Source organism: Cajanus cajan, chromosome 4 (genome assembly GCF_000230855.2).
Source record: "Cajanus cajan strain Asha chromosome 4, NIPB_CcT2T_4, whole genome shotgun sequence".
NCBI lineage: Eukaryota > Viridiplantae > Streptophyta > Magnoliopsida > Fabales > Fabaceae > Cajanus > Cajanus cajan.
Window position 1 is genome coordinate 10,051,231 of NC_138520.1, and position 72,089 is coordinate 10,123,319.

General features: G+C 34.2%; 5 protein-coding genes, 1 long non-coding RNA gene and 1 other non-coding gene across 7 annotated transcripts; 5 read left to right on the forward strand and 2 right to left on the reverse strand.

Moving 5' to 3' along the window:
- The first annotated feature begins 411 nt into the window (after positions 1-411).
- On the forward strand, positions 412-1,686 carry LOC109816631 (uncharacterized). The gene is made up of 2 exons (XM_020381709.3): positions 412-871; positions 1,445-1,686. The coding sequence occupies exon 1, from the start codon at positions 486-488 to the stop codon at positions 858-860; it is 375 nt and encodes a 124-aa protein (XP_020237298.1). The 5' UTR covers positions 412-485; the 3' UTR covers positions 861-871; positions 1,445-1,686.
- Positions 1,687-18,132: 16,446 nt separating this feature from the next.
- LOC145956693 (uncharacterized) lies at positions 18,133-21,792 on the reverse strand. The gene is made up of 2 exons (XR_014432930.1): positions 21,680-21,792; positions 18,133-18,293 (listed from the first exon to the last, which is right to left on the reverse strand). It is a non-coding gene; the product is annotated as an uncharacterized LOC145956693 (long non-coding RNA).
- On the forward strand, positions 19,120-21,373 carry LOC109818154 (protein VAPYRIN). The gene has a single exon (XM_020383560.3). The coding sequence runs from the start codon at positions 19,390-19,392 to the stop codon at positions 20,926-20,928; it is 1,539 nt and encodes a 512-aa protein (XP_020239149.1). The 5' UTR covers positions 19,120-19,389; the 3' UTR covers positions 20,929-21,373.
- Positions 21,793-38,965: 17,173 nt separating the features above from the next.
- On the forward strand, positions 38,966-41,960 carry LOC145957149 (uncharacterized). The gene is made up of 4 exons (XM_083073364.1): positions 38,966-39,490; positions 40,005-40,148; positions 41,106-41,576; positions 41,688-41,960. Exons 1-4 carry the CDS (start codon positions 38,966-38,968, stop codon positions 41,958-41,960), a joined length of 1,413 nt encoding a protein of 470 aa, XP_082929490.1.
- Positions 41,961-48,546: 6,586 nt separating this feature from the next.
- On the forward strand, positions 48,547-50,859 carry LOC145957150 (uncharacterized). Its single transcript, XM_083073365.1, has 2 exons — positions 48,547-50,161; positions 50,237-50,859. Exons 1-2 carry the CDS (start codon positions 48,547-48,549, stop codon positions 50,857-50,859), a joined length of 2,238 nt encoding a protein of 745 aa, XP_082929491.1.
- Positions 49,142-49,247, reverse strand: LOC145957656 (small nucleolar RNA R71). Its single transcript, XR_014433699.1, has one exon. It is a non-coding gene; the product is annotated as a small nucleolar RNA R71 (small nucleolar RNA).
- LOC145957151 (uncharacterized) lies at positions 50,856-52,052 on the forward strand. The gene has a single exon (XM_083073366.1). It carries the CDS (start codon positions 50,856-50,858, stop codon positions 52,050-52,052), a length of 1,197 nt encoding a protein of 398 aa, XP_082929492.1.
- Positions 52,053-72,089: the final 20,037 nt, after the last annotated feature.

Genomic DNA, 72,089 nt, shown 5'->3' on the forward strand with positions numbered 1-72,089 from the left:
CAACTGACCGTAATTATAATTTGTGGCTATTCTTAACTCTTTAAGAAATTGCAGATAAATGTGGTTCATTAATGATCATAATAGCTAGCTGGTCAGAAACCTTCACACCAGTGAATAATTATTTTTCATTTTATAGAAACTATAACGAAAAAAATACCAATAAAACATAAAAAAAATAAAAAAGATTATAATAACATTATAATTGCTACAAATATTTTAAAGTTAAGATGTTATATGTGATGCATCAGATAGTATATTTTTGAAAGCAAAGTAATTATAAATGATGACACGTAAAGAACACGCTCATGGTGATTCCCGTAATTTCTTCTCAAAGGATGACATTATTTTTTTCCTAACAAATCAACCATGCTTCTACTTTTTCCCCCATTTCTCGGCTATAAATACCATCAACCCCTTGAGATTATACATAGCAAAAACAAGCAAACAAGAGAGAATTAGGTGATTAAGTGAAAGAGAGAAAAAAAATGTCAGGGATCGTTCACAAGATTGGGGAGACCCTTCATGTGGGAGGGCACAAGAAAGAGGATGAGCACAAGGGGGAGCACCATGGTGGAGAATACAAGGGAGAGCATCATGGTGAACATGGTGAGTTCAAAGGAGAACATCATGGGTATGGTGGGGAGCATCATGGTGAACACAAAGGGGAGCAGCCTCATGGGTATGGAGAGCACAAGGGAGAGCACCATGGTGAAGAGCACAAAGAAGGGTTCATAGACAAGATCAAGGACAAGATCCATGGTGAGGGAGAGGGTGAGAAGAAGAAGAAGAAGAAAGAGAAGAAGAAGGATGAACATGGCCATGACCATGGCCATGACAGCAGCAGCAGTGACAGTGATTAGATCATCTTAAGGTAAGGTTAACTTTTGTTTTGACTTGTTATGTTTTTCTACTTTAGGACTTGGATGAATGGTGAATTACGAAATTTATGTTCTTGGTTTTAATTAACATGTCAACTTTTTTATAAGAATAAAGTTTATATATGGTGTGAATTTTTTCAATTAGAAGTTTCATTTTACTAATACATATATTATTAACATGAAAACCTAATTTTATACCGACATATATTATATTTAAATTTTTACTTTTTATAATTGTCTTATAATCATGGGATTATTCGTCGAAATTTTATTTTCTAGACAGGTATATTGGAGAATATTATGATAATCGATTTTTGCTCCTCTGCAAGTATAGTCTATTATAAAACGGATAATGAGAAGTGTACACAGACATAAGAAGAGAAAGGAAGATAAAAACAAAAAAAAATGGCATATATTTAGAAGTAAGTGATAAAAGATAAAGAAAAAACATTAAAAAAATGAAATATGAGAAATGGATATATGAATTAGGAATTTTCAAAATAATTACTGACATTTGCTATATATATATATGTTCTGATGTTTTTTTTTCTTCGTGTCTGTTGCAGGTGCATGAGACCATAGTAGTGAGGGGTGTGCCTTTTTTTCTTTCTTTCTTGTGATCTATATTTATGAGTGAGAAAACAGAAAAGGAAAAAAAAATAGTGAGAGAGAAATTGTGCGTGTTTCTGGTTTCTATTTCGAGTGCTAATACTCTGGTTTGGTTGTTTTGTAACCCCAGTGCTTTGGTTATGTTTGGTTGTATATTATCCTAAAGAAATAAATATTTAAATTACCAGTATTACTATTACATGGTACTAGTGACTTATTGTGATTAAATTGCTTGTTCCAATATAATGCTTTTTTTAAATAAATAAAAAACCACAAAAAAAAATTCTTATTCCAACACAATAAATTAAGGCTTAACAAAAATGTTTATCTACCTTCTTGAGTCATTGACTATAGTAGAACGAATCATGTTGATAAAGTTTTTCACATTGGATACCCTGGCTGTTATAATTAAATAATATTAAGATTAAATTTTCATTTATCCCAATTAATTGTGATAAAATTTTACTCGGTCTCTAATATCGTCCAATCATTAAGTAAAAGAGTATTACATCGTCTCTATTTTAGATTAAAAAAGAACATTATTTATATAGGAGAACATTATACTCCTATATGTTCTAAATATTTATAAAAATAAATTAATAATAAAAAAATTACAAGTTAAAATCAATAAGTTAAATGATAAGGCTTTTATAAAACTTAAAACTTAAATAGCATAAGTTGATTTAAATTTTTGAAAAAAAATCAATTTATTTTATTTTCTTCTATAAATAATTATCCGCAAAGATTTCTATCCAAATAATACATAAATATTGTTAACATTGATTAGAAAAATAAAACTAAAATTTTAATAAAAAAATATTTATTATATATATAAAAATAAATTAGTTTTTTAAAATAATTTAAAGCATTTAATAAAGCCAATTTTTTTTAACTTAACCTATGTTTCCATAACAATGTTTAACAACACAAAAAAAAAAAAAAATTAAGACTGCTACTACAAATAACAGTACACTGTTTCTATGAAATATCGATGAATATTAATTATGAGTTGCTTGAAAACAAAATACTCAAAATTCGGAAGTTCCAGAGTTTTATAAAACTTATGGTGGAAAAACAAATACGATCAAAAGAATCTAATTGAATTGATAAGGATCCATGAATATAGGAGAATGTATGTTCCAAGCTATCGAAGTTTATTTATGGAAATAATATTTTTTGGAATATAATGATGAAAATAACATTATATATTTAGAAAACAGCGGTAGTAATCAATTCCATTAGGAGAGAGAGTATATAACCGCATCAAGTACAACTAAAGTGTTCGTTTTGATTAGGAAATTCTTTGTTAATTTTTTTTTTCATTCCCAACATTATAGACCTAATTGACAAAGAATTTCCTAAACCAAACACATATTAAGATGGTAGATGTTAATCATTGTTTAAGAAATTTGATATTAAAATAATTCTAGTGACACTTTTTTTTAACATTATCATTTTTATTGGTTAAAATTTATTAAAAAAATATAAATTTTATAGATCTCATATCTCTTTTAATGAGTTTATCTCTTAGTTTAATGATAAAATTCACTAAAATTTATTATTTTTTTAATTAATAATAGAGAGAGTGGTAAAATAAGTGTTGTAAAAAATTATCTTAATATATATAATATTATTCCCAAATAAATTAGAGCCTATATGGTTACATACATAGAGAAAGATGTCTAGAGATCCATTCATGCACCTAAAATCTAGTTTATAATGTCATAATTGAGGATATATATTAGTATTTTAGTTTGTGAGTGACATAAGTTAATATTTATTATATAAAATAATTTTTATAATAAATTATACACATAAATAAATATTATATATTCTAATTTATAAATTATATTAGTTCAAAATTTATATAATAAATATTTTTGAACATATAAATAATTTATTTTAGAAATTATACACATAAATATTAGTATTTTAAAAATACATGTGATAATTACAAATTAAAATAAATAAATAAATAATCTAAAAAATTCTCTCATTCCATTTGATTAGAGAAAGGAAAGGAAAGGAAAAGAAAGAAAAAGGAAAGGATTAGTGTTGGATAACCTTTGACCTTTCAGCGAAACGGCCCAAACCACAGAAAAATATTGATGGTTTCGTTTCGTTGGTTTGCATGCCCAGTTTCGTTTTTTGCGTACCACCTGTTATTGCTACGCAAATATTATAAACTATAGTCTTATTTCTTTTTTTGGGACAAAGATTATATTTCATAGTCTTAAAAACTTAAAAACCTGACTGATAAATTATTTGGTAGATACGAGTCCTTCTAGCATGAAACAGTAAGTCAGGGATGACAAAAATACTTGTACCGGCAAATATTTGTAGGTAAAATCTGCTATGGATAATAAATAGATAGGTTAATTGGGTACCTGTGGATAATGAGAACGGATAAATTTTTACCCGTTTATAAACGGGGCGGGGGCGGGTATGATGATATCCATACCCGCGGGCACCCGTTTAATAATATTTCTTAAATATCATAATTATCCTTGTATCACATAACCTTAAAACTACACTCTCTCATATTATTTTCTTACAAAAGTGAGGTTGATGAAGTTGCCAACATGTGTTAAGCATGTTATAGAATTATGTTGGATGTAATTTGATTAATTTTCTATCTTTGATTGGACCAATAAAATTTATGTATTTTAAGTTGTTTACTTTTATTTGGAATTATGAGATTGAATTATTGTAGCTTTGTGATGAGACATTAACTTATTTGTGAGATTGATATATTTTAAGTTATTGATTATCTTGTATTTTTATTATTATTTCAATAAAATTAACGATAAATACAAGTTCAAAATTAACATTAAATTTTTATTTTTAATATTTCAATGACATTAAATATAAACTTAAAATTATTTGTAATATAATTTTTTTTAATTTCTTAAAAAATTTATAAATATTCATGGATATCCGTGGGTATTTAAGAAATTCATGGATACCCGCGCGAATATAGGGTGAGTATGGGGCCAATTTTTATTCAACGGGGCGGGGGCGGGTTTACTAGTACTCGCCCCCATGAGGCCCCATTGCCATCCCTAGTCATACACAGTGACGGAACTTGGATAAAATATTTAGAGGTGTCAAATTAATATTTTTTATATATAAATATTTTATTAATTAAAAAAATAATATAATTTTTTTTTAACTCAAAATAAACATACGTAATAATAAAATCTTAAAAAATATTATCATTCACCAATCATTTTATAAAATAATCATATAAATATAATATTAAATATATATACATATATATATATATATATATATATATATATATATATATATATATATATATATATAAATTAGAAAAATTTGGGAGAGCCGTGCCTCCCTCGGTCCCTAAGAAGGCCCGTTGCTGGTCATACACAACTAAGAATGTTAACACTCAAAAAGGTGGGATGGATATGAATAGTAATTTTTTACTCATTACCGGATAAATATTTAATTTATGAATATCTGTTAAATAAGCATTTATAGATATTTATTTTAAAATAAAATAAATAAAAATTTAAAAATATTTTAATAATAATTAATATTTATTCTAATAATTTTTTAAAAAAATAATAGTTTAAAAGTCAAATTTTGAATTATTATACATAATTTTATTAATCAAGACTCTTCAATTTAAACATTAAATTTAATTGTTAAAGTATTTTCTTTTTATAAGTTTAAATAAATTTAATATGTAATTATGTAATTGAATATTAGTGGGTACCCACATGTATATATATTATGATATCCGTACTTGTCCTACCAACATGCAGGTATAAAAAATATTGCATTTGTTATCTGTGAATACTCATTTATAATATTTATTTTCTACTTATAGTAGATTTTTTTCGCGGATATACATAGATACATTTTTTTTACATCCTTGTATACTACACTCATGAGGTATAACAAGTTTTGTAAGTTTGAAGTATTGTACTAATGAATACTAACGTGGGAAAGGCACTCATATCTCCTAGCGTGTGCATATAATTGCTTCTCGTTAGATTAAAGAAGTAAAAAATGAGTATCATAATTGACTTCACAGCATTGGTTGAGTGTTGGGGATGAGATACATATAAACGCACACATTCATAACATAGGGAGTGAAAATTAAGTAGAGAAAAACCTTTTTCTCACACTTGTGTATTATATATGATTACTCATTCCTTATTATTAATGAATAATAATACAAACACGTATTTATAGAGTACATTGACAGATGATACAAATATTTAACATTGATAGACTAAGGTATATAGACGATACCTACAGATTATACCATAAAACTACATGTGCACTTTGTATGTACTAACTAAACACGCAAACTATGCATATAGACTATATATTTGAATTACACTACTCAACTCTCCCCTTTAATTCAAATGTTCTAAAGACACAACTCCTAGCATCCCCCTTAACTCCTTGAATTTATCTGCCTTTAGTGGTTTAGTAAAAACATATGTAACCTATATAACTTAGTACAACAATAAACCAACTCCAATTTACCCTTGCTCACTTGGTCTCTCAAGAAATGAAAGTTAGTCTCTATATACTTACTTCTTCATGTGCAATTAAATTCTTGGCCAAGCTTATAGATGACTTGTTGTCAACAAACAATTGTATTGGTTTCTTGTACTCAATTTTTAACTTTTCAAACAGTGACTCTAATTATAAAATTTGACACATTGCTTGTGAAGAAGCTAATCATAAACATTAGATTTTCCCTTTTCTCCTTTGCCACTTTTGCAAAATGCCCCCAATTTAGGCAATTGTAACACTTGATTTTCATCTTATCAAACTTCTTTTTCCAATATCTTAAAGATGGATTGTTTAATCGTCAACTTTATCATATTTAGTTTGACATTGATTTTTTCCATGTGATGAGTCACCAGCTTCACCACTCTTACCACCTTTCCATTAGTCTTTTCCTTTCTTGTTCCAACCATTTACACTATATATATGTACAAACTAGACGATACATGAATCATATATTTGAATTACATTACTCAATAATGAGAAGTAGAATATAATGGATTTCAAAAATGATGTGGGCATAATTTTTTCTAGTACATTGTGATACTGAATTTTTCTCACAATGGATAGACCCTTAAATATTTTTTCATTTAAATTGTCTCGCAATTATTATTATGTAATTATAATATATTATTTATATTTAAACTTTAAATTAATTATATTATCATATATATCAACTCTTATATATTAAATATAAATTTTTCTATATATATTTAACCTTAAAAATTTATCCGCTGTGAAATTATATATATATATATATATATATATATATATATATATATATATATATATATATATATATATATATATATATATATATATATATATATATATATATATATATATATATATATATATATATATATATATATATATATATATATATATATATATATATAAAGACCTCACCTGCTTCCGTTTGGATTCTAACTGAAGCAGGAAAATGATGATAGTAGGTATTCATAGTTGGGGTGTTTAGAGCACTTATGGGGTGGTTAATTTTTTGTTCCCCTAATCTATCAGGTTTAGGGATGGTAATGGGCAGGTTGGGTACGGGTTTTATGATATCCGTCCCCGTTCCCGCGATACAAACTCATCCCCGTACCCATACACGTACTCATCAGGTATGTGATTTTCATCTCCATCTTCGTCTTCGTCAGGTATCGGGTATACCCGTACTCGTACTCGTAAATTTATTTTATTTTTTTTGCAAAAAATACATAATATTTTTAAATTATTTTTCTATTATATTATAATTATAATTAGATTATTTCTTTATCTCATATTTTAATCAAAAGATTTTTTAATAATTACACAATTATAAATATTTCACATTATAATAAATAATTACACATAATAAAATATTAATTTTTTTAATATAATTAAATCGGGTACGAGTACGGGTATGAGGCAAATATATATATACCCGTACCCGTACCCGGTGTAATTTATCGGATTTTACCCGTACCCGTACCCGATCAAACTGGGTATTCCCCGTTAAATTTAAGATGGATTCGGGTATTATCCACGAGTACGAGTTTATTTGCTATCCCTAATCAGGTTTTCACCCAGTACAATCTCTGTTAACATCACTAATAAAATATTTTCTACTAAAAAAATAAGTGATTGAAACCATTCATAGATTTATTAAAAAAAAATTAAATATCTTTTTAAAATAAATTTTATTTTTAAAAATTATCTTCTTTTTTTTTCCACGTCTCTTCCGCTCATCTTTTTCTTCCATTACCTTTCATTTGTAACTCTTTTTTTTTTTTTTCCTTAATCTTTTTCTAACAATCAAAGCATTCGTTGGTAATGTTTATTATTTTTTAAAATTTATTTTTTTAATCTCAACTTTAATATTTTTACATCCTATTTTATCACTTCATTTTTAATATTGCATACATTAAGTATAAGGTTACAAATTTTTTTTGAGACATCATCTTCAAAAATATGACTTGTTAAAAATTTTACGATGAATTATGATTAAAAATAATATATATTTTTATTTTTATATAAATCATATTTTATGATTCTTAAAATAAGCTTTTGAAAAGTATTTTTTTGGAAGAGAAATGTTTTTGCTCTTTTAAAAAATACTTCCTATAAATATATTTTTATTTTTTAAAAAATACTTTATGAAAGTATATATTTATATTCTATAAAATATTTTTTTCTTCAAGTTGGAGGTGAGTGATATTATAATATAAAATAATACTTTTAAAAATATTTTTGAAAGTAAATTTATTTCTCTTTCCAAAAGTATATATCTTTCTATTTTGAAAAATACTTTTCAGTAATATATTTTTTTTTTACAAGTTGAAGGTGAGTGCTAAAATATAGTTTTAAAATTTATAGAAAATACAAGATATACTTTTTGATAGGTACTTTTATGAAAGTTTTTTTTTTTTGAAAAAATATTTAAGTAATAAATAAAGAAAATAGTAATAAAAGAGATATATTATTAATTAATAGTGATATATATATATATATATATATATATATATATATATATATATATATATATATATATATATATATATATATATATAAGTCTTAGAGCTTTCCTTCTGGTTTATCCGTTTAGGGGGATCAAATCATTATAAAATTCCAACAGGTTTGTTTCAGTGCTTCAGCAATCAAAACCACGGAGAGTTAGGAAATGGATTCAGTGATTTGGATGATATAAAGTAATTTCATAATTCAGATTTTGATTTACAGTACTTGTTCTAGAAGATATTTTATAATTATTAATATTAATTCCGTTTTTATATTTATGGTCTAAAATACATGTTCAGTATAATATACTTTTTTTTTTCCCACCTCTTACACGGAAAAATATTTACTTATTTAAAAATAAAATTTAAAATTCCATTCAATATCTTTCTATAAAACGTATATGTAATAATTTAAACATCAAAGTCCAAAGTTTTATTTTGATGACTATATATTTATATATAATTTTAATTAACATATAATATTTAATATATATTATTTGTGTAAAATAATATACGAATTTTGAGATAGAATTGGGAAGAGAGAGGAAATCAGCGGCAACAGTAACATAATACAACCACAGTTTTCTTTCTTTCTTTCCTTGTAAACAGCAAACCAAGTTGGCCAACAGAAACAAAACAACATCAATCTGTGTCCACTTTTCACTCAACTCATGTCTCTCTCTTTATATATAACATTAAAAGTTTTTGGTCTGACCCATCAATTATCAAATATTCAAATCCAATTAACAAATCTTCGTCTTGATCTTGAATGGCTTCGCTGGTGCTTCTCTTTTCAGAACTCGTTCGGAATCATGATCAGTGGGATGCTGCAGCTCTCTTATCAGCATACCCTTCTTCTAATTTCACCCTTACCACCTCTTGTGCTCTCACAAAACCCTCCAAAGATCATCAGACTGACACCAACAGCAAAACTCAACACACACTGCTGGACAATCCTATGGACTCCATGGTGTCTCTGGATTTTGTTCTTTGGCCTTGAATCTTGGTTACTCTTCTGTCTTGTAATTTCTAAATCTAACTTTTTTTTACTTTTTCTCTTTCTTACAACACTATTTTGCACTCATGTAACCATTTCCTGCTTTTTTCCACCTTTACTAGATGCTTGATGTTCAATTCATCACACTTTTGCTTCTTTTTCTTCTTCAATATATTATGGTCACTAATTTAAATTCGTGAAACAGAAATTAAATGAGAATATTACGCAGATGTCTCTTAATTTTTACCTGGACAAAATTAAGAGTATAATCACATTTTCTTCTTCACATTTTACGCGACCGTTCACGCCTTATACAAAATCATTACCGAATTTATAACAATTTATCAAAATGATGCAGATTAATTTTTTTTTTTTTTTTTACCGGATTGCACTTTGGTTGAGCAATTTCATATTTCGAGAGAGGTGTTACTAAAAACCATTGCATGTGCGACACGACACCTAAAAAAATGTCAGCAAGGCGATTATGTGTAGATGGGGGTAAAGGAATATTATACTCAACATAATACTTTTTTTTTCATTAAATACACTTTCAGTTTTTTACTTTTTACTTTAGTTTTTATTATTTTCTTCTAGTCTTTGTAATATATTATTATTATTATTATTATTATTATTATTATTATAATACGTGAATAATTTGATTTTAATTCTTATCATTTTTGAAAAAAATGATAGTTCAAAATAAATAATATATTGTGAAGATTGAATTAAAATAAGAAGAATCAAAATGAAAATTTAAAGTTTAAAAGTTTATTTAAAAAATAATTTTATAACGAGCCAACTAAAAAAAGGTGTATTACATAAACTAAATGTATATTTAAACCTTTTCTTTTCAATTTAGTTTATGATATTATTTTTTTGAATTTCTTTAGGAATATAGACTTTTAATAAAATTTTCTTTTATTTTAATCTTTATATTTTAGGAAGTATTATGTATTTTATTTTTTGTAAAAGTAATTTGTGTGATAAAGTTTTCTCTATGAATCACTAATTAAGTGCGAAAAAGATAGAGTAAAGACAATGATCAAAGAAAAATGAAAAAATATTTAAAAACTAAAATAGAATAATACAAAGAATTAAAACAAAAATAATTCTTTTTTTAAAATGAATTTGAAAGTTATTTATACCATTTTTAAATAAAAATATTTCAAAAGCACATGCTGAAGTGTATATATGAATTAAGGGTGAGCAAAAAAATCTCGTTGAACAGAATAAAACCATAATTGATCTGATCTAAAGCATTTAAAAGACTGATAATGGATGGGACTTTTATCCAATCCATCTATTTTGTTGTTTAACAAATTGGACAATGCTTGTCTTTGGTGTATGGATTTTAGAAATGAAACTGAAAATCCAATTTTACTTTCTTGTGTCTTCTTTTTAGAGCATCACTCTGCTTCTGTTTGTATGGATTTTATCATTGCTTTTTTACAACCAGCGTAAGGCAAATGCTCCATGCACCTTTTTATTTTCTCAACCCCTGAATCATTTCATTAATCTTCTAAAAATATCTTTTTCTTTTAAGGTAAAAAATGAGTTCAATTAAGTTAAATTTGATACACTTTAACTTGACTCAATAATATTTAATTAATCTAGAACTCAATTTGTATTTAATAGAAACTTTTCTTTTTTAATTCGAACTCAAGTTAATTTAATCTTGCTAATAATTCAATTGAACTCATTAATTTAAATCATATGAATTAAAAGTTAATTTATTTTAATCATATAAAATTTAAAATTTTAATTTAATAATAAATTTCAGATAAAATAACTGTTAATAAGTTAACTTGTTGTCGTTTAAATATTTATCATATCTAAACTTTTAGTCATTTGAATCTTACATGAAAATTGTTTTAATAATCCTTTTTAATGTATTTAATTATAAGTTGTCATTGACAATGTTAATTTGATACACATTTATAATGCATGATAGCTATTAAATTTAATGCACTATTTATTGTTACATCTTTTAATAAGCTTTTTATTATTATTTATTTATAGGATTAAATATGTTGCTGTATGATTGAAGTTTGACCATAGAACTTTTGGATAAATGTTATTTACGAAGTAGCTTCATTCATGTTAAATTTTCATGCACAATTTAAGTTTTGTCCTTTTTGATCTTCCCCTCTTTCGTAAGCACTTACTTAAGATTTTGTAATTTTGATAAAATATATAAAGAACAATACTTTTGTGTTCTAGTTAAACATAAATGTCTTATATCAATACTTATTTTATAAGGTGTACTAAGAAAAATAATATTTAAATTAATAATCACTCGTGCATTTGCACGAATTATTTACTAGTTTTTTTTAAAAAGAAAAAGCATAATATATACAAAATATAACTTTTAAAAAATATAATTACAATCAAAACTTACATAATAAAAACTATATCACCTTTCATAAAATAAAATAAAAAAAACTAATCCTTAACAATGAAATACTAAAATATTCATTTTTATTATTCTTATTATTATTATTATTCTTCTTATTATTATTAACTTATACCTAAGTTTTAAAGATTTTTTTAATTTTTATTAATTTAAAATTAAATAGAAAGTCAATTATATAAATTATATATTTATATATCAAATCAATTCATGAACTAAATAAGTTAAATTATACATAATTGAAATTTGGTTTATTTATTTATCGACCTTAATTTTTAGCTCAAATTTAATTTATTTGATTTATGAATCAAGTTTTATAAGTTAATTATCAAATTGAATTTTAAACTATTTTTTAGTTTGTTTAATTCATTGTAACTCTTACTTACTTTTCATACACTTTCTTCCTTCATCACTTTCCAAAAGAACTCGTTCTTACCTCTTTCTTTTCCATTGCTCATCTCCCACATCTTCCATTAGCTTCGTGGCCTATTTTTTTTCATAATGGATTTTAACCAATCTGAAATGTAATGTGTGCACCCTCTCAATTTCTAAAACAACTAATCTAGAATGAATAATTCTGACTCTGGATTGGTCTTTGTAGATCAATCATTTCAAGATGGTATATGTATTCTAGAACACTCCTTTTAAACACATATATATTATGCCTCAGAACACCTAATCTGGATGTATATATTGTATTCTAGAATACCTAATCTGGATGTATATATTGTATTCTAGAATACCTAATCTAAATGCATATATTATTTTCTAAAACACCCAATGCAAACGCATAAATTGTACCCCAAAACACCTAAACTAGAAGTATATATTGTTTTTAGAATACTTAATTTGGATTGGTATATTGTGTTCCAGGACATCCATTCCTAGAAAAGTAAAATGGATGTTTCAAAAAATTTAATAGTGTGTTTGGATGGAGAATTTAAATGGAGTAATTCATTTATTTGAAGAATTTCAAATTCTTTGAGGTGAAATATCTTGTTTGGATGAGGAATTTATAAGGAATTTGAAATTCAAGCATTTGTGAAATTCCTTGAAATAGTAGAATTTCAAATTCTCCCAAAAGAGTAAGAATTTGAAATTCCTCATATTTTTTTCTTCTTATTTCACTTATATATTTTATCTTATCTCTTATCTCTTCATGTTTTTAATTATTGAATATTTAAAAATATTTTTAAAATTATTAAATATTATCTAATATTAATTTTTAAAATTATTAAATATTTAAAAATTAGCAAATATTTGTTTTTATAAAATTTAATTTAAAAATCTCAACATATAAATATATTTTTAAAATCAATTTTATCATGATAGAATCAAATTATCATATCCAACCTAACAATTTAAAATTTGATAAATTTGAATTGACTTATCCAAACAAAATATTTTAAGAATGATAGAAATTGAAATCAAAGTAATTCAAATACCAAGAATTTAAAATTCCTTGAATTTGTAAAATTCTCCATCCAAACACACCATAAGGGTAATTTAGGTATTTAGGAAAAATATTGAGTGTAGGGAGCATTTTCCTTGTCTAATTAGACCACACACAACATGTTTAATGGAGTCCACAACTATATAAAAAAAAAAAGACTCAATATTTGTAAGCCTTAAAAATTACACAATATGTAAAGTGAATTTGAATCTAACTCAACCTTACCAAGCAAACTTGTAAAGTGAATATTGCTTTCCACGTATATACTATGCTTTACTCATCACTAACCAATATGAAATCTTCAATATATCTCTCTCATGCTAAGGATTGGGCATCTTGAGAGTGAAGTTAGCAAGATTGGACATCTACAGGTGGTTTGATAATGACATTGATAAACAAAATAACATTCACTATGATAAATTTTGGTAGCATTTTAAAATATTGATTATGAGTCTAACCCTACTTTACAAAATTAATTTATAAAGTGAGGAATATTATTTTAATATCACCTTAGAAAAGTGGATTTGACTCCTTTTTATTCTACATTGGCTTATTATGGATATATATATATATATATATATATATATATATATATATATATATATATATATATATATATATATATATATATATATATATTATATAAGTATAAAGGAACCCTCACAATATAAGTTAATTTTGTAAGATTGAATTAGAATCAAATTCATTATCTTAAGTTAGTATCAAAATTTATTTTAATGATTGTTGTTGAGCCTATTATATCATGTGCTTTCGGGTCACTATAGACTCAAAATCAACATTACAAAAGTAGTTTTGTTAAGATGAACTCTAACGAAATATTATTATGATACTATTTTAAGAAGGTAAAGTTAGTATCACTACAACAAAAATGTAAATTTCTGATGGAAAATTTCCGACGGATTTATATTTCTGTCAGAAATTTCCGACGGAAATATAAATCCGTCGGAAATTTCTTATTTTTAATTATTATTTTCAAATCTTATTTTTAATTTCTTATTTTTAATTTATTATTTTTAATTTATTATTTTTAATTTCTTATATATATTTGTAGTATTAAAAATTTTATATATCTTTTAAAGGTATAAATATATATTATAATTATTTATTACAAGTTTTTTATATCTACGATTAGTATTAAAGATGAAAATAAAATAGGGCACACTATATTTTATTATAATTTAGTTGGTTTGAACCTAACTTTCTTTAAAAATATATATCTTAAGTATGACTTATTTATCTATCATAGACATTTTTTAAATGTTTGGGTAGAACTACAATCATAAAGACTCATTTTATAATAATTTAACACTATTAAAAATATAAAAATTAATATGTTAAATTTTATAAAAATAAAGTTTAATTTATTTATGATATAAATATGTTTTTAATATCTAATATATATTTTTACATAATTTAGTTTAAAATATATCTTATAATAACAATTCTAAATGGAATATAAATCTTCTGATTTTTATTATTTTGATTTTTTTAATCAATGTATACAATTTTACTATTTTGATTTTTTCAATCAACGTATATAATAAATAAAAAACACAAATATATGTGTATACATGTATATATATAATATAGGGGGTTATAATTATACCGGTGTAACTTTTACTAAGTATTATGCCGCTCAATAACTTTATATTAAATGTGAATTTTGTAAATCCAACCGTTAAATTGAAAGTTCATATCACTTTATACGTGTATATCAAATTTTGTTAAAATTGAACAACAACTGGAACATAATCAAAGTGTTCATATTTTAGTGTATTTTGAAATGAATATATTACATCAATTTTGTTTTATAAAAATGAAGTATCAAATCATCATGGATTAATATAACGTTTTGTATATATAATCTATAAAAGATATGAACTTTCAATCTAATAGTTGGATTTACCAAATTCACATTTAATATAAAGTTATTGAGTGGTGTAATACTTAGTAAAAGTCACATTATATATATATATATATATATATATATATATATATGTGTGTGTGTGTGTGTGTGTGTGTATGTGTATGTGTTGAATTTCGTCGATCCAATTAATTGTTAAATTAAAAGTTATTAAGTTTTACTAATAATTAATATTAAAAAAATTAATAGTTTTGAAATAAATTATTTGCTAATTAACAATATAATTGAAACATTAATTATTTTAAATGATTTAACTAAAATTTTATTGACAATTTACTATATGATCTTAATATTTTTTTTATAACTAATATCTGGTTTTAAATTTGATATGAGAATATTATATATAATTAGATAAGATTTTAAGTTAGTATTTTATTAAAAGTTAATAATTAGAAAAGAAAAAAAAAGGATAAATACATTTTTTGAATTTTATATGTTTGATTTAAGGTAAATAAATATATTAAATTAATTAATAATTTATTTAAAATATTAAAATTTAATTTATAAGTATGTAATAAATAAATATTTATAATTTTATAAAATATATTATCATTATAAATTATAAAATTAAATAATTTAAATTATAATTTTAAATAGAAATAAGTAGATGTTAATTATAAAAGTTAGTACATATAAATAAAGAATAATTAAATATATTATTATTATTATTATTATTTTATTTTTATTTTTATTCGTAATATAAAATTATTATATATTATTATTATAGTACAAATATGATATTGTATATTTGAGGATGACTTAAATGAATTAATTTGTACAAGTTATACTGACAACATACATATACATTTCGGTAGCTTACTCATCAGAACTTCACAGTTAAGCGTGCTTAACGTTCAGGAAGTCTCTCAGAAATTGCACAAGTAAGGATAAAACACGCTAAACAGTGAAATATTGTGAAATAGAACTCTTGAGAACCCAAATATGAGGGTTGTTACATTAATAAATTTATTAAAATTAAAAAAAAATTATAATTTTTGACGAAAAATTCCGTGGAAAAATTATATGAAATTTCCAACTATCCATTAAGACCATTGTTTAGGTTTTTTTACTCCCTATTCATGACTACTTAATTCACCCATTTTCCAACTGTCCATTAAGACCATTGTTTAGTTTTTTGACTCCTTATTCATGACTACTTGATTCACCCATTTTGCAACTGTCCATTAAGACCATTGTTTAGTTTTGTTAAGATGAATTCTAACGAAATATTATTATGATACTATTTTAAGAAGGTAAAGTTAGTATAACTTTACCTTACAAAATCATCTTGTAAAATAAAAATTGTTTTCCCCTTATTTACTACATTTTGGTCAAATTATTAATCAATGTGAGATATTAAAAATATTTTGACCATATCAATAATTGATATGAAATATATGATACTTACTCATTTGCTTTTTTTACATACAACTATCGACATTATAGTATGTTCGGATGAACTCTAACGAAATATTATTATGATACTATTTTAAGAAGGTAAAGTTAGTATAACTTTACCTTACAAAATCACCTTGCAAAATAAGAATTGTTTTCCCCTTATTTACTACATTTTGATCAAATTATTAATCAATGTGAGATATTAAAAATATTTTGACCATATCAATAATTGATATGAAATATATGATACTTACTCATTTTCTTTTTTACATACAACTATCGACATTATAGTATGTTTGGATGTCATATTAGAATTTTAAAATAATGATTTAATTTTGTGTTTGAAAGTGAATATTTTAGAAGAAATTATACTTTACTTTTTATTTTTAAAAATCTTATAAATAAGTAATTATATATTTTTAAAAGATCAGGTAAATTACATACACACTTAGACGAAGTTAAAAGAGCTATTATAAACTTCTGCTGAAACCATATGCAATAAAACTCGAACATGCTATAAGTACCAAGAAAAAATAATCCGAACAAGCTATAAGTTTTTTACTCCCTATTCATGACTACTTGATTCACCCATTTTCCAACTGTCCATTAAGACCATTGTTTAGCTCGTTGGTAATAAGAGAATATCGTTCTCAAAGAATATTCTATTTTCCATATATTTTCCTCGACAAGAAGATATAATGTTTGTTTCTTATACCATTTTGTTGTCTTTCACCATAAAATACGTTAAAATAAGAACTACTAATCAAACCGAAGCAGTTACATATAGTATCACTCTCACAACAATGAAATGGATTTCGCAGCTTCCAGTTAATGCAGAGAGCGACTGTGATTGTGACAGGGAGAGGAGCTTTTATATCTCATCAGCCAATTAAAACTCAAAAAGCTTTGGGAATGACAAGACAATAGATAAATCAAGCGTATTTGACTTTTGAGCATGTCATATTGAGAAAACATATTATCTAGTTTGCTAAATTGCCTGTTAAGCCCATTATAAATTGTTGAAAATTGAGTCATCAATGTATGTACATCTGGAATAACACGAAAAATATTCTAACGACCTTAACCATTCAGAGAGATGAAGGGAAAACCATGAAGTGAGTATTCATGCTTGCAGAAAATAGTATAAAGAAATATACTGAAGTAGTTATCTCTGTAAAGAAATCGTTTATGCATGTTTTCTAATTAATTTGAAAAATATCAAATTTGATATCTCTTAACGCACTTGTAGGGTTAAATATATATATTCACCTACCCAAATTTAAAAATTGCAAAGAATGAGGGTGTGATTGCAAATGGCAAGCAGGAATCAGATTTAAGGATTCTCGGCCATCGCATGCAGTAAGAAAAGGAAAATTCCAACAAGTAATACAAAGAAGAAAGCAACATTAGAGTATTTAATAGTTAAAGGATGTCACCTTAGTTGGCCAAGTAAACGAAAATGCCGCCAAAACCCTACCTTGATCACTCAGACTTAATATATAAAATTTGCATTTCTTGTTCTTCACACCAGAATGTTTTCCCAAACAGCCAGACCTAATGTCATAAACAATTGTCCTTTCAAACATATATGACTTTCCGAATACATAGAGAACAAGGATAGAAGATTAAAAAACTGAATCAAAACAGCATCGTACCAGCAACAGATTTTTACTTGCATTCTTGCAGCAACAAACAGCCATACAACACTGTAATATTATTCGAGTCTAACCGATTGAATTCCACGCTAAATACTACTCTTTCATATACAGAAAGCTACAAATACTTTTGCATCAATAAGATATGTCTCCTAATTAAATAATTAACTCTAATTAATACTATTTATTTTGCATGGAAAGTTTTACACACATGTTTCTAAAATGTTCTAATATTATCTATTTTGATATTAAATTAACCCTCGTAAATTTACTTTTTAGTCTTAACTCAAAAAATCTCTCTTACAAATATAGACACTCATGTACATATAAATTCATATTCTTCTTTTTATTCTAAGAATGCAAGACTTTTTCTGTGCTCTAACAAAAATAATTAATGTGATGAAAGAAAGAAAAAACAGCTTTATAATTAATATTAAGAAAAAACTTAATTACAGTTTTAATGCATTATTATTATTCTTTGATCAAAATAGAAGTTTTATCTCAGATTTAGAGTTTAGGGTATAATGTAAGTAATATACATACATTTGTGCATATATACTAGTGACATAAAACTCTAATAATCCTGATTGATGAAGAACAGTAACCGCGCGTAAAGAAACCTTACCTAATTTTTGTTCATATATAATATTATATTATGAGCATATATATATACGAATATAGCATGCGTCAGGATAATTAATAAAAAGAAAAAGTGTGGTTTAAGAACAAATGGGGGTTTGGAATGAGAGTGACATGCAGAAAGAGGACAAAGATGGGTTATAATCCTTTAAACTTACACAAGTGTGGTTTGGTTGGATATGGAAGAGACGCCGAATAGAACAAGTCACCATTGTTTTTTACAGCAACACTTGGCAGGTTCTTAGAAAATTAAGCCGGCCCCTCACACCCCTAAATAACTCCCAAACACTTGATTTGCTTTCATGGCTTTTCCTTCAAAACCAAAACCCACCCACAGGTGAAGGAAGCAAGATACGATGGACAGGCTCATAAAGGTAGACCCAACAAACACGGTCCCAATAAGAATCGAAGCAGGGCAAAAGTGCCAGGGCAAAATCACCCTTCGCAACGTCATGTACACGATGCCCGTCGCGTTCCGCCTTCAGCCACTCATCAAGACGCGGTACACGGTGAAGCCCCACTCGGGAATCATATCGCCTCTAGCAACAATCAGCATCGAGATCGTCTACAGTCTCCCAGGCGGGTCCACTCTCCCCCACTCGTTCCCCCACTCGGAGGACTCGTTTCTCCTCCACAGCGTGGTGGTTCCCGGCGCCACCGTGAAAGAGCCCTCCTCCATGTTCGAGTCGGTCCCCAGCGAGTGGTTCACGGCCAAAAAGAAACAAGTGTTCATCGACAGCGGCATCAGAATCCTCTTCGTGGGGTCGCTCGTCCTGGCCCAGTTGGTCCAAGACGGGTCCATGGACGAAATCAGGGAAGTCCTGGAACACAGCGACCCCACGTGGAAGGCCGTTGACTCCGTTGACCCCAACGGTGACACGCTCCTCCACGTGGCAATCTCCCGAAGCAGACCCGATCTGGTTCAGTTACTCCTGGAATTCAACGCGGACGTAGAAGCAGCGAACCGTTCCGGTTTGAGTCCGCTAGAATCGGCGTGTTCCTCGGGGGAGGAATTAATCGTGGAGCTTCTACTAGCTCACAAGGCAACGACGGAGAGAAAGGAATCATCAGCGTTTGGAGCGATTCATCTGGCAGCGAGGGAAGGACACGTGGAGGTTTTGAGGCTGGTGTTGCTAAAAGGCGCGGACGTTGACTCGTTGAGCAGGGACGGAACGACGGCGTTACACGTGGCGGTGAAGCGAGGGGAGAGAGAGTGCGTGAGGTTGTTGTTGGCGAACAATGCGAGGTTGGATATTCGCGACTCGCGAGATGGCGACACGTGTGTCCACGTGGCAGCGGGGATGGGGGACGAGAGCATGGTGAAGTTGCTGTTGAAGAAGGGGGCGAACAAGGACGTGAGGAATTACCTAGGGAAGACGGCGTATGACGTGGCGGTGGAGAATGGGGCGACGCGCGTGCTGGACGCGCTGCGGCTGGGGGACGGGCTGTGCGTGGCGGCGAGGAAGGGGGAGGTGAGGAGCATGGAGAGGGTGATCGAGAGTGGGGCGGCGGTGAACGGGAGGGACCAGCACGGGTGGACGGCGTTGCACAGGGCGTGTTTCAAGGGGCGCGTGGAGGCGGTGAGGGCGCTGCTGGAGAAGGGGATAGAGTTGGAGGCGCGGGATGAGGAGGGGTACAGCGCCCTGCACTGCGCGGTGGAGGCGGGGCATGCTGACGTGGCGGAGGTTTTGGTGAAGCGAGGGGTGGACGTGGAGGCCAGGACGAGCAAGGGCGTTACGGCGTTGCAGATCGCTGAGGCCTTGGGCTATGTTGGGTTTGCCAGGGTGCTTGGAGTTCGACACGTGGCGGAGCCTCACTGGAGGAACAAGGTTGGCAGGAGGAGACAGATTCCGGGTAGCTTTCACCCTTCTATGCCTTTGCCTCTTCTGCTCTAGCCTCTTCCCTCCCAGACCTTTTTTAAAAATAATATTAATTCTAAATTTAAGTTCAAATAAACGTGCTATAAAATGTGTACACCATTACTTAACTCTACAAGGTTCAACTGAGTGATTTATAAAGTACAGTGCAGGATAATTTATGAAAAGTTTTTTCAAGGTCCATTATAATAATTAAATAAATGTGGTTGAGAATTGAGATAGTTAATTTATAATTTGACCCAAAAAAAAGTTATGCACCCAACAATATTAAATATTAATAGTGTTCTTGGGTGCCCAATCAATACAGGCTGTGACAATTGCACTTGATTGGGCTTTAATTATGACATTCCATAAAACTAATGGCCCGCAACTTTCTACCTAACGTACAAGTTACAATATCAAAAAGGATTATTCTATTTTGTCCGATTAAAATTAAGATAATATTTAGTTACATTTATTTAAACGTGATTGGTGTTGTTCTTTAATTAGTGTTAGAATTTTACTTCAATAATGTATATTAATGAAACCTATATTAAATATAAATGCATAATATCAAAGATAAAATTTTAATTTTTTTTAAGAACAACCAACTGTACCTAAATTTTATCTTTAAAATTATAGTAATATATAGAAAGACTCTGAGTGCTTAAATAATTATTTGTTTTTGACTAACTCAAATAAATGAGAGACCAAGAATAACACTATAATCTATCTACATATAATCTTGTAACACACTTAATTTGCTATTTTTGGTGCAAAAAATACTCACTTCTAGCCTTCAATTTTCTGGGTGTCGTTACAACTGTTATATCAACTTGATGAGCAAAGTATATGGTCAAATCCCATTTCTTCAATCATCAATCTGGGAAGAGACAAAGGGTGTCAAGAATTTAAGCAGCTGACAACAAGAGTATTGGATTAATACCAAAATAAAATAAAACACGTGTAGCATGTAGTGTTGGTTGTAGTAGTAAAACGTAACACTCAGTGGTTGGTATCAAGTGTGAAGAACCAGCCACCATGACATGGAAACCATCACCAACCGCGCTAGCTACGAGTGAAGGAAAATTCTATTCAAAGGTTGGGTTGGTGACTTTAGATACCCCTCTCATATTTGTGGATGTAAACCAACACTTTGAAAATTTTAACTTCATTTTTGCCTATACCTACTCCCCTGTCACTATTATCAACCTTTGAAATTGAACTTCCAAATAAACCCAAATCATTTTCGACCAGATCATGGTGGGTTGCGTGCTTATTATTTTCACCACTTTCCTTTTGACTCAAATGTTATCAAAACCTACTACACTTTTTTTTTATATATCACGTATACTTTTTATCAGAGACAATTTTATTTGAATTAAATAAAAATATCATATCAATAAAACTCTCTTTTTCAACATTAAATATAGTAGTATATTTATGACTCAAATAAAATCTACATAATTAACATTTCCACAAAGTGCGTGATATTTCTACTCAAGTACCTCCAGAGATCTCATAAAGTAAAACATGAGAATGATATTTTATCTTTAATGAAAAGTAATGATAATAATACAAATCGTCTTCCTACATAAAGGTATGTAGGTCACAATTTCATTTAAATTAGAATATAATATTGCATGTACTTTTTTGTACAATTTAAGTTTGCATCAACGTTGGAGTTTCACCAAGTATATGACATCCAAAACGATCAACCTGCAGGTAAACCTCGTACGGAGCCAGCCAATTGAGGAGACTAATAATCATTATAGTCTTTAGTTGTAGGATGTTCCACCGTTTCTGTTCCAATTCATGGCTTCGGGAAAATGCATGGGTGTTTCAACAACACTATTGGATCTAAGAGTAAGAATTCTCCTCTATATATATCGTGTAAGTTTGTAGATGATTTTTTCATCCACCATTGATGCTAGCTTGCTTAAGAAAATACACACTTTCACTTTGATTCTTATTTTGTAACGTGTACGGTTTCCATATAGGAGCACCTAACTACAACCACAGAAGTTTGTTGAACATCCATTTTCAAGGCTTGATTCTCGGTTTCCATATAAAAAAGGATTTAAGGATTTTTTTCTCTTAAATAATCCTTACTTTACTTATATAAAGATCATTCTGCCTTTATTATTACTTAAGTGTTATTTTGTACAAATAAATTTGTTAGATAATACATTAAATTATAGTTAATTACTATTCACTAAATACATGAATCAAATGATGCAAATTATTTAACTTTAACCAATAGTAAGAGGCAACATTTTTTATCATTCAAAATTCTTACATATGTTGATTTATAATCTTTTTGAAATTTTATTTTTTCTATTTATTATCGGTTGATTAAGATATCAAATTTTATCGTTATTATTGTAATTTCTATGAATGAAAAAAATATTTTACCCTCAACATTAGCAAATAAAGTTAATTGTGCATTTCTAATACATTGTTAGTTTGTTGCCTTAATGCTTACTTATATTACCACCTGATCAAATATTTAAGGAAGGGTTCAATGCAGTGGAGAGATTTAGGAAAGATTTGTCAAATGGGTGATCAAGAAAATTGGCTTGATAAAAATATAATGTGAAAAAATGGAGATGGAAAAAATTATGTTTTTGGAGGACAAATGGTTGGGAGGAGAAGGTTTGAGAATAAAATATGGTAGGCTATATCTGAACATAGAACAATAGAAGTGTATGGTGGGAAATATCTATTAGGAATGCAAGCTAAGTTGGAGAGAAGATACAGATTTGAACGGAGAAAGGTTGATGATAGAAAAGTTGATGGAGGAAATAAATGCAGTAAGGCCAAGATTTGAGTAAGAGATTGTTGGGCATGTTAAACATACATTTTGTATTATGAACAAATGATCTCTATGTACACTTATTTCTTGAAGTACTTTTGGGGTACATTAGTACCAATTAGAGCTGTCAAAATGAGCAATCCAGTCTAGCTCGATCCGACCCATCACGGATTAGTGGGTTAAACAGGTTGGATCACCTAATTTAAAAATATATATAATTTTTTTTCATTTTTTTTCTTAATATATAACTAAGGTCCAAAAATTTCAAACCTATTTTAAAAATATGATATTCTTAATTAAGACATCCATAAATGAATCATTCATCTCAAACATTAAATGATAATTCTAAATACAATCAAATAAAATCTAAATAATCTCAAATAGACAAATATAATCCAAAATCAAATTAAACTTCAAATAAAATCCAAAATCATCTTAAACTTCAAATACAATCCAAAATCATAAAAATTACAAATTACAATCCGACATTAAATCATTGTTGTCACTTGTCCATCTATAACGTTAGAGTCTTGAATGGAACAATCCAAAATATATTCATCTGTTGAAGCATCTTCTTTATCCCCATCTACAATTAAAAAAATGTTAACTAATAATGATGAAAAATTAAGTAATAAATTATTAAATTAATTTCATAGTACTAATAAATGTTACATGTTAATTCAAAATCATGCAACCAATTTTGAGTTAAAATGAGTGTCTCAACATTCTCCGGAAGAACGGAAGAACAGTATTTGGTTAGCACACGAGAACCAAGACTAAAGGCAGACTCACTAGTAATTGTAGTGATTAGAATGCTAAGCACGTTGCAACCCATCTTAGATAAATTTGGATAACGATCTCATTGATCCCTTTAATAACTTAATACATCCAACTTATCAAAAAACTTTGGGTCAAGATTCCCTTCATCTAAATAAAGATCCAATTTAGACCTTTCAATTTCATTAACATGTTGACTCAAATAATCATCATATTCCTACGACATAATAAGAGAATTTTAATGTCATTGATAAGTAAGAAATAAGATGTAAATAAAATAAAGCAAGTTGTGTTGAAAAATTTGAGAATTAAAAACTTACATCAAATACATCCATCACTTGCTCATCATTCGTAAAAGAAGCAACTTGTGTTGGAGGGAAAGTTTGAGAACTTGAAGTATTTGATCATTTAAATGTAATTTGACATATTCTTCAAACAACTTGTACATCTTCTCCTTTAAAATATTAATATTTTCTTCACATGTAGAAGGATCAATCTTTGAACAACATAACCAAATAACTTCAAACTTCATTCAAGGATCAAGAATAGCCTCAATAGCAAGAATGTCACAATAATGATCCCAATACTTATTAAACTTGTTCATCATATTCAATGTCATATCTTTAATTTTCAGATCATCACTTTTGAGATTTTCCTACAACAAACATTCAATTTTCCAAACTTGTATGAAGTAATAATTAGAAGTTGGGTAAGATGAACCTGAAATCAAATTAGTCATGACATAAAATGGCTTCAAGAACTCACACATTTTTTCAACCCTTTTTCATTCATCGTTTGATGGACAATGAACATAAGCTCTATCACGGATAGCTAAGCTTCCAAAGGCACGTCGATAGCTAATTGCACTTTCAAGCATAAGATAGGTAGAATTCCACCTAGTAGCAACATCCATTCTCAAACCTACTTTTGTATCAATACCCCTCACTTTAATAACACATTCTTTAAATGCAATTTTTCTTGCCTTTGATCCTTTCACATACTTAATACTCTCTCTAATCTTGTGCAAAGCATTAGAAGCCACCCTTAAGCCCTCTTGCACAATAATATTAAAGATATGTGCACTACACCTTATATGAAAGTAATCACCATTACATATCAAATTATTTTGCAATTTCCATTGCTCACTCAAATTTTTTTGCAACACCTCATTGGCAGTAGCATTGTCTAATGTGATAAAAAAATATATTCCTATCTATTCCCTAATCAAGCAACAAAGCAAAAAATTTTTGTGCCAAATCATGACCAGTGAGTTATAGAAGCCCAACAATCAGATGTCAAACAAATTCGGCCATGAGATTTATGCATTGCAACTTTCACCCTCTCTTTGTGTTTATGGAATTTCTTTGAAATATTAGACATGACTGTATTCCTACTTGGAACTCTTACTTCTGGGTTTAGATATATAAGCAATTCTCTAATCCACTTATATTCAACAAAATTATATGGCAACCCATGTTGAATAATAGCCATTAAAATAAGATCATTTACAACTTTTTGGTCAATTTCCCTAAACCTTAACTTCCTAGCATGATCAATTATCATTTTCCCCACATCATTATCTTTTAATTTTTTTAGCACCACACACTTTAACAAATGACGCAACATTGTTGAAGTTCCTATTTTTGTCCCACCAACAACATACTCAACACCATATACACTATAAATTTCTCCTTTCCTTTACCATCTTTTATATCAATTTTTGTAAAATGATCCCAAACTTTAGAAGTAGTTACCCTAGGTCTCTTACTTTCTCTATCAGCATCAATACCCTCATTTTCAATCTCTTCTACAATTGATGGCAAAGATTCATTCAAATTATTATTAATACATTGTTCATCTTTGGTTTCAGATCTCATTTTGTTCTATAAAACCATAAATATATACAACACAGTTAGTAACAGACAAAAATTATTTAGCTTGTCAAATATTTCTGATTCACTAATTCAACCAACACAACGTCACAACCAACAAATTTAATTAATATTAAAAAAAATAGCCAACACAGGCAACAAAGCCAACAGTAACAAATTTAGCCAACATACAAAATAAATTCATTAGGATTCGACCATATCAAGATTCACTAATTTAGCTTCAGCCAACACAACCAACAAATTTAATTAATATTCAAAAAATTTGTAGCCAACAAAGCCAACAATAACACAACCACAAATTTAATGAAAAGAACTAAAAAAGGTGTCTATGGAGTATGAACTATCAGAGTATTAGGATTTAGGTTCATACTCAAGGAATGACAAAAAGCTTACCTTCATCGGTGGTGTAAGGTGCAAGACTGCGAGGTGTCCTAGGGTGGTGTGTGGCACATGCGATAGTGCTAGGATAGCGGTGGTGGGTGGCCCCCAAACGATATGCACGGTGCGAGGTGGTGACGCGCGTGGTGGCTCGCGGTGCACATAGTGGCACGTAGCTCATGGTGGTGCGTGGCAGCTGTGGTGCGGTGGCCTAGTGTGGTGCATGTCTCGGTGTGCCTTAAGTTTGAACGTGAGGTGCGACCACGTAAGTGGTGGCGTGGTGCGGTGAGTGAGTGTGAGAGGGTGGATGGAGCTGGCTACGTTGTGGCCTGCGGTGACTAGTGAGGCATAACTGCGTAAAGGGCTATGAAATTATTTTGAAGTTGAAAGTTAACTTGAAACCCTATCTCATGTTGGGTTGCACTTGTGCCTTGGCCCAATAATTATTGCTTTTTTAATCATGGGTTGATGAGTTAGCCCAACTCACCACGGGTTCAACTTGGGTGAGTCGGGTTCAAAATTGGCTCATACTAAAAATTTTAATTTTTTTCAACCCAACTCGACTTGAACCTATGGTGGACTGGGTTGGCTCACCGGGCAGAGCCCATTTTGACAGATCTAATACCAACTAAAGTCCAAGTTTTTTCATGGAGAGTGGTACTTAAAATTTGTCAATCAAAGGCCAACCTAAAATTGAGAAAGATTGGATGAAGGAGTGGTGTTATTGGAAATTCGAGAACTAGGATTCAAATTGGACTATTGGAAAAGCGTAATGGAATCTGAAAGGTTTGGTGGATTGGAATCAAGAGTCATTTCTCTGCATGGGAAGTCAATATCTAAATGAGAAGATTGTGGTGGTAAGGGTTTCATTGTGGTTGGAGGCACATCTTTGCAGAAGCGTTTTAGTAAGGATACGTGAAACATGTTGCGTATGCAAGCCTTAAGAGGAAGAAGGAGTTCATAATCAATCATATTGATGCATTTAGAGATCATGAAAGGGCCATAGTATTTTCTTGCGAGTTTGTTGGATAAGTGTTGGGCTACCGTTGTTTGGCGATAGTGTTAAAGTCACAAGAGAACTCAATCATCGACAGAGGAGGTAACATCAATTTGCCTTTGTTTACCTATGTAACCATTTGTTGGCGAGCGTGCCACAATTTTCTTTTAGAATGTTTAACACCTTTGTTCTATTTATAATGTGTTCAACAACTAATTTGTTAATGGTTGAGCCGGAAACCAAATTGAAGATGTTGGGTGGTTGACAACCATAAAGGCCTTAGAAATGAGTCATCCCTATGGCGGAGTGGTGTGACAACTTGTACTGGTATTTAGCTAAGTGTAAATAAGAGTATCATTTCCTGGATTAGTTGTCGAGAAAATAGTGTGAGTAAGCTTCTAACTCTCTATTAAGAACCTTTACTTGCTCATTTGTTTGAAGGTGATAGGTAGTGGTATATTTAAGTGTGATACCCTAAGCCTTAAATAATTATTTTCAAAAATAACTAAGAAAAATAGAGTTTTTATTTGTCAAGATAGAATGAGGAACACCATGGGGCAATAAATTTCGCTGGAAAAACAAAGGGCTTAAGTATGACTTATGTAATGAGTGGGTAGAGCAAGGAAGTGCCGAACTTCATTAAGTAGTCACAAATCACCCAGATTGTTGTGTCCAAAGGATGAAGGCAACTGGGTGATGAAATCCATTGTAAGTTCACCCCATACCTTATCTAGAATAGAAAGGGCTTGAAGGAAACTAGATTTTTTTGTTGGTAAATATTTATTGTGTTAGCATGTGATATAGGAGTGGATGAAGGTCTTAACTTAAGTGTGAAGGTCAGTCCAATAAAATGATGTTGTCAAGCGAGCAACTATAAATTTAAGTGCAGAATGTCCAACCAAAGGTGTGAAGTGGTATTATGTGATGAGAGAATGACGAAGATCTTAAAACTCAAGAAAAAATAATTTGTTATTGAAGAACATAAGCTCTTTCAACACATGAAAAATATTGTGTAGAGAAACATCTTCTTGAACTTTTCTGAAAAATTGTTGTCCATCAGGATGACATTGATAATATTGGTGTAAGGTGTGCAAGATAACAAAAATTAGGGAAGATGCAAGCATGAAGAAAACCAAATTTGAATCAAGTTGAGAGAGACTTAGTAGTGTAAAATATCTCATAATTATATCCCATCAATTTAGTAAACCATTTTTTTTTGTTTTAGTGTTGTATAAGCTTGTGTTAAAATATCCTTTAAACTTTGATGGTTTGTGAGTATGTGAAAATGTTGACCAATCAAATATTGACACCATCTTTTTACTATTTTTATCAAAACAGAATTATCTTATGTAAATTGATGATGCTTACATTTTGGGAGAGAACTTTTTGTTAAAAAAGGCAATGAGGTGGCCTGCCATGATAAAATTGCACCAATAGCTTTGCCAAAGGCATTTATTTCCACTATGAAAACCTGGGAGAAATCAAGCAACACTAAAATGAGAGTAGATGTTAAAGCATTTTTTTAAATTTTGTAAAAACAATATTAGCATCCTCAGACCATGTAAATAATTTTAATTTTAAAATATCAATGAGAGAGAGGCAAGAGTGACATAATCCCATACAAAGCAACAATAAAAATCAATGAGGCCTAAGATTCGCTACAAAGTTGTGTGTGATTGAGGCAAGGGCTAGTCAATTATTGCATTTCAATGATAAAAATGTTAATAATTTGCAAAAATAAATGTCCCAATAGTTATAATCATTATTATTAAAAAATCTTAATAACAATGAATAAATAGTCATTATTACTATATTTATTTGTGACAACTTTATCTTGTCACTTATAAATGTTAGTGACAATATTTTCATCGCAATGAATATTACATTTTGTGACATTTAAAATATCATCACTAATTTAAAGGAGTGTATTGGTTTAGGATTTCATAAATTTTTTTTAAAAAAATTAAGTAAAGAAAGTCATTGGTATTCAATCAAGATTTTATGTCACTTAAAAACAATCCAGTGGTATTCAATATGAATTTTTAAGATTTTTTAAAGATTCCATTAAAATACATCGATATTCATTTAAAACTTTTTGCAACTTAAAAATAATCTATTGGTATTCAAAAATACAATAATTTTAAAGGATTGTTGTATTAGAGAGATTTTGAAGAAATTTTTAGTAGTATTTATAAATATCAAATTCATAAAACAATCCCATCCAAACCCATCAAAATTTGAAAGATTGTTTGAAGTGACTTTTCAAATGTTTCAATAATTTTTAAGTGAGTTTTTCATCTTCTCTTTTTTTTTTCTATCCTCATGTCTTCTCAATTTTTTTTTTCTTTATTTATAATATTACACTATTACTTATATATAATACTGTACTACTGTTGAAAATCCAATATGTAAATAATAGTAGTACAGTATTATATATTAAAATTATAAATAAATAAAACAAAAATAAATTATTAAAATTTAAAATATTTTCTTATGCAATTATTTTTTTCATTATAGATTTATAAACTTATGATACAGCAACATACATGGCTACATATGAATTGTCCCTTCAATAAAAAATGATTCAATTTTTCTTTTATATTTCTTTTAAAATTTAAATTTTAATAATATTAAGTAAATTATATTTTAAAAATAATTTTGTTGATTTTTAAAAATTAAGTTTATTGACCTAATTAACATTAATAATTTAAATAGGCTTTTAAATAGACTAATAGGGTAGACCAGACTTTAAAAAGGTCAGACCAAACCTATAAAAAAATGTTTATGATAGATAATAGGTTAAACTTTGACTTTAATTTTGTAGAATAGGCCTAGTCTATATATTCAAAGATTGACCTATTCTCATCCCTAAACATGTGTCAAGAAAAGGAAAAGATAAAAGTTAAAATGATATCACGGTCTCTACTAGGGATGGCAAAAATACCCGCACTCGCAGGTATCTGCGGGTAAAATTTGCTACAGATAATAAATGAATAAGTTAATTGGGTACCCGCGGATAATGGGGACGGATAATTTTTTACCCGTTTACAAACGGGGCGGGGGCGGGTATGATGATATCCATACCTGCGGGTACCCGTTTAATAATATTTCTTAAATATTTTAATTATCCTTGTACCACATAACCCTAAAACTACACTCTCTCATCTTATTTTCTTACAAAAGTGAGGTTGATGAAGTTACCAACATGTGTTAAGTATGTTATAGAATTATGTTGGATGTAATTTGATTAATTTTCTAACTTTAATTGGACCAATAAAATTTATGTATTTTAAGTTGTTTACTTTCGTTTATAGAATTATGTTGGATGTAATTTGATTAATTTTCTAACTTTGATTAGACCAATAAAATTTATGTATTTTAAGTTGTTTACTTTCGTTTGAAATTATGAGATTGAATTATTGTAGCTTTGTGATGAGACATTGACTTATTTGTGAGATTGGTGTATTTTAAGTTATTGATTATCTTGCATTTTTATTATTATTTCAACAAAATTAACGTCAAATACAAGTTCAAAATTAACATTGAATTTTGATTTTTAATATTTTAATGACATTAATTATAAACTTAAAATTATTTGTACTATAATTTTTTTAATTTCTTAAAAAATTTATAAATATCCATGGATATTCATGAGTATTCAAGAAATTCATGGATACCCACTTAATAGATACCCGCACGGATATAGGGTAGGTATGGGCAGGCACGGATCCACGTAGGAGAGAGTGGGGGCATGTGCCCCCACTACCATTTTTTAACACATATTTTTTTTATCCAAAAAATAATATATTTTTAAAAATAAAAATTATATTTTAATTAAAGAAACACATATATTTAAATTATCATATTATAAAATACAAGTTTAAAAGAGTTATTCATTTATTTGATATTTATCAAATTTTCGAAGGAGATTACTTCTCATATGTAATAAAAAAATACTTTTTAATAACGAATTAATTTTTTAAAAAGATTATTTTTTGATAAAATAAAATTTGTAATATATATATTTTTACCTTTTGTGCTTTTTATTTATGTATACATTGATTAAAAAAATTAAAATAGTAAAGATTCGTAAGATTCTATACGTTGATTAAAAAATTAAAATGAAAAAGATTAGAATATTTATATTCTATATAAATTTTTTTATTATAAAATATGTTTGAAATAAATTATTATCTAAAATATTATATTAGATATTAAAAACATGTTTATATTATAAATAAATTAAACTTAATTTTTATACAACTTAAAATATTTATTTTTATGTTTTTATTAGTATTAAATTATTATAAAGTATATTTTTAGAATTGTAGTTCTAACCAAATATTTTAAAAAATGTTTATGATAGATAAATAAGTCATATTTAGGACATGTATTTTAAAATAATTTAGGTTCAAACCTACTAAATTATAATATAACATAGTCTGACTTAACTTATTTTTATTTTTAATCGTAAACATAGTTATAAAAGTTTGTAAAAAATAATTATGATATATGTTTATACTATATGTAAAATTTTTAACATTATAAATATATAAATAATTATTGCCCCCACTATCTAAAATTTCTGGATCCGTCACTGGGTATGGGACCAATTTTTATTCAGCGGGGCGGGGGCAGGGGCGGGTTTACTATTACCCACCCCCATGGGCCCCGTTGTCATCCCTAATCTCTACAATCAACTGTAAATCTTCAAGATCTTGTAATCAATTTAGATTTAAAGGTCTTTACCATAGTTAACTAGCCCCTTTAACCGTTGAGTTTGAGATATTTGTCTATATCATATAATATTTTTTTAATTGAATAAATGGATGTTTAAATATCTAAAATATAGAAATAATAATAATGCTATTTAGGAAGATATGATATTGCGCAGAATTATTATTATTATTATTTATCCAAACATTGTTATTTTTGATTATTTTTATCTTTGACTCTTTTTAAATTTGAATATATGAAAAAAAATCTTGAACTCTTATAATATGTCAAAAATCCACAAAATTCTACAAAGTCCACAAAGTTTCATATAATCCATTAAAATCCTGAATTAAAAGTTTTGCAGAATCCAATCCTAATTTAAAAGTCATGCAGAATCCACTAAAATCTTGATTTAAAATCTTGTAGAATCTTGTGAAGTCTTAAAAGTCATGAATACCTTACAAAGTCCTTTAAAATTCACAGAATTTTTTCAACTAAAAAAAGTCCTTTAAAATCCTAATTCAATACATTTCTTAATTATAACTAATATATTAATAATGATGGATAATAAATTAAAATATCGTTCACTAAATTATTCTAGTCACAATTTTTAAGCTTTTAATGATCAATATTGTTATCTAAAAAAAAATTATTTTCTTGTAGTTTCTCTCCATGAAAAAAATAGAGAAAATAATACATTTTTATAATAATTTTTGCTGTCTTATATTTATGATAAATTTTACGGTAGTTTTTTTAATAATTATTAAAAATAAGATAAGTAAAGTAATTATATATGAGATGATCTGTTTTATTATATTCATAGATAGGTAAATGATTAAATAATATTTATATAGTTACTGTGTACCGGATCACCGACTGTGTGTGAATTGGGATGGGGGCCACGTCACGTGAGTGTTGAGAGTTGAGACTGAGATCCTCAGATAACCGTGGTACCACCGACAGTTATTGTGGTGCCGACACTACTCAATATTAAACTGCAACTGAATCTACCCGCTTTTGCCTTACAATTCACTTCTTCTATTTTTATATAATATATACAAAAAATTCGCTACTACTATTTAAGAATTCACACTTCCCTTAAATTTTACTTTTACTCTCCATAATATTATATTTTCACTTATGTTCTTTTGATTTTTATAAATTTAGTTCTCTAATTTTATCAAATATGTGATTTTAATTGTACTAAATATTTATCTTTTAATAGTTAAAATTATAATATGAATTATAAATTAATATGATAATTAATACTTAATAAAATTTAGATTAAATTATATTTTTACTTTTATTTGTTTATCTAATTTATTATTTTTATGAAATAAAAATATAAATTAAAAGTGGAACTTATTCTTTTTGTGAATAAACTAAAAAAGTAAAACTTAATTTAAATATTAACTATTGTATCGTATACTTAATATTTGATTATTATTAACGATTTAATATTTTTTTTTATATTACTATGTCTCCATAATCAATAATTTTATATGAGGATTTATTGAACTCAATAACATGTTATTCATCCAAAAAAAAATGTTGAGATTTTTGGGATTTTTTTTAATTATTTTTCATTCTTATAAATATTTTTTTTCCAATCATCTTATAAAATTCAAACATTATATTTTGGCTAATTATATTTTTTGTTTTTTATTTTTATTTTTAAAATTTAATTTGATCCTATTATTTTTAAATAATTTAATTTGGTTCTTTGATTTTTTTTAAATATTCAGTGTTATCTTTTGTCTAAATTGACATTAACAATAATGAAATTCGATGGAAAGATAACATTGAACATTGCTTGAAAATTTAGATGATCAAGTTGAATGATTTAAAATGTTTAATTTGATCTCACTGTTTTTAAAATGTTTAATTTTTTCATCTAATTTTTAAAAAAATGTTCATTGTTGTCTTTTCACCTAATTTCTTTAACATTCATAGTGTCAATTTGAACAAAAGGATAACATTGAACATTTTTTGAAAACTAAAGAATCAAATTGAACCTTTTAAAAATAATGTGATTAAATTAAATCTTAAAAATAAATAGAAAAACTAAAAGTATAATTCATCCTTTTATTTTTAATATATGTCATTAAACACTAATACAAAAATATTAGTTTGTTGACATCATTGCATATCATATCAACATAATGTCATATAATCATGCGTCACACTAACACATCATGTATGGCTACCAACAGTGTCATGTATGACCACCAAGAGTGTCATGTCAACTATATAAAAGAGGAATTAAAAATAAAAAAGAAAATTATTAGAATAAAAGATGAGAAGAAAATGAATTTATTGGCATGAAAAGTAAGAAAATTACATGAGCTAAAAAAGAGTGACATATTTGTATGCGCCAACAAATGTATAAATCTTAAATATAATGTAAAAAATTTAATAAAATTCATATAAAATTTAATTAAATAACCAAAATCATACATTCTCTCATTAAAACTTATATTGGTTATCTTTAATTTTTATTGGCCCAAACATTCTACATACTAACATAAACTTTAAGAGTTTTATTAGAATTTGTTGACACTAAAATCAATTACTAATGACTAATTTAGTTATTTTTGGAAGGGTAAGGTGGAGGACTAGTTTAACAACAATCATTGCATGCCAACAAGTGTCAATATTTTACAAAGCCATAGTTTTTTAAAATGTGACACAAGTAGTAATCACTAGCAAAAAAAGACTAATAATTGTCAATGTCTCTTAGAATTTGGATTGTGTCTAACTCAGCTTTATAAAATCAACTTATAAGGTTAAGATTGTCCACACTCAATAAGATTTACTTAAGTCATATTTATTGTCAATGTGAAACTAAATCATCATCCTTGAGAATGCAATTAAGCCAACTCTTAAAGAGATCACAACTGAGATATGCTAAGGCTAATCATAAATAAAGTTTAGGGTGTGAATTATTTTTTCCTACGAGGTATGTACACATTAAAAAAAATGGTGTGGCGGGTAAGAAAGTTTGAAGTGCTTATGCAATATGTGTAAGTTACCTTATTTTTTAGGTTCATTAAAAGTTTATATTTGGGCAAGGCATGACCCCATATAAAGTCAAAGTCAGCCACTAACGTTTTTGAAAGTTTTTAGTGGTATTATGCCTACCATATCCTCAATGCAAGTCCACTTGAAAAATATGAAGCACAAGGGAAACTAAATTTGATCCCAAGTCCTAGCTAGTAGGTGTGTATACACTTAACTAGTCGTGTCACTCTTGCAAGACATGCATAAGTCACCTTATAGTGTTGAACAAGAGAAAAATGAAGAAAATGTGAGAGAAAAAGTAATTATTAAAAAATGGTTATTCAATTTTTAATTTTATTAATTTTAAATTAATTATTTTCATTATACTTAAGACTTGAATATTTATTTGTACTATAAATATGACATCTTATTTCTTTTAGTCCATGTAATTTTAGTCTTTTTTTATTTTTGTAATTTCATTTTTTTTCTCATCTTTTATTCTTGTTATTCTTTTTTTAGTTTCTATACTATATTGCTAATGTGACATGTTGTGTTGATATGTCACGTGATAACATGACATTATGTTATCACAACACAAGATGATATCTTTAAATCAATATTTTTATAATCACTACAAGAAATATTACATATAGTGACATACAAAAAGTGTCACTATAGATATAATATATGTAGGTATATGTCTATTTGACATATAGTTATACACAATTTTAATGTTGATTTTGAATGAGATTTAGCAACATATTTTGTATGTCACTATAATCTATACCTACACTTTTTAATAATATACCATATATTGTAGGTATTGTGTGGATAAAAGTAATTTTTAATGACATCTATAGTGTCACTATAGAGTGTGTGTCACTATATGACAATTTTGTTGTAGTGAATGGTGTTTGACAACAATAATTAAAAATTCAATATTTGAATTTTATAGGAATAATTTCGAGAAAGAAAAAAAAAGTGTTGCTACCTATATTTGTTGACTTAGGTTTATTATTAGCTGGTAAAACTTGCAAAAATCATGACTAGCTAATAATAAATAAAATATTAAAAAAATATATTTATAAAATTTCTTACTTATTTTTGTCAAGGGTATGTTGGTGAATAAAACAAAAATAAATTAAAGGTATGCTTACATAATTTTTTACATATAAAAGAAAAAATAAGTCTTTCTAAAAATAAAAATTAGCTCATTAATAAATTAAAAAAATATTTTTTTTTAAAAGAAGTTAATATATAAAAGTTTTTAATTTGTTTGTATATAAGTTAGTTTTAGTTTATAAAAAATTATTTATTTACATCTTTTTCTTATAAATACTTATGGAGAATTTCTTCCAATATTTAATTAAACGTCTTTTATTAAAACAACACTTAAAACACATCTTATACTAACTGTTAAGTATTTAGTTAGTCTTTATAACCTTGATCTAATGAAAATTATATTAATATATATATATATATATATATATATATATATAAATTTTAATTGTAACATTGTAAGTTTTGTGAATTATTTTTTCGTTAGCTATATTATATGTTGTAGTGTTTAGAGGTGTGGTGTTAAAAAACTATAAGAGTTAAGGAACTCTTTAGGAGTCATTAGGTGTTTTAAAAAGTTTCTCTAAAAAAATGTCCAATTTGACCTTGAGGAGAAAAGTATATAAGATTTCTTTTAAGAATTATAAACTCCATAAGTTTTGTTCTTAAAAAACTTTAGAGAGATGAATTAAAGAGATGAACTCTAATATTCTGATTCCTCTTCTTCTTTCTAGGCTCATCGAGTACATAAGGATTGTCATTATTAATTTGAAGCCTAGAAACTAAGATCAAGGTAGTGTTAGAGCGAAGCTTTGATGATTGCTCGGAGGCGTTCCTTTCTTCTTCCCCTTTCTTGGTTCACTTTGACTTGGAGGTAAGGGAATTTAGATTCATGGTTCTTGTTGGGTGGTTTGGTTGATTTTGTTGTTGTATGATGTGGTATTACACTTAATCTGTGGTTGTGTGTGTGATTAGGTGATGAAATTATTGTTCTTGATGAGTTTTGGGCGGGATAAGCACATTGAGGTGATCTTGATGATTTTAGCTCATATGAGTTTTAATGTTGTTAGATCTATATTTATTAACTTGGGATAATGCATATTAACTAATATTGTTGAGGTGTTGATCTTGAGAATGTTTTAGGCCTTTAGACATGATTTGTTGACCTATTAAGGTGTTGATGTTGAGACTGTATAAGCATTTAGGCGTGTTGTATTGATACACTATTGAGGTATGATGTTGAGAATGTTATAGACATTTAGACATATTGATTGACTTAGGATTAAAGGAGATATTATTTTTGAAAGTTAGATATATTATTGTGTGGATATTGGTGTGGTGCTTTACGAGCCTAGTTGTTGAAACCCTCCTTGAATAGGCCTTATCTCTTGGAGTGGATTGTTGAGTCTTCTCTAAATCCTTAGTTGATATTGGAGTAAGGTAAAAAGTTAAGGGCTACAACCCTTAACTAATTACTAGAAAGGTGCGTGTAATCGGGAAGGTAGTTAGCAGGGTTATAATCCATAAGGAACTTGGTTAATGCATGTCAATGTCATGGTAAGACCATGCCCGAGCTATGCTATACTTGAGGGTGGTGTACTATCCGTACCGCTAAGCCGAGCTCAAGCTCGGCAACACAGCGCGGATTGACATCGGACACGTGCCGCGCGACGTCAGCCAAGACAAGGCCCACTATTTAAACAAATTATAACCGATCTCAGGCCCAAGGCCCAGTAAAACCCTAATTTACACTAAGGTACGTGCATTACTTATACGAGACCCATACATCCACAAACAGTAACTTTAGCATCAGAGTCTCTTTTGCAGGTACCACCCCCACTTAGAACAACAATTGTACCTAGTGAAGGAGGCTCACCAATCTTGCCCAGCAGATCGTCCCTACGACCGATCTCCGGTAAGAACATTTGGCACCCACCGTGGGGCCGATCAAGACAGCTCTTATCGGCCATGCTTATAGTTTTCACCCGAAGCCATAATAGACGAGCAATGGACGACTCAGATTGCACAACAAGAATGGACAGCGAAGCAGCACTGAGAAGACTGATCGAACAGGTCGAACAAATACGGTAGCAACACGCTGCTGACCTGCAAAACATTCGTGCCAAGCACGAAACTGACCTAGCGGCGCAGCGTGCCAAGAACGAAACTGACCTAGCAGCGCTGCGTGCCGAGAATGAGCGTATTCGAGCCCAACTTCCTCGGCATCTTTCTGATCAACCCCCTCAACCGAGTAATTAACACGAGGAAGATGGGCACTCGATTTCCCAACCACCGACTGCACCCAGGGCACCGACCCACAGGTCTGCCACACATCGGTCACACGCACCAACGAATAGGTCGGGTCATGAAGTCAGCAATGCGCCCGCCCAAGATCCAGGACATAGGGCGAGCATCCGCCGCCACCCCTTTGTTGATGGCATTATGGAGACGCCCCTCCCTTTCGGATGGAAGCCTCTCAGCATCGACCGTTACGATGACACAACTGACCCAGACGAGCATGTCGATCTCTACATTACACAAGTAAACCTATACACTAATGAGGATGTTATTCTGGGTAGGGTTTTTCCGACCTCGCTCAAGGGAGCTGCATTGGCTTGGTACACACAATTGCCGGCGAGGTCGATCGACAACTTCGACACCCTAATAAGGCGATTTACGGCGCAATATGCGACGAGCCGACCTCACCATGTCACATCAGCTACCTTGGCCAGCCTCAGACAGGGCGACGACGAACCACTGAGGACGTTCATGGAGCGCTTTGCCAGCGTCTCGATCAAGATCCGGAACTTGAATCCCGAGGTTGCCCTACACGCCATGCTCATGGCACTCAAGCCAGGCCCTTTTATCGATAGCCTGTGTCGACAATCTCCCCTTGACATAGACGAACTACGTGCCCGAGCTGCAGGGTACATTCAAATAAAAGAGCATTCCGCTTTCCGTGACCAGGTTCGCGGAAAATCACAAGCAAAGTCAGACCACGGTCACAAAGATTAGGTGAAGGTCACCAACGACAATCAGTTCAAGAAGACTGCTAGGGCAAATAAAGGGGGGAGATACGACTACTACACCCCCTTGAATGCGCCCCGAGTCCACATCCTGGAGGAGGCCAGCAATAACAATCTGCTCACCCTACCACTGCCCGGCCACAGTTCCAACATTTTGGACAAATCTAAGCACTGCCGATACCATAGAAACTATGGTCACACAACCGAGGAGTGCCGCACCCTCAAAGATCACATAGAGGAACTCGTCTAGAGGGGACACCTCGGACAATACGTCCAACGGTAGCAGGGTCACCGAGGAGGTTACAACGGACGAGGACGAGGGCAAGGTCGCGGTTCCAACACTCGCACAGACCAACCCTCCGGATCTCAACAAAATGCTGGTGGCGCGGTGCAGGCCGAGGTAAGCTAGGAAACAGGGACAGCTCCCTTGCGAGGAGTTATAAACACAATTGCAGGTGGTTTCGCAGGGGGAGGCTCTAGCATCTCGGTGCGTAAAAGACATTTGCGCAGCATCAACAATGTTCACTCTTGATGGAACTACTTGGAGAAGAAAGTTGATTCTTCAAGTTTTCCATGCAAAGGACCGAAGAACTCTTGAGGTTGAACTCCTTGAGGTGGCGGAATCACCTTGGAGGATTCTCCAATGGTGGAGAAGCAATGGAGTAGGTTCGGTTACTTCCTAGCTTGTGAAGGAAGCTTGAGGAACCAAGGCAAAGTTTGAAGAAACTTTGATAGAATCCTTAGAGAGAGAGTTCTCTACGGTTTATAAGACTCTTGAATGAGAAAGAAATCTGATTTCTATTTCTCAAAATGTTCAAAAGTGATTACAAGAGAGGGATTTACAAATATATAGGGTAAGGTAGCTTCTAGGAGAAGGTAACCTTAACCATGGTTCACTAGGAACCATGGTAAGGTGTAGCTAACCATCCATGGTTTCTAAAACTTGTAGGAGAAGCTAACCTTGACCATGGTTCACTTAAGAACCATGGTAAAGTCAGCCCAACCTACCAAGGTTTAGAAACTTGGAGGAGAAGCTTCAAAAACTAAGAAGAGAGCTTACAAATTTCGGCCAAAGAGAAAGCACATGAGCTAGGCGGCCAAGGCTCCAATTTCTCCTTTGAATTATTTCAAAAATTGTTGATTTGGTTTAGTTAGGTTCATGAAATGATGATGAGACCTAGCTAAATCAAATCTATGAAAAATTAGGGGAAAAATGTGTCTAATATGCAAAATTTTGCCTTGGCCCATCTCAGGCCCAATTTCTAAGCACACTCCCTAGCTTTGCTAAATGTCACCGCTTTTTCTCTACTGAAAAATACAAAATGAATGTATCAACTAGGGAAGTTAAATGGAGTCAAACTCTCCAAGTAACCTACCCCAAAATCAATATACAAACACTAGTTAAAAGTAAGTAAAGTGTCTCACAAATACAAAGGCAAAAAATGAATCTATACAAAGAAACTATGTACAAACATATGAAAAGGTCTTTAAGATCATCCCATTCCTCTTGGTTCTTTTAGGATATCACCTCTTGGATTCCTTGGCCTTGGCCATAGTCTATCAACACCGCTACCTCGGCCCCACACCACAACACACCACCAATCACCTTCACCGACGACGACTACACTAGCGTCTGTCCAAACCAGGATGATCCAATGGTCATCGCTGTAGAGGTCGCCAATTGGGAGGTCCACAAGACGCTGATCGACCAAGGAAGCTCGGCTGACATCCTATACTGGCCGACGTTCCTCAGGTTAGACATGCCTCACTCCCTTATCCAACCTCACATAGAACCTCTAGTCAGTTTTGCAGGAGAACGAGTTCACACTCGAGGGTACGTGGATCTGTTGACAACCTTTGGAACCTCTCCTGATTCAAGGAGGATCATGGTCCGCTACCTCCTCGTCAAAGCCAACACATCCTACAACATAATCATCAGAAGACCAACGTTGAATCAACTCGGCGCTGTGGTGTCTACCCCGCACCTGACGATGAAATTCCCAGGGAGTAGTGGCAAGATCATCTCCGTCAGAGCAAACCAGAAAATAGCTCGACAATGCTATGCTTAGAGCTTGAAGGTCTCGCCATCCAAGGAATGTCGCAAAAGTGACCCCCCAACCGTAGCTCACATAGCCCAGGTTGACATCACTGACCTAGATCCAAGGTCAGAATCTCGTGACGAACGGCCAAGTCCCATCGATGAGCTCGATGTCTTTCAAGTTGGTAAACTCCTCGGACAGTGCACAAAAATAAGCAGGCAGTTAAACCTGAAGTTACGGCGGCAACTTGAACCCAAAATCTCCAAGAACGCTGACCTCTTTGCATGGTCCAGCGCCGACATGCCAGGTATAGATGCTAACTTTATCTGTCACAGGTTGGAAATCCACAAGGAGGCAAAACCAGTGGCCTAGAGGAAGCGGAAGGTCGATGGTGAGAGACGAGAAGCCATCATCACTAAGACACAAAAGCTACTGAACGCGGGCTTCATCCGCGAAGTCAGATACACCACGTGGCTGGAAAACGTGGTACTATTAAAGAAGAGCTCGGGGAAGTGGCGTATGTGCATCGACTACACCGACCTGAACAAAGCATGCTCCAAAGATTCGTACCCCTTATCGAGCATCAACAGGCTGGTCGATGGAGCATCCTGGCACGCCCTCCTCAGCTTTCTAGATGCTTACTCCGGGTACAACCAGATCATGATGTACCCACCGGACGAGGTGTACACGTCGTTCATTACTGACCATGCCAACTTTTGCTACCGCGTGATGCCGTTCGGCCTCAAAAACGCGGGAGCCACTTACCAGAGGCTGATGGACAAAGTCTTTCACCAACAGATCGGCCGAAACATGGAGGTCTACGTCGATGACATGGTGGTCAAGACCACTTCACCCGAGGCTCACGCCGCTGACTTGGCCGAGGTGTTCAGACAAATTCGAAATCATAACATGCGTCTCAACCTAGAAAAATGCGTCTTCGGTGTCTAGGGAGGTAAGTTCCTTGGCTTTATGATCACCAGTAGGGGGATTGAAGCCAACCCAGAGAAGTGCAAAGCCATCATACAAATGCAAAGTCCACAAATTGTCAAAGACGTCCAATGTTTGGCAGGACGGTTAGTCTCCCTCTCTCGTTTCATCCCCAGGTTGGCAGAAAGAGCAGGGCCTATCTTCACCTTGCTGGGGAAACCCAAGAACTTCGAATGGACCGAGCAGTGCGAGGAAGCTTTCAAGAGCTTCAAAGTTTTCCTAGCAACTCCACCAATCCTTTAGAGACCGGATCATCTTGCCGACCTACTCCTTTACCTGGCTGTGGCAGAGGAAGCAATTAGCGCGGTCATAGTGCAGGAGCAGCAGAGAGCACAAACGCCATCTACTTCATCAGCCGAGTCCTTCAAGACACCGAAAAACGTTACCAGATGATCGAAAAGTTGGCACTAGCACTACTCACGGCGGCTCGGCGTCTCCGACCTTATTTTCAAAGTCACCAGGTGGTCGTCAAAGCTGACTACCCGATCAAGCAAATCTTGAGAAAGCCAGAGCTCGCCAGACAAATGATAACATGGTTAGTGGAGTTATCCGAATTCAGCATCAAATACGAAAGCCAAGGCCTCCTGAAAGCTCAGTGCCTAGTAGACTTTGTGGCCGAACTGACTCCAACCTCGGCTGACGAACAACAGGTATGGACTTTACATGTTGATGGGTCCTCCAAATCTAAGGGTGGTGGTGCAGGTATTATTTTGGAAATGCCGAATAAGGTCACCTTAGAGCAATCTCTCAAGTTTGGCTTCAAAGTGACCAACAACCAAGCAGAATATGAAGCGCTTCTCGCAGGGCTAAGGTTGGCTCACGACCTCGGAGCACGAAAAGTGAGTTGCAACAGTGACTCAAAGCTCATGGTGGAGCAGCTCAGCGGGGCATACCAGACTAAGGATACACTACTACAGAGGTACTTCGATGTAGCCTCCCAACAGATCTCCTCCTTCGAAGATTGTCAACATCAGACCATCATACAGGAAACGCTGAACTCGCCCAGCCTAGACGACAAGGTTGTCAACACCAGTGACAGCGCTGATTGAGGATGGATGGCAGGGATTTGGAACTACTTAAAGGCAGGGATTTGGAACTACTTAAACCCCTTCTAAAATGCCTAGCTGAATCTCAGGCTACCTATGTCATCGAGGAGATTCACCGAGGGATCTGTGGATGCACTCTAGGGCCCGCTCGATGGCGACCAGGGTACTACGAGCTGGATACTACTGGCCTACACTGAATTCAATTTGCCAAACTTATGTGCAAAGATGCAAGGAATGTCAACAGTTTAGCAACACACGTCGGCAACTGCCCGAAGTCCTCCACCAGATGACGTCGCCATGGCCTTTTGCTCAGTGGGGAATGGACATTCTCGGACCATTTCCTCCCGCGAAAGGTCAACTTAAATTTCTCCTAGTGGCAATCGACTACTTCACCAAGTGGATCGAGGCATGTCCACTTGCCAGGATCACTACCGAGAATGTCCAGAAATTCACCTGGAAAAGCATCATCTGCAGGTTTGGCATCCCGCATTCTCTTGTCACTGACAATGGCAAGTAGTTCATTGCGCAGATTTTTGAAGACTTCCTCCGTGAACTCGGAGTCAAACACCTCTCAACCTCAATGGAGCATCCCCAAACCAATGGCCAAGCCGAAGCGGCAAACAAAATAATACTCCGTGAACTCAAGAAGCGGCTGGGAAGTGCCAAGGGACAATGGACTGACGAGCTCCCTAGCATCCTCTAGGTGTACCACTATACCCCCCAGTTAACAACGCAGGAAACGCCTTACATGCTGACCTTCGGAGCCGATGCCATGATCTTAGTAGAGGTTGGTGAAACGTCTCACAGGCGACGTGCTTTTGACAATGAGCAAAACGCTCAAAAAGCAACGATCAACCTTGACCTGATTGACGAGCTCAGAGAGGAAGCTCGGATCCATGAAGAAGCCTGCAAACTTAGAGCTTCCAAAAGATATAACACGCGAGTTTGACTTGGTGTGGCGACTACTAGGCGAAGCGCGAAGAGACTAATCAGAAGGGAAACTTGCACCCAACTAGGATGGCCCATTCCAAGTTGTAGAAGACTTAGAAAATGGAGCATACCGACTAGAAAAGCTCAGCGGCAAAGCCATCTCGCGAACTTGGAATGCCACGCATCTCAAGTTCTATTTCAGTTAAAATTGTAAGAATGAGTTGTGCACTCTTTTTTCGACTCGGTCTTTTGTCCCAAAAAGTAGAAAAATAGGTTTTGGCCGAGAGGGTTTTTAACGCGACTAGAAGAGCTCAGCGGCAAAGCCATCCCGTGAACTTGGAATGCCACGCATCTCAAGTTCTATATGAGTTAAAATTGTATGAATGAGTTGTACACTCTTTTCTCGACTCGGTCTTTTGTCCAAAAAAATAGAAAAATGGGTTTTGGCCGAGAGAATTTTTAATGAGGCACACCAACGATATTAATAAAATGACTCATTCTGTTCATAGCCTTTTAATTTTACATTGTTTTGGTATAAAATGCTTTATGTTAAGCCGAGGTCGAGTTCCAATCTTGGTACAAAATCTTAACCCAAGGTTGAGTTCGAACCTTGGTACGAATAGTTTTATCTCAAGCCGAGGTCGAGTTCGAACCTTAGTACAAAACCTTAACCCGAGGTCGAGTTCGAACCTTGGTACGAATTATTTTATCTTACGCTGAGGTCGAGTTCAAATCTTGGTACGAATTATTTTATCTTACGCTGAGGTCGAGTTCGAACCTTAGTACAAAACATTAACCCGAGGTCGAGTTCGAACCTTAGTACAAATTATTTTATCTTACGTTGAGGTCGAGTTCGAACCTTAGAATAAAATCTTAACCCGAGGTCGAGCTCGAACCTAGTTACGAATTATCTTATCTTAGGCTGAGGATGAGTTCGAACCTCAGTACGCAATCTTAAGCCAACGTCGAATTCGAACCCTGGTACAAATCACATTACGCTAAGCCAAATTTGAGCACCAAAGCACAAAATACAGAACAAATTCAGAACAAATTCAGAACAAATTCCGAGCGTGTTTTCAAACCACAAAAACGGGCAACAGCTAAGCCTAAAACATGAGCAACCAAAGGTCAAAATAGAACCATCAAGAGCACAAGATGAAAACTCAGGAAAATGGTATATACACAACAAGTTTGTAAGTTCAAAACATGAATCCAAAAAATAAGCAAAATAAACTAAGTTAGTACAAAACAGCCTAGGCAGAGGCATTCTCGCTCGAGTTGTCCGGGAGGTCGTCTTCCTTCACCAGCCGCCCGAAGCGCACCTCCTTCTCCACATGCATAGCTAAGAGGTCGACTCCAAGTGCAAGCAACCTCGCTTGACGAGCTGCCTTGACGAAGCCTTTCTTATGCTCGAACAAAACAGCTCGCTCAGTCTCGACGAGCTTCCTCTCCAGCCCTGCCTTAACATTGGCCATCTTATCAAGGTCCGCCTTCAGAGCCGCGACCTCCTCTTCCTTGGCACTAAGAAGCACCTCGTCACAGAGACGCCTCTCAGCATCTTGTCCTAGTTCTTCAAGGGAACGCACTCTACCCCGAGAGAAAGTGGAGAGCTCCTAAAGCTCGCCAACCTGAGCAGCATAGACTTCGTTAGCTCTCAAGGCGATCTTCAAAGACTTCTGGACCCTTGCGAGATCTCTCCTCGTAGATTGAAGCTCGGCCTCATTCTACCTCTTGGCCTCGCCCAAAGCGGCCCCCAAGGCCCGATTCTCCTCCTCCAAAGGCTGGACTCGGCTCTTCGCTTTTTCGAGGTCCCCTTGCTGTTTTGACCACTGGTGCTTCCAGTGATCCACAATAGCAATCGCCCTCTGCATGAAGACCTCCGCAGAGTCAAGGTCCTCCACTGGCCCGACCTTCTCAATCATCGCCTGATCAGCCGAGCGAAGCGAACCCCTTGGATATAAGGTCTCAGCGGTCACCCCTGAACTCCACAATGAGTCCACATCCGATGACGCGCTCACGTGATCCAACCTCGTCAAAGGGCAACCCTTGTTGAAGTGTTGAGCGATGTATTTACCCTTGGGGGCCTCCTTCGAAGGACGAGATGGTGGCACCGTGGCTGCAGGGTTTGGCGTTGGGACCTCAGAGCTCGGCCCCTCTCCGCGAACCTTGATGGAAGTCGAGGTAGGAGCCGCCTGCACGACAGTGGGGACGTTCCGCACTGGCATTTCCGAGCTCGGTTCCACTCGAATCTCATAAGCAGTTTTCTCAGGCCTCGACTGCACACAACACAAAACAAAATTTTCCCTAAGTTAAAAGGCAAGCAAACTGCGTTACGGGAAAAAGAAGCGCAACAATGAAGATACTGTCCTGCTGTTAAGTCTCAATTTTACCTCTTTTTGATGAGACTTATTGAACAAATTCCACTCATCCTTTGAACCATTGCAATATAATTGTTCTCTTTTTGGTTCATTTTGTATGAAGATATAACTAACCCAAATTCATCTAACAATACCTTAATCCACCTCATTTTTTGTACAGGTATTGAGCTAGAGATTTGAGGATTGAAGATCTTTTGGATTGGAAACATAAGGAGCCAAGGAGCAGAGCAGAGTGTCTGCGCCGGGCGTAAGATGACGCTGCGCCGGGCTTGAGAAGAACAGAGCAGTGGACTTTTGGAAGTTGTACATGCGCCGGGCGCGAGACTCCACCACGCCGGGCGTGATCGAGGCAGAGAGTACCTCAATACTCTCTGGAACGAATTGCGCCGGGCTTAATAGAGAATTGCGCCGGGCTCGCTCTAAGGCAGAGAATGCTTGAAAGTCTCTGGAAGACACTGCGCCGGGCGTAAAAAGTAATTGCGCCGGGCTTATAACGAGGCAGAAAGTGCTCAGAAGACTATGCGCCGGGCGCGACAACTTATGCGCCGGGCGCAGAACCCTAATCTGACCTCCCAGGCTCGTACTTGAAGCCATTTTCGAGGGTTTCTCCCTCATTCACACATTGGGCGCGTTTTGGGAGCTGTGGAAGGGATTCCCGGAGCTTGGAGCCGTTCGTGTGTGGGTCTTTCCTTCGGTTCTTCATTTCTCCCTTCATCTCTATTTTGTATTTACACTCTTTGTTGAGTGGTTTCACCCATTTTTGTGGGGTTAGATGTAACCAACGAATTCTATTGTAATCCTTACGGTTTTTATGATATATATACATGTTGTTTCATTCATTGTTGTTTATGTTTCTATTCTTAATGCTTGCTTTGGATTTAATCTCATTGCATGATATAGGTTCCATTGGGTATTGGAAAATAACCCTTGAAACTAGCTCTGAAACAAATGCCTAGTGGGAAATGTATCTAGGAATGGAGCTTAGCCCATTAGTAGTCTTAAACCCTAGCCCGTAATGCGGATGTAGATATTGGGTACTCAAGGGATTGATATTCAATATCCACATCTAGGCTCTTGCTCTAAGGGATTAGGTTTGAGTAAACTATTGGGTTGACTAAGCAATGAATTTAACAAGAGATTAAGGATTCATTAGTTTGACGTTTGGTGAAATCTGACCCCACAATCTCACAAAACCATAAAATCATTTCTACCCTTTCCACTCACAAACCAATATTTATTTACAGCTTTCATTCCAATAGTCTTAACTTTGAATTCACATGACAAATTATGAAATTGGAATTATTTTTTAGTCACGAATAGTCAATAAATGCTTATTTTACCTTCTAATCCCTGTGGATACGATATTTTTACTACTTGAACGGCCGGTATACTTGCCGTGTTTGAGACCGTTGATAGAATTAAACTAAATTTCAATTATAACAAAAGTACTTCAACGGAAATCTCAACAAGTTTTTGGCGCCGTTGCCGGGGATTAGAATGGCGATTTAGTATTTATAGCTATTTGTGACTTGTTCCTTTACTTTTATTGCTAATTTCTATTTCAGCAACTAATTCTTTGGGCTGACTTGTGCACTCTAGTCTTTGGTTTTCTCTTGTATGCAAGGTACCATCCGAACTAGAGGTACTGTTTCTTCTGAGCCATTGTTGAACGATCCTGAGATTGAACGCACGGCAAGGAGGAATAATAGCAACAGGAGGAGAAGGAGGACTAGAGCAAATCCAGTTAGCCAACCAACCATTCAGTTTCCTGAAGCTTTTGTTTCTGACATTCCTGAGTTCACTATGGAAGGTGGAGATGGTACTCACAATAACAATCACAACCGGAGGCGCACTATAGGTGATACTTTCACCTACACTAGCCCGAGGGAGTTCTCAAGCATTGTGAGGCCTACAATGAACGACAAACTAGCAGAAATGAAGCCTGCACTGCTACAGCTTATCAGTTCTCATCAATTTTCTGGCCTGGATCATGAAGACCCACACACTCATCTCTACACTTTCTATGAGTTGTGTGGTTCAGTTGGAGTTTCTGGGGCTGATGAAGAGGCACTTTTCATGAGGTTGTTTCCATTTTCTCTGAATGGTAAGGCTAAGGCTTGGCTTCATTCTCAGCCAAACCAAAGCCTGACAACTTGGAGGGATGTGGAGACCAAATTCTTAGCCAGGTTCTTTCCCCCATCTAAGAACACTGAAGCCAGAACTGCTATTGCTACTTTTGCTCAAGGTGCTGATGAGCCACTATGTGAAGCATGGGAGAGGTACAAATCATTGTTGAGGAGGTGCCCGAATCATGGTTTTGAGGTGGAGCTTCAAGTTCAAACTTTCTGTAATGGGCTACAACCTCAAACCAAGATGATATTGGACGCTTCTTTTGGAGGGTCAGTCATGTTCAGAACTGCTGAAGAAGCTATCACAATCATTGAGTCCATGGCTTCCACAGACTTCAGGAGCCAGCATGGTAGAAGTTCTTCAACCAAGAGAGGAGTTTTGGAGTTGAGTACTCAAGATGCGGTGTTGGCTCAAAACAAGATACTTTCCCAACAAATTGAAGCTTTGAATCAACAGATGGCCAAGCTTCCTCAACAACTTCAAGCTATGCACTCTAATGCTCCTCCTATGCAACAAGTGATGGCATGTGATTTTTGTGGAGGTGACCACCCTAATGGTTATTGTGCCGGATCTTCTGATCCCCAAGGTGCAGAAGTGAATTACATGGGGAATCAAGGGCGGCAAAATTTCTCTCAACATCCCTATCCGCAAAATTCAAATCAGGGGTGGAGAAATAACTATGGTGGAAACAAACCAGACATGAATGCTTCATCAAGTAGCAGACCTCCACATCAACACCAACACTCACCTTTGTATGAGAGAACCACCAAGTTGGAAGACACCTTGCAACAATTCATGCAACTGTCTATGTCCAACCAAAAGAACACTGATGCCTCAATTAAAAATTTGGAGATACAGGTGGGGCAAATAGCAAAGCAGCTAGCAGAGCAGCATAAAGGTTCTTTCTCAGCCAACACTGAACAAAACCCGAAGGGGCACTTGAATGTAGTATCTACAAGGAGTGGTCGGGAGTTTGTGGTGAAGGAGAGTGAGAAGAATGATGAGAGCAAGGAGAAGAATGACACAGGCGAAGATGATGATGATAGTGTTGATGAAGAGATCATCTTAGAGGGCCCAGGAGTGTGGAGAAGGAGTGGAGGAAGTGAGTCGGTTGTAGAGAATAAAGAAAAAATTGAAAATGACAAAAAGAAGGAGAAAGAAAAAGAACTTGAAAAAGAGAAAGAAAGAATCAGTAGAGAAAAGAATAAGGCGCCCATGGAGGAGAGGAATATTGTGAAGGTGCCACCCACCAAGAGCTTACCGTATCCTCATGCACCTTCAAAAAGGGATAAGGAGAGGCAATATGCTCGGTTCTTGGAGATTTTCAAGACCCTGCAAATTAACATTCCGTTCTCCGAGGCATTAGAGCAAATGCCTACATATGCCAAGTTCATGAAAGAGCTCCTCACCAAGAAGAGAAAGTATTTTGAAGAGGAGACCATTACATTGGAGGCGGGGTGTAGTGCCATTATTCAGAAGATGTTGCCAACAAAATCCAAGGACCCTGGTAGTTTCACTCTTCCAGTCACTATTGGGAGTTTAGCTATTGGGAAGGCCTTGCTTGATTTGGGGGCTAGCATCAATCTCATGCCCTTATCTATGCTTCAGAGGATTGGCGATTTGGAGGTGAAGCCTACTCGCATGACTTTGCAGTTGGCGGATCGATCTGTGAAGTATCCTCATGGCATTGTGGAGGATGTTCTGGTGAAGGTGGACCGTTTCTTATTTCCCGCTGATTTCGTGGTGATGGATATTGAAGAGGACGTTGATGTACCTCTCATTCTTGGCGACCATTCATGAAGACTGCAAGAGTTCTAATTGATGTGGATGATGGGAAGCTTAAGGTGAGAGTGAATGATGAAGAGGTTAACTTTGATGTGTTTGATGCCATGCACTACCCCAAGGACAAGAGCAGTTGCTTCCGGGTTGATGTCATTGATGAACTTGTTGAAGACTCCAGGAAGCATATCTCTTTCACTAACTCTTTGGAAAAAGTCTTAGTCAATATGGTTGAATACCTCCATGAAGAAGAAGATAGAGAGGTTGAGGCATGTTTGAGGAGCCTTGACTCATATAAGGAGGTGACACCGGACTCAGTGCACATGGAAGATTCGAAGGATGATGGGGAGGTGATCACCCCGAAGCTCGAGTTGAAGATACTCCCTTCTCATCTAAAGTATGTGTTTCTAGATGAAGGTGGAAGCAAGCCGGTTATCATAAGTAGCTCCTTATCCCCATTGGAGGAGGAGAAACTTGTGAGAGTTCTGAAGTTCTATCAAGGGGCAATTGGTTGGTCTATTTCTGATCTCAAGGGAATTAGCCCAGCCTATTGCATGCATAAAATATTTATGGAGGATGAGTACAAGCTGGTTGCTCAACCACAGAGGAGGCTTAATCCTGTGATGAAAGAGGTGGTGAAGAAGGAAGTGATTAAGCTGTTAGATGCCGGCATGATCTACCCTATTTCTGATAGTGCATGGGTGAGCCCTGTGCAAGTAGTTCCAAAGAAGGGTGGCATGACGGTGGTTCGGAATGAGAAGAACGAGCTGATTCCTTCTAGAACGGTCACGGGGTGGAGAATGTGTATTGATTATAGGAAGCTAAATAAGGCTACCAGGAAGGATCATTTCCCACTCCCATTCATGGATCAGATGCTTGAGAGATTAGCTGGTCAAGCTTATTATTGCTTTCTTGATGGGTATTCAGGTTACAACCAGATTGTGGTGGATCCGGAAGATCAGGAGAAGACCGCTTTCACTTGTCCTTTTGGTATCTTTGCTTATCGGAAGATGCCATTTGGATTGTGCAATGCTCCTGCAACATTTCAACGATGTATGCTAGCTATATTCTCCGACCTGGTGGAGAAGAGCATTGAGGTCTTCATGGACGATTTCTCCGTGTTCGGGTCTTCATTTGACGAATGCCTGACTAATCTTGAAGTGGTGCTTAGAAGATGCTTGGAGACCAACCTTATACTCAACTGGGAAAAATGACATTTCATGGTGACCGAGGGGATAGTTCTGGGGCACAAGATTTCTCACAAGGGCATTGAAGTTGACCCAGCCAAAGTGGAGGTAATAGAAAAACTTCCTCCACCCATCAATGTCAAAGGTATTAGGAGTTTCTTAGGGCATGCTGGCTTTTACAGGCGCTTTATAAAAGATTTTTCAATGATAGCCAAACCCCTGAGCAATCTCCTAAACAAAGACACTCCTTTTTGTTTTAATGATTCTTGTATGAAGGCTTTTGAAGCTTTGAAGGCTAGACTCACCTCTGCACCCATAATCACTGCACCAGATTGGAAACTGGATTTTGAACTCATGTGTGATGCTAGTGATTATGCGGTTGGGGCAGTCTTAGGCCAAAGAAGGACCAAAATTTTTCATGCCATTCACTATGCTAGCAAGGTTTTAAATGAGGCACAAATCAATTATGCCACTACTGAAAAAGAGTTGCTAGCCATAGTGTTTGCATTGGAAAAGTTTCGGTCCTATTTGATTGGTTCCAAAGTGGTTGTGTTCACAGATCATGCAGCCATTAAGTACTTACTCACCAAACCGGATTCCAAGCCAAGACTCATTAGGTGGATTCTTCTGCTTCAAGAGTTTGATTTGGAGATAAGAGATAAGAGTGGCAAGGAGAATCTGGTTGCTGATCACCTCTCAAGGCTCATAAATGATGAGGTGACCCTGAAGGAGAGGGAGATCTTGGAGGAATTTCCTGATGAGAAGCTGTTCATGGTGCAAGAGCGACCCTGGTTTGCTGACCTGGCAAACTTCAAGGCAGCTGGAGTAATCCCTGAAGATTTCACATGGCACCAGAAAAAGAAGTTCCTCCGTGATGCTACCTACTACGTTTGGGATGACCCTCACTTGTTCAAGATTGGTGCAGATGGCCTATTGAGGAGGTGTGTCTCAAGAGAGGAGGCCAAGAGTATTTTGTGGCACTGTCACAACTCCCCCTATGGAGGTCATTTCAACGGAGAGAGGACAGCTGCCAAGGTGCTTCAATCTGGATTTTACTGGCCAACACTCTTTAAAGATGCCCATAGTCACGCCAAGCAGTGTGACAGTTGTCAAAGGGCCGGAGGAATCACAAGGAAGCATGAGATGCCCTTACAGAACATGCAGGAAGTTGAGGTGTTTGATTGCTGGGGCATAGATTTTGTTGGTCCACTGCCTTCGTCCTTCACAAATGAGTATATTCTCGTGGCGGTGGACTATGTCTCAAAATGGGTTGAAGCCATTGCTACCCCCAAGGCGGATGGCAAAACAGTGGTGAAGTTCCTCAAGAAGCACATATTCAGCAGATTTGGTACCCCCAGGGTACTTATCAGTGATGAAGGTTCACACTTCTGCAATACTCAATTGGAGAGGGCTCTAGAACATTATGGAGTCCATCATAAGGTTGCCACCGCCTATCACCCTCAAACCAATGGGCAAGCTGAGGTCTCTAACAGAGAGATCAAGAGGATTCTGGAAAAGACTGTTTCAGCTTCAAGGAAGGACTGGTCTACAAAGCTTGATGAGGCTCTATGGGCTTATAGAACCGCCTTCAAGTCTCCAATTGGTCTCACTCCATTTCAGTTGGTGTATGGAAAAGCTTGCCATCTTCCTGTGGAACTGGAGCACAAAGCTTATTGGGCTTTGAAGCTGTTGAATTTTGATCCTCTCAGCACCGGTGAGAAGAGGAAGCTGGAGCTGCATGCTCTTGATGAATTGAGGCTCCAAGCCTATGAATCATCTAAGCTCTACAAGGAGAAGGTCAAAAGCTATCATGACAAGAGAATTCTGAAGAGAGAGTTCAGGGCAGGCCAGTCTGTGCTTCTGTTCAATTCCAGGCTCAAACTCTTTCCTGGAAAACTGAGATCAAAGTGGTCTGGTCCTTTCAGAGTTAAGGAGGTGAAACCCTATGGTGCCATAGAAATTGAAGATCCTGAGGCACAAAGAAGTTGGGTTGTGAATGGACAGCGGTTGAAACCCTACTTGGGTGAAGAAGTCGAAAGACTTTGCTGTATCCTTTCTTTTAGAGACCCTTGAGGTCTCTTCTTGTCAGGCTCGGGACAGTAAACAAGCGCTTCCTGGGAGGCAACCCAGAGATCTGAACTTTGTTTTTATGTTTATTGTTGCGTTATAATTGTATGTTATACTGGTTCTAGGACTTGTTGTGTGGATGTTTATGTTCTATGCTATGTATGTTGTATTATGTTGTTTGTGTTTGATATTATGTGTTAAGTGTGTGAATCATGCTTGAGTGGATAGATTTAAGTTGAATTTGTGAGGAGTGTGAGGAGTGAAAAATCTAGGTGAAAGCTTCAGAGTTAATCACGCCGGGCCTGTCTTATCCACGCCCAGCGCACCTACAGTAATGTGGTCTCTGTCAAGACACACGCCGGGCTCAATTTATATTGCGCCCGGCCTAGACTTCATTGTAACACTGGAACGACCACGCCCGGCGCATTTATTGGCGTGCCGGGCGCATTAATAGTTAGGTGCTCCAGGGGTTAGCCAAGCCCGGCGCGCGTAGCGCATTAAATTCTGGCACGTTGTAACCCTAATTGCGCCGGGCGCAGAACGGCACCGCCCGGCATCATACCAGAAAGGGCAAACTTTGGGTTTTTACTGATATGGCGCCCGGCGTGGGTAATTTAACGCCCGGCGCGACCGCGCAGATGCCACCCACGTTTCACTTCCGTTTCTCACAACAACTCCCTTCCTAACAAATCCTCTCAACTCCCTCAACTCATCTTCCCTCTCCAGCCTCCCTCTCTCAACCTCCCACTTCACATTCTCAACTCTCAAATCACATTTCCCTCTCTCAACTCAGTCTCACAACCCTTTTCTCCGTACTCCACCTCAAGGGCACGCAGCTTCTTTTCTTCTCAAGTGCACGCGGCTTTCCTTCTCCCTCCACGCACTCCACCTCCAGTAGGTTCACACTCAACATTTTCTTGTCTGGTTTTGCAGTTTTCCTTCTTCTTTTTGGGATTTTGGGGTGTTGTTATGGGTGCAATCACACCAGGCGCGGTACCCTCGGCTGAAGCTGCGAAACGGCCCGTTCAAATTCCAGAACGGCCCGTTTTGGACTTTGGAACGCCCTGTTCCATGTCCAGAACGGCCCGTTTCGGTATTTGGAACCGACTGTTCCAATTCCAGAACGGCCCGTTTCGAATTTAAGAACGGCCGTTCTGATCTTGGAACAGCCCGTTCTGGCCAATTTTTTTTTCTGAAAACGCTTACTCGCGCCCGGCTTAATTTATTTTTGCGCCCAGCGCAGTTGGTTCCAGAGAGTCCTCCCTACTCTCTGCGCCCGGCGCAATTATGTTTTGCGCCCAGCGCACGCGCTTCCAGAGAGTTTTCTGCACTCTCTGCGCCAGGCGCATGAACTCCTAAGCCCGGCGCAATTCCCCTCTGAAACCCATATTTTGGTTGTTTTTAGTTCCGTTTTAAATTCCATTTCCAGTCTAGGGCTAGTTTCCTTTTCGGTAAATTGCACTGGTCATCCTTATATATTTTTATGCTCATGTCTGTCTGCCTGGGATTTCTATTGTTTATTTTCTGCAGATGGCCTCTTCTAGCAAACGCCCGCGCCAAAGCAAATCTGGGCAAACTCCGCGCAAACCGACTCGGCCTTATTCTGATCTCTTCCTCACCGAGCGCAACGAGAAGCACTTTGAGTCAGTTAGTGCGAAGAAGTTCATTCTTGAGAGGAGAGTCGAGTTAGAGCCAGGTGAGGCCCCTGAGTTTCAGGCCGAGCTACGCCGACGCCGATGGGGAACGCTCGGTTCTTACCCACTCCCGGCCAACATAGCAGTAGTCAAGGAGTTCTACGCCAATGCCCTGCGATTGGAGGAGGGCATTGCGCCATTTGTTAGCTATGTTAGGGGTGTGCGAGTCCCCTATGACGCCCAGACGATTAATCAATTTTTGGGGACTGCGCTGAGGGATGATGAGGAGTCAGAGTATAGCAACTACACCATGGAGACGATGGACCCCGCTCTAGTAGAGGCTGCTATCTGCGTACCTGGACGTGGGTTCCACAGGAACCGATCTCAGTTGCCTCTCCACGTGAAGCGCCGGGACCTTCTTCCAGTGGTCAGGATCTGGTCAGCCTTGGTGCATGCCAACATTCTCCCGTGCTCCCATGTATCTGACCTGCACTGGTCTCGGTCCATGCTCATGTATTGCATTATGACTCAGAGAACCGTGGACCTGGGCGGCATTATCTGTATGGAGATCGCTGGCTGCGCCAACTCCGCACCTGGCTCAGCACTAGGACACCCATCCCTCATCACCCAGTTATGCCAGTTGGCAGGGGTGGATGTCCACTCGCCACCATTTGAGGGTCCTGGCAGGGCCATTGACAGCAGATACATCTCTGCCTATTGCCAGGACCGCGCGCCACCAGCAGCCCCTGCCCCCGAGCCTATTCATATTGCTGGGCCCCAGGAGGACGTACCCATGGATGATGCTGCTGCCTCAGACCCTCCACTCACTATCCATCAGCGTTTTGACGCCTTGGAGGGTCGCATGGCCACATTCATGCAGCGCCAGGAGGACCGCCTGGATACTTTCATGCAGAGGCACGAGGGCCAGATGGCATCACTCCACCGTGGACAGACTTTCATGTTTGATGCCTTCAGGAGATTCACACTCCACTCTGCCCCTGATTACCAGTTCCCCACCACCGCTGACTATCATGCTTACACGGGGTGGCCTGGGGACCAGGCTCCTTTCTTTGGGGGGGGTGGAGCTTCCGAGGATGCTGGAGGTGCTGCTGAGGAGGGTGGAGCTGACCCCGGAGCTGCGGATGATGACCAGGCCCATGATGATGCAGATAGAGCTGGCCTTGGACCATTTTAGTTTTATTATTTGTTGTCATTTAATTTTTCTGTTTTTCAGTTGTAGTTATTTAACTGTTTTAGTCCCAGAACCTTATTTTATATATCCATTTCTTTTTGGTGATTACTTTGTTGGTTCTTTTTGTGAATATTCTGCTTTAGCATGGTTTTTGATCTTGTTGATACTTGCTTTGCTTGTGGTTGATTCTGGATTGTAGTTTGCTTGATGTTTATAGTGTTTGTACCCTGGACATTTTCAAGTCACATTAGATCTTTAGTTCATGACTAGTTGCATACGGGTTTCAATGTTGATCATAGAACTGAGCTGAGCTTGATAGTTTGTGGATGCATAGCCGGGTGAGGTTTGAGCCTAAACACTGATGAGTGAACTACGCTTAGGTTGCATGATAGACTTTGCTTGAGTTTCCCTGGTGGTTTGCTTATGTTATGCACTTATATGATCAAGGCATTCACACTTCCATATTTTGTTAACCATCTAAGCCAAAAAGCCATATCCATTTTCCACTTGACCCATACCTTCCTAAGCCTAAACACCATACCTTCCACTTGTCCCAAACCATGAAAAATTAACCATAACCCTTGCTTTGGTTAAGAGAGCAAACTGAAGACATCAAATAAGTTTGGGGGAGTTGAAGAATGGGAAATTTTGGGAAGAAGAAAGTATGTGGTCAGCCATTCAAAAAAAAAAAAAAAAAAAAAAAAAAAAAAAGAGAGAAAAACAAAGCAAAACAAAAACAAAAATATTAAGATGCAAAAATGTAAATATGCATCTCATAAAGGCTAATGGCTTGGATCCGGTTAGGGGCATGTGCTTAATTGTTGTAATGGGGTATGGAGAGGGACATCATTGAAAAATCTTATTTGCTCTCTTAAGCTATAGCACCTTTAATCCTTGAAAAACCATAAAACTGCTACCGCTTGACCCTGCTTGACCCAGATTGCCCTAATAAAGACCTTGTGATAAGTGTCTGCATTTGTTTTACCACTGGTTTCATTTGGAAACGAAGAGCAAAGTTGAATTATGTGGCGTGAGTAGTAGACTAGAGAGAAACACTCACCCTGATACACTAGTGTGCATAGAGAGAAACATTTTCCTAGTGAGGATGCATACACAGATAGTCATTACTCCTCTCAGCTCTTTGATCTCTTTTGAAACCTTTGTTTGCACCTTGTCATGTTCTATTGCAATAATTGTGATTGGAAATTCATCTGAGGTTCATGCTTGCGAAAAGAAGATACAAGTGAACTAGGATGTAGAAATTGACTCACTTGCATTACTTGTTATCTGCTAGATTAATTACCTTTTGCTTGAGGACAAGCAAGGTTCTAAGTTTGGGGGAGTTGTTAAGTCTCAATTTTACCTCTTTTTGATGAGACTTATTGAACAAATTCCACTCATCCTTTGAACCATTGCAATATAATTGTTCTCTTTTTGGTTCATTTTGTATGCAGATATAACTAACCCAAATTCATCTAACAATACCTTAATCCACCTCATTTTTTGTACAGGTATTGAGCTAGATATTTGAGGATTGAAGATCTTTTGGATTGGAAACATAAGGAGCCAAGGAGCAGAGCAGAGTGTCTGCGCCGGGCGTAAGATGACGCTGCGCCGGGCTTGAGAAGAACAGAGCAGTGGACTTTTGGAAGTTGTACATGCGCCGGGCGCGAGACTCCACCACGCCGGGCGTGATCGAGGCAGAGAGTACCTCAATACTCTCTGGAACGAATTGCGCCGGGCTTAATAGAGAATTGCGCCGGGCTCGCTCTAAGGCAGAGAATGCTTGAAAGTCTCTGGAAGACACTGCGCCGGGCGTAAAAAGTAATTGCGCCGGGCTTATAACGAGGCAGAAAGTGCTCAGAAGACTATGCGCCGGGCGCGACAACTTATGCGCCGGGCGCAGAACCCTAATCTGACCTCCCAGGCTCGTACTTGAAGCCATTTTCGAGGGTTTCTCCCTCATTCACACATTGGGCGCGTTTTGGGAGCTGTGGAAGGGATTCCCGGAGCTTGGAGCCGTTCGTGTGTGGGTCTTTCCTTCGGTTCTTCATTTCTCCCTTCATCTCTATTTTGTATTTACACTCTTTGTTGAGTGGTTTCACCCATTTTTGTGGGGTTAGATGTAACCAACGAATTCTATTGTAATCCTTACGGTTTTTATGATATATATACATGTTGTTTCATTCATTGTTGTTTATGTTTCTATTCTTAATGCTTGCTTTGGATTTAATCTCATTGCATGATATAGGTTCCATTGGGTATTGGAAAATAACCCTTGAAACTAGCTCTGAAACAAATGCCTAGTGGGAAATGTATCTAGGAATGGAGCTTAGCCCATTAGTAGTCTTAAACCCTAGCCCGTAATGCGGATGTAGATATTGGGTACTCAAGGGATTGATATTCAATATCCACATCTAGGCTCTTGCTCTAAGGGATTAGGTTTGAGTAAACTATTGGGTTGACTAAGCAATGAATTTAACAAGAGATTAAGGATTCATTAGTTTGACGTTTGGTGAAATCTGACCCCACAATCTCACAAAATCATAAAATCATTTCTACCCTTTCCACTCACAAACCAATATTTATTTACAGCTTTCATTCCAATAGTCTTAACTTTGAATTCACATGACAAATTATGAAATTGGAATTATTTTTTAGTCACGAATAGTCAATAAATGCTTATTTTACCTTCTAATCCCTGTGGATACGATATTTTTACTACTTGAACGGCCGGTATACTTGCCGTGTTTGAGACCGTTGATAGAATTAAACTAAATTTCAATTATAACAAAAGTACTTCAACGGAAATCTCAACAAGTTGCCCCATGGGCGACCTCCTCCACAGCAGCTCGGGACGACAGCTCAGGAGGGGGACTTCCGGTTAGGTCGACAGCGTCGGCGTCAACAGCCTTCGACGTCACCTCCTCAGCATCTTGAGGGGTAGAGGTCCCCCCGACCTCCTTCTCCCCCCTCTTCCTTTTTCTGCAGGTCTCCAAGGGGGCGACCTCCTCCTAGAGGGGCTCGGGGACCTCGATCTCAACGACGTTATAGCGGGCTTTCAGCTCGCACCACTTGCTTTTCCCCATTATGCCTGCAAATACAAGAGCCAAATACATCAAAAAAAGAAAAAGTGAATAAACCCTGACAACTAAGAATGACGAGGTACTCACTCTCTAGACCCCTCTCCTTGTATGCCGAGTTAGCAAGCGACAAGACGAGCTTGCAATCCAGGGGATGCGGGAGCACAACTAAGTCTTTAATGGCAGCAGTATCCGAGGCCGTCAATTGAAGATTGGTCGACCCGTTTAACTTGACCGGATCCTACTGCCAGTAGAGGGGAAACCTCGGCAACCCGCTGAAGTGGAATACCTCATCTTTCAACGGGTCGACCTCCTTGGGTAGAACTCGGAAGAACTCCTGTTTGAAACCCTTGTATGACTTGGAGTAAAGAGAAAACAACCCCCCAGCCTTACTCCCATTCAGGGACGCCCAACCAAAGGGACGCTCACCCAACTTAAGTTGGTAAAAATGAAGAAAAACAGGCAAAGACAACCCTATCCCTAGGGTCGAGCACAAGACTTGAAAAGCCCTCAAAAAATCCCAGTTGTTGGGGTGAAGTTGGCAAGGAGCCACATTAACAAAGTTCAAAAAATCACATTTAATGAGACAAGAAGGAGACATAACTGACGACACATTTAATGAGGCCCATCATGGCAAAGTGCGCCATCATTACATAACCGTCACCTCCCATTAACACGCTGCCCACGCGTTATGGGAACGAGGTGACGGTTATGACACATGGCGTCATGACAGAGAGGCGTACGTGAAGAGTCACGACCCCTGGTCGAGCTCGGTCTTAACTCCTCGACCCACGGCCTTCGGAGCTCAGGGAGCTAGTGTACTATCCGTACTGCTAAGCCGAGCTCAAGCTTGGCAACACAGCACAGATTGTCATCGGACACGTGCCGCGCGACGTCGGCCAAGACAAGGCGCACTATCTAAACAAATTATAACCGATCTCAGGCCCAAGGCCCAGTAAAACCCTAATTCACACTAAGGTACGTGCATTACTTATACGAGACCCATACATCCACAAACACTAACTTTAGCACCAGAGTCTCTTTTACAGGTACCACCCCCACTTGGAACAACAATCGTACCTAGTGAAGGAGGTTCACCAATCTTGCCCAGCAGATCGTCCCTAAGACCGATCTCCGGTAAAAACAGGTGGTATTGAACTTTCCTAATTTAATTGGCCACGTCTAAGAAATCATGTTACTATGGATTGGTATCCAACTTAGCTGTTGATCTAGCAGACATGAAAGACATGAAAAATATTATGTTGGTTCGATAGGGTCAAATCACTTAGATTACTCATCTTGGTGTAGGTGATCTCCAAAGGTGAATGTTTGATGACACATTAGTTGAGGTGTATGCATATGATGTGGTATCATTTAGTGTTGTTCATATGCTTTGGTGATTATATTGTTGGATGGCATGGTTGTGGTGTAACTTTGAATTGCTTGAGTTGTTTGTCTTTCAAATTTGTTGATGCCATGTTAAGTGTTGTAAAGCCATGAGGTGCATGTTGGGTGGTTTACATGTTGTTGTTGGTAGTATATTTGTATTTCATTTATACTTGTTATTTGTTCATTCTTTTGTACACTAGTTTACCCTTGTATGTTTTCCTGATGGTCGGATTACGATGATCATATTTATATTTGAATAGGACAAGGTTAGGTTGGAGGCTTGATGTCAGGGCTTTAGGCCATTCTAGTTGATGGCAGGGTTGAGTCTTTTGGCTACTCTAATGTAACAAACATAGTTGAGTTATTTGATCGACAACTTAAGATTAATATGGAGTATTGAATTTTGTACACATGTATATGATTGTGTACTTTTTTCTTTTTCTTTAGTTGATGTTTAAATTTTACACATATATATAATTGTACATATATCCAAGTATTGTTTATATATATTAATCATAGGAAATTATAGTTTATTTTCTATTGCTAGTAGTTGATTTTGTTAAATGTATGGACTATTATAAAGAGTTGTTATACATTCTATGTTGTAAAAAAGAATTTTTAGATACATTCTATGTATATTGTTGATATAATTTGATATATATAATCTAATATATTATATGATAGCTAATATTTTAACATGCTCAATACACAAATTATATATAAATAAAACTTATAATAAATATAAATAAATACCATAGTTAAATATATAAATTATATTTAAATTTATATAAATATATATTTTTAAACATAAAAATTATATTTTAAAATTATGATAAATAATTTATATCGTAGCAAAAAATTATTTTAATTTATTTTAAAATATTAATATTTAATTTATAAATAATTATGAAAACTAAAAATTAAATTAGATAGAAAATTAAAAAAAAATCTCTACAAATTTTTTTAAAAAAATTTCTAAAAATACTTGTACAAAATACTAGAAAAGTAAATGACATTTTTTTCCAACCATGTCTTAACATATAATATATTCATATATAGCAACTACTGATAGAGAATAGAGCATTAAATAATATTTTTTTTAGAGAAGCAAAATCTCTCTTATGTCAATTTTAACTTTCCTTCGATATTGAAAAGGTTTGAAGGAGAGGAGAAAAATTTTAAAATATTTTTAATGTAATATCTAAAATATTCTTATTTTATATTATTAAATTTACAAATTATTTTTAAAATCACTTATTTTCTCTTATGAATTAAACAAGAACAAACTACACTCCCTCCCCCTTTTTAAAATAAACAAATCCATCATTCTATTCTCCTCCTTTCCTTCTATTAAAATTTTATTTTATTTTTCTCTTTTTTCTTTGAACCAAACAGGTTTAGTCTTGGTCGTTGTATTATAAAAATAAAATAAAAAATCCTAATGACAGAGAATGCACGGCAAATAAATAAATAAGTTACGTCAGTTTTTGCATAAAAATATTGTTTTACTCAGTCATCGTTAATCGTTAATCGTCATAGACTAGCTGTGGAATTAAAATTGAGAAAACTGCAGGGTGACATTGGTTAAGACATTTGTGTACCAAAACAAAACAAGAGGATGCTACATTTTTCCTGTGAAATCAGTCAAATGAAGATACCTATGAGCTGCAATATCATTTTTATGTTGATTCTGTTTAGAGGGTAAACGTTTCAAAATAAATACGATGACTTTTTGCAGGTCAAAACAAGGTTGACACCAAAATTATATTATGGTCACTTTAAAATCTATAATTATGAAAGTGGCTTGCTATCTAATAAGTTTGGTTGCTTATTACTTACAAAAACGACATCACATCCACGAATTTGAAGTGTTGTTTGGTATACGAACAATATACTGCCCACTATAACAAAATAATATATTGAATTTGAGGTATTAAACGATATAATTGAATATATTTTTTGTTTATTAAATTCAGGATAAATTTGTTTTATCTTTTATCTTTTTAAATTAAAAATTAATATTATTATAAAAATCAAAATTAATCTATTTAATTTATATAATTTAAAAAAAAAATTATTTTTAGATCTTCATATGCAACATCACTTGTATAGTTTGGATAAGTCTAGTTATTCTTTGTCATTAAAAATAATAAATTTAATTGTAACTCAAATGTAAGCGTTGATTGTTTGAATGATAATCCTAAACACATACACGCACTTACACACGTCTACATATTGATGAAATTTTTTTTTTATAGAAAATAGGTCAAGTCAAGATTTTTATTAAATATTATTTAGTTTTTTTTATAAAAAAAAGCTACAATGTAGGTCATTTAAAAATTATTTTAAGTTTAATAGGCTAATCTATTTAAATAAAAATAAATATTTATTATTATTATATAAAAAAAAGTCTAGTAATACCTAACTAATTTTTACACTTAATATTAAAATATTAATATACTAGCAAAAATGTAGTATTGATGTACTTATGTGCATATGAGACACACGTACACATCGCAGAAGTTGTATGCGTATTAATATATGTGGTATTTATATTAATATATTAAATTATCTAATAACAATGAATTATTTTATATATTTTTTAAAATGATCATTTACAATCATGTTAAATATAGTTGGATAGAAAATTATAATTTGTAATATTTTTAAAATTTGACGGTAAAATTTGTGAATAAATCATCTAAAAAAATTATGATAAAGTAAAAATTTGGAGATATAAAATGCAATTAAATTGAATGTTTACATCATTATTTCAATTATATTTTAGAGAATATTAAAAGGTAAAATCTACGAAAAAAAATTGGAAACAAAATTCACCACAATATAAAAGTTTTTAAAAAAAATAATTGAGTCTAATTTTAATTATCTACATGTTAATATCATAATTATTTCTATTAAGTGTTGGTATTATTAGTACCTGCAGAGCAGGCTGAAACCTAACACAGGGAGTGTGAGATGAATTGACAAAGTGATAGAAATTTGTTAGGCTTCCAAGGTGAAGAAATGAAAATAGGAAAAATTGTTAGGTTCACTGCTCTACCTAAAGTTGAATCCACCTTTAGGCTAAAGAAAATATATGATCTAAACTCTATAAAACAATATGCAAATTAATAATCTTTTAGACAAATTAATGTATTCAAAATGTAGCATAATTTGCTTATCTTTGATTAAAATACTTGTAAAAACATACACAATTTTTATTAGAGTTGATTAAAACAATATTAGATGACAAAATTTACTTCAGCCCAAATTTAAATGGGCTTAATTAGGCATTAGAAATTAATTAAGATAGACATTGATAAATGATTATTTAATAATAAAAAAAAATTATGAAGTTGAAAGATTAAAATTATATAATTAAAAATTAAATATTATAGAGATCAAAATTACAATTTGCTCTTTCTAATTACACATTACGTGGCTTCATAATTCCACCAACCCTTGTTTGCGTGTACAGGACAAAACAAAAAGGCTAACACACCTACCCAGGGCTGAAGCCGCCATTTTTGCAATAAATGAAGGGTAATATAGGTATTCCATTTCTAGTTGTTAAATTAATTAATTAATTAATTAATAATAATAATAATAACAATAAATAGTAACATTTTAAAAATAGAGTCTTAAAACATCGTGCAAGCTGCATCTAATCGTGGGGCTCGCCACCAATTCCCCACCAACTTTCATTACCAACCCCCTCTGGCCCACTCATTTCTCAAACACATTCATATAAGTAATTTTTTTTTTCAAAACAGAAAAAAAAAACAAAAAAACTAGTAACTAATTATTTTAAATGTTTTTATTAAAAATTATACATAAACATCATTTGATCTAAAAACTTTAGGTTTTAGCTTTCGTATTAACAACTTTTTATATTTTATTTAGTAAAAAAAAGCATGTTAAGATTATTAAAAGGTAAAAAAACAAATGGTGCAGAATTATTGTTCATAATTTTGTTGTTGAGAAGTTAAGAGTAGGAAGTGTGGTTTATGTGGCGCGTGATGTAACACTCCATTGGGTTGGTGTTTGATGAAGGTGGTGTTACATTTTGTATCCTCGCAATGAAGTGTGGTGATGTGTGTCTCACACTTGTCATGCTGGTTGCGGAGGAAGTATGAGAGTAAGTTGATAAGTTGTACCAAATGACAAGAGTGTTGCAATACTAAGCTTTATGACCAATTATTTGTTGTAAATATCTCTTTCTTGTTTAAAATTTCAGCCACCAATGTTATGCTGTGTCTAACATAATCAACAAACTGTTAACTGCTGCTGGAGAAAAAATCAGGCACATTCTTTTCCTTCTGATGTTAGGATGTAGTAAATGGCTATTTTGTTGGCATGTCAGAGTGTACAATAAGACATTTTAGATGCATTCTTTTAATGTACGTCTATTTTATGCAATTAAATACTACTGGACACTGGCCAATTGTGCCTTCAGTTTCTTCTAATGTACAAGACTAGAAGTCATGATATCCAAAGGGTCTTATATTTTGTTATTATTGGTGGATTTTTGTATTTTATTTAATGATTTTTTTTCTTTTGATTTTATAAATTTTGATGAATAAAAAGTAGTGTATTAAAAGAAGTGTATTTATTTTAGTGACAAACAAATTTTTATATAATAACTGGTATAAGGAACACCATAAAGTCATATACAGAAAAAAATAATTATGTATCATAATTTTTTCTAGTTAGAAATAATTTAAACTTGTAAAATACAATTTATTTCTAATTGGGATCACCTTAAACAATCAGCTTCCCACTCAACAGATTACACTCTGCATATGAAGAGAAGTAAACTATATAATATATGTCGTAAAAAAAAAAGCTAATCGTGTTAATTGATTTAGAAGGATTATATATATATATATATATATATATATATATATTCTTTTTTTAAAAAAATCTCAATTGGACTACTTGATCACATTTGAGTTAGTTCAAGTTGAGTTATCAAGAAGAAAAACACAAAAAATTGTATTAAAGTGAAAGAAATTTAATGAGCAATCTCTAATATAAAAGTATGAAATTATATATTATGTTGGAGGTCTCACATCAACTAGTGATGAGGTTAATATAGTGTATACAATTAGGAGCAACTCTTATCTTATAAGTCGATGTTGTGTTAGGCCTATAACTCACTTCTTAAGAAGGTATCAAAGTTATCATATATCCACTTTAAAATGATTACCTATCATTAATACACGCACCAAGCCCAATGGCCAATAGTGTTCAGCATGGGGATATATTGAGAAAAACTCAAGTTTCGTCTATCTTAAATCATTAAAAAAAAAGTCTTCCACTATAATGATCTGACAAGTCCTACACTTATTACAACTCAACAACTAAACAGTGAAAAACATAAATGTAAATACCTAGGGTTATCATGTAACAGTTCTTGAATATACATGAAATAATATATAACTTAAAACATAAAGACCACTTAATGGGATTACAACATAATCTTGTAAACACACATATACACATAAATATCCAACTAAAAACACAAAAATCTTAAGTTATCCGTCAAACAACCTCTAGTTATATCAAAACAACTTCCACCCAAACCACCGCCATCACTAGCATGGCACCAAAATCATGCTCGCCTTCTAGCTTAATCCTATCATGCTCCCATAATAATATAATCATTGTAATTCAATAATAAAAAAAGTAAGGGTAAGCTCGTAATCAATAAAATAACATAATATAGAAGCATAATAGACAAATATACAAGCATCATCAACATAAACTACTTAACCACTTTCAACAACTTAACTTATCATTTTACAACATATCCACACAATGATGCAACTCATTCACGTATCAACAATTAATCATTATGATATAGCAACAACACTACATGACAATTAAATGCGTTGTGATGTATTTCAACTGAGAGATCTTTTACAACAGAGGTGAGTAGTGTCGCAACCCGAAAATTTCCGATCTCGCGACTAACGGTTTGGACATCCCTTTAAAGATCTCATCAACTAAGGAACGCCCGGACGCCAGACTAATCCTTAATTAATGGTTTTAAAATAGGTTCTTGGAGTCGCCACCAATGTTTTACTCAAAAACATTGGAAAAAGAAAAGGTTTTTTTAAAAATTCAATAATGACCTTGATAGCCAGAATTGGGTTCGGGAGTCAGTTACGTGTAGGGAAGGTATTAAGCACCCCTACAACGCCCTCAATCGGTACCCTATGATGAAGTTAATGTGATAAGAAATAATAAATTAAATATTAAATCCCCTTTATTAATAACTATTTACATACTTGAAATTTAAATAATACAATTAACCCTAAAATGTCTACATGATTATTTTTATTATAACAATAATTATTATAGATAAGAAATAAAAAAAGAGAAAGAAATTAAGTGAAATACCTCTTGAATGAGCTCTATTGGATCTTCAAAATAGGGAGATTTGAGGTGCTTTGTGGCAACCTTTCGCACTACAATTACCTCACAACACTCAAGAAATACAATAGAAGAGAGAGAGAATATAGAGATGCGACACAAATCTATCTCAAGAATTATAATAAAAAGGAGAGAGATCGAGAATTTTCGTGCTCAAAGGAGTCTTATTCGAAATTTCTCTGGCCGCCATGAGAACTATGCACGAGATCTCTATTTATAGGCATCAGATGTGGTCCGGAACGGCCCGTTCTGGATTCGGAACTGCCCGTTCCGGATCCGAAAGTTATGTTCTATTTTGCACCCTGGAACGGCCCGTTCTGAAATCAGAACGGCCCGTTCCGGGGACCAAAACGGCCCGTTCTGAAATCAGAACGGCCCGTTCTGGGGTACAGATTTTTGGTCCTTTGATGGGGTTTGGAACGGCCGTTCTGGTCTGGAACGGCCCGTTCCAACCTACAATTTTATGCCTTTTTAGAAGTCTCAGAACGACCCGTTCCGGACTTGGGAACGACCCGTTCCGATTTTGGAACGGCCCATTCCGGGTCACTGAAAAAAGTTACTTTTGGGCGTCTGATGTCCTATTTTGCTGATTGTATACCCCCGGACGAAATTGGGTGTCTACAAGTAGTCTAAGTGACTTGGCTCTACTAAATTTCAACATTTGATCCTTAAAATGGAGATCAAGTTAGCAATGCCTAACATAACAATGCTAAGTCAACACTACAGGTGATATACCAATGCCTAAAACAACTCCACTGATTTCTTAGATTTTACCACTTAGACTAGGAAAGTCTAGTCCACTGTCTAGAGTAGAAAAACTTGGGTGTAAGTCTATCACAATATTAGTATGCATTAACTAAGTTTATTTGGAATTAACCTATCGGTTACTCTCCAAATATTGTACACTTTTTCAATAATCAGTTAAAGATTTTATCCCTTGACTTCATACCTTACTTAAATTGGTCACTTCTAAACCAGTATGGCTTAACCTTACCCCTATACAATATCAACTAAGGACTTAGAGGAGACTCAACACTCCACTTCAAGAGACAACAAACTCAATAAAGGTTTTTTTCATCAATTGGGCTTTTAGAGAACCACAACACTATATCCACACAATGAGATATTTCAACTTTCAAAATAACACATATCCTCTAGTCCTAAGTTGATAACATAGCTTAATACAATATGCCTCATGTATATTATCACACATCTCAATACGATGTGTCTCATGCACCTCTCAACACAACTCAACACAACATGTCTCATGCACATCACAACACAAATCAACACAGAATGCCTCATGCACACCACAACACAGCATGGAGATAATATTACTTAGAAACCACAAGTCTCAAAGAGACTATCGCTCCAAGCCATGAAGAGCATGCTTTGAGTGAATGAAATTCTTTCAAAGCGCTCTCAACTTGGTATAAGCGAGCTTAGATAGAGAACACACATGAGAGGTGTAGTCCACTCGCTCAAGCGAGTGAGTTCTCGTTTTGAGTGATAAAAATTCGCTCAAAACAACTAATTAAAAGCTTTACGCGCACCAAGTCAAAGACCACCTTTGAATTGGTTGCACTACCTCACTTGAGCAAACCCCATGGATGCTCTAAGTGAGCAAGCCCATCAACTCCAACCAAAACAAGAAGATGCACCACCTAACATGAACAACTCAATTCCTCCTAACAAAATCGATCATCAATCTACACCAACTTAGCATGTAATCTTCAAATCAACATATATATGACATCAGCAACTTAAATTCATTAATTTAAATAATATGCATCAACAAAAAGCCTCAATATCATCAATTCTTCTTCAAGATATACAAAACACCTAGAAACCTAAGACATCAAGTTCTTTTTCACTCCTCAATCCAAGAACAAAGTCACAAATGGGTGAATCAATGCAATGATCAACACAAGCAACACAACAAGGATCAATCTATAAACTTCTCTTTCCTCAAATATCTTAAAATCAAGGAAAAGGAGGAAGAACGGTGAAGAACAAGGCTCCCTAAGCTCATGTCATACGACAACTTTGATCTTTGATTCTCAACACTTCAGGCTTTGAATCTCTAATCAAACACCACAACCTTGATACTGAGAAGGATTGAGACACTTTTATGGAGTTAGAAGAAGAAAATAACTTTTTTGACTCTATAACTTATCTCTCTAAAACCTTTCTTTAGATTAATGAAGGAATTAACTTATGAAGTTCAAGTCTTAAGAAAATCTTATATATCTGCCCCTAAACTTGGTTAACTGTGACCTTAACATAAAACAATCATCAAACAACTAAACTCATAAGAATTCTCAATCTATAGAGTTTTAAAACATCAAAACAACACATTAACATACATCATTTAGTTAATAAAATTAAATGAACCACAATTCACAAAATAGTGTTACACCTACCATTTATCTACACCCCAAACATTAATTAGAGATACAACAAACAAAAAGTTTATAAGTAAAGGCAACATAAAAATTATAGAATTACATAATATAAATTACACTAGAATTTTTACAAAAATAATATAGGTTTTTAGGTTGTTTCAAAGTCTACAAGCTCAAATTTGATATCCAAAACAATATAATTGGATGTGATTTTAAAATTCAAACAAATGAAAGATCTAAAATAATTCAAATTTTCCCTTTGGTTTGGTTAAAGTTGATTGGGTTATTAGATTAACTTCACTTATGTTCTCTCCTAAAATTTATTTTATATACACTATCAATAAAAAATGTTTACATTATCAATTAATTAAAAATTAATTTTAGTATGTGTAACACTATAAGTTTTTAATAATTGGCTTTTAGCAATAATTAAGTATTTGATGCTTAAGGTGTGTTGTGGGACTTTGAGGGTTAAGGAACTCTTAAGAGTCTGTTAGTCTTACGGGTCTTTGGCCAAATGTTCAGTTGACCTTAAGGGAATGAAGTATATAAGATTTTTGTTAAAAATTGAGTCCCATAAGTTCATGTTCTTCATAACCCAGAAAGAGAAACTTCTAGTCGAGATAGACTCTGATGCTTAAAGTTTTTTTCTTCTCTTCTTCCTTCTAAGTTCCTCTAGTGTGTGAGGATTATTGTTGGGCTATAGATTCAAGGCTTAAAGCTAAGAATCAAGTTAGTGGTTTGGTGTAGAACTTCCTTAGAGCTTGGAGTTTTTTATTTCCCTCTTCCTCTTTTTTAGATTGATTGTGAGGTAAGGGAAGCTAAATTAGATTATTGTTGCATGTTTGATATAAATGCATTGATTTGGCTGTTGATTTTGGTTGCAATTGCGAGGGTGAGTTGCACGATTTGGCTTAGGATTGTTGGACCTTAGGGCTTGGGGTTGTTGGACCTTAGGGCTATGGTTTACAAGAGAAGACTTTGGTGGAATTGATATATCTTTTGTTGCATGTGTGATTTGAACTCAAATTTGAGTTATAGATGATGTGCTTGTATGAAATGTTTCAATTGCATGCTTGTGTTGGTTGAATTTAAGGTGAATGAGACAATTTTCGTGATCTGCATTATGCAAAAATGATAGTCATGTTGGACTTGCCTTTGTGGCACCAAGCATGGTTCCAACTAGCGGTCTCTTCACATGTTGCTAGGACTAGTATAGGTGGGATAGGCATACCATGATGTTCACATGCATTACCAAACCACATAAAATTAATCACTAATTATTCTTAAGGAACCACATAACCTTTCCAATAATCAGTTAAAGGTTGTAGCCCTTGACTTCATACTTTACTCCATATTAAGTAAGGTCTTAGAGGAGACTCAACAAAATTTACTCAAAGAGTTTCACACCTACTCAAGGTGGTTTTTTAACAATTGACCTCCTAGAGTATCGGAATAAGACTCCTTATATGATATCGTCAACTTTCAAACAACATTTTTTCCTCTAGTTCTAAGCCAATTAAAATGTTTTAATGCCTACAACATTATAAACATCAACATCTCAACATACATCATCTATATATATTAACTCAAGTCAATGCATATAGAGATCAAATCATACCAATTGTAATTAGCATGTCAGTGCTTAATAATCCATCAAAGATTAACATGCCAATGCTCAACAACTTATTCAACAGTAGCATACCAATGCCTATTCAACAGTTCATCCACGCAATTTACAGCATATCAATCATACATAACATATCAATGTTCATCACCACTTCAACCACATAAATATAACATGTCAATGCTTATTATCATCATCCTATGTACAATATGCAATAAATTAAACAATG

Coding starts and splice junctions, on each gene's coding strand:
- LOC109816631 (XM_020381709.3), top strand. CDS start 486: ATGTCAGGGATCGTTCACAAGATTGGGGAGACCCTTCATGTGGGAGGG.
- LOC109818154 (XM_020383560.3), top strand. CDS start 19,390: ATGGACAGGCTCATAAAGGTAGACCCAACAAACACGGTCCCAATAAGA.
- LOC145957149 (XM_083073364.1), top strand. CDS start 38,966: ATGGAGACGCCCCTCCCTTTCGGATGGAAGCCTCTCAGCATCGACCGT. Junction 39,491..40,004: donor ATTCCGCTTTCCGTGACCAG/GTTCGCGGAAAA, acceptor ACACAATTGCAG/GTGGTTTCGCAGGGGGAGGC. Junction 41,577..41,687: donor GTAGTGGCAAGATCATCTCC/GTCAGAGCAAAC, acceptor CACATAGCCCAG/GTTGACATCACTGACCTAGA.
- LOC145957150 (XM_083073365.1), top strand. CDS start 48,547: ATGCAAGGTACCATCCGAACTAGAGGTACTGTTTCTTCTGAGCCATTG. Junction 50,162..50,236: donor GTGGAGAAGGAGTGGAGGAA/GTGAGTCGGTTG, acceptor AACTTGAAAAAG/AGAAAGAAAGAATCAGTAGA.
- LOC145957151 (XM_083073366.1), top strand. CDS start 50,856: ATGAAGACTGCAAGAGTTCTAATTGATGTGGATGATGGGAAGCTTAAG.